The following is a 72,089-nucleotide window of genomic DNA, read 5'->3' on the forward strand; positions in this document are numbered from 1 at the left end:
TCGGTTTCTTGATGAAGAAACCAGTTTCTTGGTAATTTTTTTTGTATTTTTTTTTTCTCTATTTGGTTGATTGATGAAACTGGTTTCAATTATTTTCAGTGTATATCATTTTTGTTTTGTTTTCATAATCTTTATTATTGTTGTGTAACAAAATTAGTTCCTTGATAAAGAAACCACTTTCTTGGTGAAGAAACCAGTTTCTTGATGAAAAAACCACTTTCTTGGTGATTTTTCTAATGATTTTGCTGGCGACAATGCCAATTCTGACGACTTTTTTTACGCCGGCAATAACTCTGGCAATTTTTCCAACACCAGGAACTACTCCGGCAACTTTTTCGGCACCGACATCAAACTCCAGAATAGTCGTCGGACTTGACATTGTCACCAGTAAAATTACCGGAAAAAAATCACCAAGAAACTAGTTTCTTGATGTTAGAAACCGGTTTCTTGGTGATTTTTCCAGCGACAATGCTAATTCTGATGACTTTTTCGGCGCCGGCAGCAACTCCGGCGACTTTTCCGGCACCGACGGCTACTCCGGCGACTTTCCGGTGTCGGCAGTAAACTCCGATGACTTTTCCAGCACAAGTGACAACTTCGGCAATCACTATAGTATTATTTGTTTTATTTTTTTTAAAAAATAAATATGAAGAGAATTTTAATATTTTTTATGGTAATTTAATTAAGTTTTTATTTTTTATGAATTTTAAATTCAGATTTCTTTTTAATGTCTTATATGGTTTTTTTTAGAAAAAAACCCATATTTTTAGTTTGATTGGTTAGATAATGCCATATTTAGTGGCATTTACTTTTTATGCCATATTTATCATAACCTTAATAATTTTTCCCATATTTTTGAAAATAGCCTTTTTTTTTTTTTGAGATTTTTTCATAATTACCAAAAAAAAAAAAGATAAATATTTACAAAAGTATGGATTTTAGTTTTAGCTCTTTTACATATATACGGATTTTAAGTTTTTTTTACAAAAATATGGACGTTATGTTTTACATTATTTTCACAAAAATATTATACTATGTTTACACGTTATTTTCATAATGGCTCTACATTACGATGTTCTCATGTTTTCTATAAAAAAGTGAAAATAAAAATCCATAAAGAAGTAAATCATCATCCGTAAATTTTTTAAAAAATCTGTTTCTCTAAAAAAAAGAGTACTTTTAAGTGTATTTTATAAATATCCATTTTTTTTGGCGAAACTATTCAAAATATGGTTCCATTTTAGTTTTTGAGGTGTGATTAACTTAGGTCTATTAACTGCCAACGTGTAATATCCATATCACAGATTTTTATTGGTCCATATAATTTTAATTATTTAAATATTATGAAAAGTATCTTAAATTTGAAAATAGTAAAAATATATTTTTTATTTTCTTCTCTTACCTTCGTAACCCTAATCCATTGTACTCCTCTGGTTCTCTTATCACACTACCACCACTACAACAACCACCACCACCATCGTCACCACAATGATCTCCACAACACCACTTGTACTGAATCCAAAATCACCACCACAACACCAGTTGATCGAAACCCATAATCACACAAAAAAAAAAAAAATCAAATTACAATTCAATTTAGGAGCGGAGAACTCAAACTTCAAGACTATGCATTTTAGTTAACAAAAGTAGGATTTACTAAAAAAATGTTTTGGTGATTTTTCCAAGGCGGTTTAGAAACCATTCCCCATAACTAACTTAGCCTTGTAGGCCGAGCGAACTAGAACATGTGCACCAACTGCCTTGATCTCCAACTCATGGTGGATCTGAATTCCACTTGCTCTTACCTGCACCATAGAGCGCCCTTAAATTAGAATGACTTAGTAAGAAAATCCATAAAGTACCAAATAATATCATAAAAGCAAGCCAATACTCAACTTTGAAATTGTCTAACTCGCATCCTCTGGTCAATGTATGCGAGCCACTTGCGTGATAAAAGCTGGTCGGGTGTTCTCGTATGCTTTGTTTGGATGTCCGAACTTCTGTTTATGACTTCAAGTATCAAATCTCCCTGCACGACTCATTATAAGTGGGATTGCCCGTCCAGTTTGTAGAATCTATTACACGTATCGTCCAGATGGATGTCGTGTCACCTTGTGTAGAAATTTGAATAACAAGTACCACAAAACAAATAGTCCCAACTCGAGAAAGAGAACCAAGAAGCAAAGCCCTGTGGTCACCAAACCCTTGGCGGCAGCAGGCCCCATCGCCACCAGGTCCTACGCCAATTGTGCATACACCACAAGGGGCTTGGTCACTCTAGAGTCTTTGCATCAACAGGTCGTACCACTCTTGTTTGTTCGATTTAATTCACGAGGCATGATATCATAGTGATTAATCTCCAAAGTGAATTGATATGAATCCTAAGGGAACAAAGACTACCCTCATTTGGAAGAATAAGTTCAGACATTTAGCGCTTGGGGAGGAAATATGAATGACTAGAGTAGGACAAGAAAACTGTCACGGGAGATGGTATAGGGGACCACCATGTGGAGACCGATCCTCGCGTGCCTAGCCACAACTCCTGAAAAGTCGTGGAGACAAGAACTGAGAAAGGAGTGGGATCAACACCAACCTGGAGCCCGACCAATGGTATATTGTAGCCACCACCCTGCACCTAGTCCTCTAATTTCTGCCATTGACAGATGTACTGGGTACCAAGCTATCCTCTTGGGGACCACATGTAATATGAGCCATCAGAGTTCACCTATAAATTGGACTCAAACCCTCACTCAAAGGGGTTGGAAACTGAGTAATCCTAGCTTATGAGTTTTCAAGATAACACTCTTATTTTAACCATTGTTGCTTTGCAACTTTTCTTAAGTTTCAACAAGTTTACTTATTTTCTTATTTTTCATCATTCACACATAAGGTTTTTGACAAATAACATTGTTGATGAGTTTTTACTGTCAATAATATTTTATTAATTATTTTAAGTTTTAATTTTTTTTTTATATGTAAATGTGTATACATTAATATTATATATTTAAAATGACAAAAAATATATTAAAATTTGAAAAGAAAAAGTGGTGGTGTTTTAGTAAATTATTTTAAAGAAGTATCTATGGTATATGGTAAAAGTTTGAAATAAAAATGAAGTAAAATTAAGTTATGTATATGTATTATCTTTATTTTTTGTTTTTGTTTTCTTTTTCTAGAAACAAAAGTTCTATTCAAACTACCATTTTTTCGCCTCAATAATAATGATGAAAGCATTGCCCTAATCTTGGTAGGGACTATGGTGTGAGACTACTTTAGCATCCTTATTGTTTTCAATCTCAACCTATCACGGTCAAAAAGCATCATCACTGATGATAAGATTTGTATTGTAATCATTGGCCTGAAGTCTGAAGCACCATCTCACCTGGCTAACGGTCCGAGCGTTGCAAACAACTATTTTTGAAGTATGATAAAACCCATATACACTATTGTGATTTCGGTATATCCGACTAGTGTTTTCTGATTGAATCTGGTTCTTGTGCTAGTTTAAGTCTCGTTAGGTCAGTATGGAGTTTCAGTTAGGGGAAAATACAAATATCGACTCGACAGGGCCAGTAACGCTCGACCACGAACAGGATGAAGAGGCCATGATCAACAACCAAATGGAGGGGGGAGTGGAAAGCAATGGGGACGAAGAAGGCCTTTTTGATGATGTGAGGCAACAATTTATGGACTCCATGTCTCTTGAACTCGAGGCTGATGTGGAGTTAAGTGATGAAGTGACAAAAAAAGGGGTGTTAGCTACAACTTTCGGAAGAAGGAGTGTCGCCAGGGGTCGTGTAAAGGAGATATTGGGGAAAATGTGGAAACTTGAAGGTCACTGGAGAATGAAGACTATGAAGCCAGGGCTATGGGGAATTTTTTTTGACTCTGAAAATGATAAGAAGGAGGTGCTCAAGAAACGACATTGGTTGGTCAATGGGGCGCTATTGAACATTAGGGAATGGCCAGAAGATGGGATATGGGCAAATTTGGATATGAACAAAGCTAGATATTGGGTTGAAGCCCATGGTTTGCCTACGCCATATTTAACCTGAGAAAATACGGACGTAATCACAAGAAAGGTGGGGGAATACATTGATTTTGATAGAGCATCGAGGGCTACCATCGCTCGGAGAGGTTTCTTGAAATTTCAAGTTGATATTCTCCTTAATCAAAGGCTGGTTGCAGGCTTTTATTTGAATATCTCTCGAGACAGGAAGGAATGGGTGCAATTTAAATATCACAAACTTCCAGCCATTTGCTTTAACTGTGGATGCTTGGCTCATTCCTTTGACAAATGTAACCGGCCCCAGGAATTTGCGTATCCCCCTGTGGGGAAGGCGGTTCCCCTCTATGGAGCTTGGATTAAAGTTGGAGTTCTGATTCGAAGTTGTTTTGATCCTGTGATTCCGAGAATGAAGCTGCCGGAGAAATCCTGTGAAGCCCATGATGTTCGGCCGGTGGCAGGAAAGGATAAGGGTAAATTGGTCATAACAGAGAAGGATAGAGATGTATCAAAACCTGGGAAGTAGTGTACACAGGTGCAGGGAGCCGTTGGAATGAGTTCTTCTCCGAAAAGGGGGGTTTCTCAGGGGACAAAGAAAGCTTGTCTTGGTCAGAGTTGGAGGGTAACCGAATTGGGAAATGCCAACCAACATAGGCTGAGAGCCTCTCTAAAGACAAAGAAGCATCCTATGAATGGTATAGATAATAAAAGAAGAGATGAGGGTATTATTGCTAGTCTAATGGCTGATATTGGGCCAACACGTGATCAAATGGTGGAAAGACCACATGAGGAGATTTGTAAGTCTAATGTCCCACACCAATATCCTGAGCCCACTTATGTAACTTGGCCCAATGACAAAAGCCTTGAAGAAGTAATAGACCAAGTCATACAACCGGCCCAAAGGGAACATGGGCTATCTCAAATAGTGGTATCACATGATTGTGTTGATTTTTCCACTACAGGCTCTACATTTTCTGGTGCGAAAAAAAGGAAAGCAAGTGTATCAATTGTTCCAGTCATTGACCATGGAGACAATGTGAATAATATGGGGGAGAAAACGCCGGCAACACCGATTACCATGCTACCAACTTTGGAAGTCAACACTTTTGTACCTGGAAGCAGCAGCCGTGGCTCGACGGGTAGTAAAAAAAGAGCTTACTCTCGAAGCCGTGGTGGGGGAAGTTCAGGAAGAGCACGAAGAGGATCAAAAGTTGGGAGTAAGAGAGGTGAGAAGTATACCAGTGGAAGTGGAGGGATCTCAGGTAACTCTGGAACTACAACTCTTAATTTTGACAACAATCTAGTTGATTCACCTACAAACAAATCTCTCAATTTGACGGGCGAGGAGGCGGCCCTAATCAAGCCCCCTCCGTCGCCATGAAAATCCTATCTTGGAATTGTCAGGGTATTCATAGAACCCCGGCATCCCAAGCTTTGTTGACTTGGGTTAAGAGGTTTAAACCGGACTGTATTTTCTTAATGGAAGCAAAGTGTAAGGCTGATGGTATGGAAGAGATTAGTAAATTATTGGGATTTCAATATTCTGCAATTATATCGGCAGAGGGATTAAGAGGAGGTTTTTCTTTGTTATGGAATGCTAGTGTTAATTTAAAGGTGATTGAAGCTTGTGGGGTGTGTTTGAAGCCCGTATAAAGGACTCGACTGATCAGTGGGAGTGGTATTTGTTTGCGGTCTATGGTAGGCCGTATGACAGTGAGAAAAAAGAATTTTGGGATTGGATGAAATATAGAGTTAGCAGATGCCAAAGGCCGTGGATGATGGTCGGAGACTTGAACTTAATTGCCCATCTTTGGGAAAATTGTGGTGGGAAAAGAGTCTCCGGTTATGATACTGCGATTCTCCAAAGGCTGCTGCTGAGGACAAGGGGTATCGACCTCGGTTATAGGGGATGTAAGTTCACATGGCAAAACAATAGATTTTCGGGAGGAATTACGAGAGAAAGATTGGATCGTGCCATTGCTTTGGGTGATTGGATCACTAGATTTCCTGCGGCAAAGGTGATCAATGCACCTATCATGGTCTCGGATCATGGATATGTGTTCATTGATACGATTGGGGGGTAGCCAAAGGGTATGAAGCCCTTCAGGTTTTTTGAGGCCTGGGCTAGAGAGCGTTCGTGTGGGGACATAATCAAGCAGGCTTGGGGTTTAAGAGGAAGCAGGAAAGAGGCTATCTGTGGTAGGTTAAGTGATACTCGAAGAGCACTTCAGAAATGGAAAAAGGGGACATTTGGTGATTGTGATGGTCTGATAAAAGAAGCTGAGGAGAGAATTGGATGGATTCAAAAACAGCCTCTGTCCGAAGACTTAATGCGAGAGGAATCCTCCCTTCAAGCAAGAATTGCAGAATTGTGGATTCGCAAAGAGTCTATGTGGAGACAAAAATCTAAGGAGCTGTGGTTGAAAGTTGGTGATAGGAACTCTAAGTTTTTTCATGCATCCACCATCATCAGGAGACGAAGGAATGAGATATCTGCAATTAAAAATGATGTGGGTGGTTGGGAAACAGAGGCTCGAAGAATTGGGTATGTATTTAATGGTTTCTTTCATGACTTGTATAACTCGGACGGACTGGATTTAGATGAGTCTTTTTTTGAACTCTTCTCCCTATCCGTAACAAGAGAAGAGAACGATAGGATAAAAGCCATTCCTGAGAAAGAAGAAATATGGAACGCAGTGGCTGCGATGCATCCTTTGAAGGCCCCTGGGCCTGATGGCATGCCAGGATGTTTTTATAGGCGATATTGGGACGTAGTGGGAAGTGAAGTCACTACCATGGTCCAATTGTTTTTCTCTACGGGATCTTTGGAGAGACAATTGAATTACACTTATATTTGTTTGATACCCAAGGAGGAGAATGCAAGTTCAGTGGATAGATTCCGACCGATTAGTCTGTGCAACTTTGCTTACAAAATTATTTTCAAGATTATAGCTACAAGGCTAAGGGAGGCCATTGACAAGCTCATCTCTCCATTCCAATCGGCATTCGTGCCAGGTAGATGGATCGCTGAGTGCTCTATTTTAACCCAGGAGTTGGTTCACACGATCAAAAGAAAGAAAGGCAAAGGGGGTCTCATGGCGCTGAAGCTTGATATGCTCAAGGCATATGATAGAATTGAGTGGAATTTCCTCCACGAAGTTCTCAAGGGCAACAGGTTTGATTCCCGGGTTTGTGAGCTTATAATGGAATGTGTGAGAACGGTTTCCTATTCCGTGCTAATAAATGGAGTGCCGCAAAAGAAATTTCAGCCTAGGAGGGGCCTCCGACAGGGTGACCCACTATCCCCGTTTCTTTTTCTCTTGTGTCATGAGGTACTCTCCAAATTGATCACCAAGCAGCAAACTAGAGGCCATCTTAATGGCATAAAAATATCGAGATCGGCCCCGGCTATTAGCCACTTGATGTTTGCTGACGACACTATTTTATTTGTTCGGGCTAACAAAAGAATGGCCTCAAATCTCTTGGAATGCATCCATAAATATGAGTCGTGGTCGGGTCAGAAATGTAGTTTGATGAAGTCTAGTGTTTTGTTCTCGGGGAATGTGGGAGGGGCGCTCAAGAGCAACATTCTCAAATCTTTGAATGTGAAGGAATGTAATGGTGAAGAAAAACATCTTGGAAATCCCTTTGTGTTCAAGAGAAGGAAGAGAGAAGAGTACATGTTTTTAAAAGAGAAGGTCATGAAGAGGATTGAAGGGTGGAAAGCAAAATTGCTTTCCTTCGCAGGGCGTACTACTTTGGTGAAATCTGTTGCACTTTCGATACCGCTCTATGTGATGTCGACAAACAAGATCCCAGTTTCCACTTGCCGAGACATTGAAAGAGCAATAAGGAAGTATTGGTGGACTGGGAATAAGGAGAAGGATCGGTTTATGGCCTTGGTGGGATGGGACGGACTTTGCTCTCCCATGGCCGCTAGGGGCTTGGGATTTCGGAAGTTGGAGGATATGAACAACGCCTTGATGGCCAAATTGGCTTGGCAGTGTGCTTCACAGACAGACAGACCGTGGGTAACCTGTCTAACTGAGAAGTACTGCAAGAAGGATTCTTTCTGGGGTACTAGTGTGAGAGCAACTGACTCGACCTTTTGGAAAGGTATTTTGCACACTAGAGATGTAATTAGGAAAGGCTGCATGACGTTGGTGGGAAGAGGGGACTCGGTGGACATATGGAAGCAACCATGGATACCATGGCTGGAGTATATGGAGTTTATTGAGCTTCTTAATCAGGTGAGACCAAGATTCCCCAATTTTAAAACTGTAGAAGACTTAACAAATGAGAATGGGAGTTGGAACATTGAGTTGCTTAAAGAAATGTTTGGAGAATCCCTCGGTCAAAGAATTGGAGAGATAAAGCGCCTGCCTCCAGACCAAAAGGATACTCTGGTTTGGAAGGACGCTGCTGATGGCACCTTTACAGTTAAAAGGGGGTACTTTGCGATGCTGCAAGGTAATTCTGGTGAAGATAAAACATTTTGGAGACAAGTATGGGGAAAGTACATACACCCAAGACACTCCATGATGATTTGAAGAGTGATCATGGGTTGTGTACCTACTAGAGACAAGCTGGGATTTGTGGGAGATCAATCTTGCCCCATCTGTGATGACTCTCTCGAAACGGCCTTTCATCTTTTTTGGGAGTGTCCTTGTGCGAGAGCCTTGTGGTTCAGTGGACCGTTTCCCATGTGCTTTGGGGAAGGTAATGGTGATTCTCCAAAAGGAAGACTTAGTTGGATTCTATCCTCTATGCCTCCAGACCTTGTTACCCAGATTATCACATTCATAGGCTGTTTGTTTGAAGGCATTTGGAACGCCAGAAATGAATTCTTAATTAAAGGGAAAAGTGTCGATATTGAAGGTGTTAGATGCTTCATCTTGAAAAGGTACACTGAATCTCTGCTTACTGCCAATGAGGACTGCGATTGGGTTCACATATAAACACCAGCAGAGTTGCAGAGAAGGGGGATAGGCTCGAATGTCGAAGCCTTTTGTGTGACTGATGCTTCGTGGAAGGATGGTGTTGCGGGGCTGGCAGTTGGTGTTCTGGAGAGACGGACCAACACGTCCTGGTGGTTTGCGAGAAACACAACAGCTTCGTCGGCTGCTGAAGCAGAGCTCCTCACTGTCCAGTGGGCACTGCAGGTGGCAGATCAAAAAGGTTTCAAAGTTGTGGCGTGCGCTTCAGATGCAAAGGTTCTAGTTTCAGCTCTCAATAACCGGAAATGCCCGCCGTTGTGGACTCTCAAGCCGTTAGCTCTAGAAGTCCTAAATTTATGTAATTGTTTTGATAGCTGTAAGTTTTATTTTATCTCTCGAAATGACAATGTCGATTGTGATGCCTTAGCTAGATGGGCAAGAGTAAACAAGCTTTGTAATGGCTGTATTAATAGGGAGGGGTCCCCTGTTGTGATTCCCACTTTCTTACTACAATGAACTACACATAGTTCTTTCAAAAAAAAAAAAAACTACCATTTTTTCAGTTTTCAACCTACAAAATCATTACTTTCTTTCCTCTAAATTTTACTGTTTGCCCTTAATAATATACCCCATATCAAAATTTATACCCTCCCTTAATTTGTACAAATTTAGTCCATTGATTACATGAACTTTCAATTTTACCCTTTTTTTTCAAAAAAAAAAATAATAAAATTGGTAAAAACTGAAATTGGTCTTTCTCTCTCTCTCTTCCCTCTCTCTCGTGCACCACTATCTCTCTAGAAAAAACTGAAAAATTTCTCAAAAAATTTCTCTCTGTCCGTCCCACTCTCTCGTCCCTCTCTCTCTTCCCTCTTGAATGGTTGTTTCTCGGTGGGTGTTGGTGGAAAACCTAAGCACAACCCAATATCACTCAAGAATCTTACACCATTATAATGGGTAAGTTGTGTTTTAAGCATTTTGTTAGACTTTATGTAGTTTAAAATTGTTATATGTGTCGTATTTATTGGAACTGTTGTTTTTTGGTCTGAAATTGTTGAGATCTGGCAGATCTGGTTTTCAGTCGAAATCTGGGTTTTCCAGTTGTTATCGATGATATATCGATAACTTATCGATGGTTTGTCGATGATTACACGAGGAAAGGTCAGTGATGACCATTTTCGACGTTATGTCGACAGTATGTCGACATGCTATCGACATTAAGCAACCAACATATTACTTACAATTTGTCGACATTTTGTCGACAGTTTGTCGATAGCATGTCGACAAAAAGCATTTATCTTTTCTTTAGTAGTTGTCGATATGTTGTCGACACCATGTCGACATTATATCGATGCAAATGAAAAAAGCCATAAATAAAACATAAAATAACATTAAAATAACATAACATAAAATAACATAAAAACATAACATAAAAAAACATTAAAAAAAACAGAAAATAAAGTTCATAAAAAAAAAACAAACATTAAATAAAACTCACCACAAGCCATAACATAACAAATTATTTTTTTAAAAAATTCTTTGGCTTGTGGGTGAGCCTTGCAATACTTGCATAATGTTCCGGGCTTCACCGGTTTACCATTAAAGATGCCTTGTTTGCAACGACGGCATCCTTCGGGGAACCCTGGTGGTGGAGCCGGCCATACACCAGTTTTGCAAAATTCTCTTTCAAGTTGCATGAACCTGAACTCGTTACGATTTCGTTCTCTTTCGAAAGCTCGATCGGCGTCAAAAACTTTCTGCATTTCAGGAGTAATTATGCCAACATCAGGCTCCTGCTTCAGCTCTTCAGGAGTTAAGATAGGGAATTTGCCTTTGTTCTTTCTTGGCGCCATATTTAGAACTTAAGAATAAGAGAAATTTTTAAGAGTAAGAGAGAAGTAGAAGACAAGAGCACTTATGAATAAGAAAGGGATTTGCTTTTATAGAGCAGTAAACATGTTGGGAATGTAGGAAAATTTAATGGTCATTAAATGTGTAACTGTACAGGTAAAACGCATGAAATGGTGTATTTGTCGACTGAATATCGATACTATGTCGATATGATGTCGACAACATGCCAATTTAGTGGCATGACTAACTTATTTGTCGATACCATGTCGACGTCATGTCGATAGCTTGTCGACAGGACACGTGTCTTACATGCAACGTGGCAGTTGGGAAGGGTTGTTGGGAACGTAGGTAAAATTTATGAACATTAAATGTGTAACCGTAAAACATGAAATGCATGCACTGTGTGTTTGTCGATTGAATGTCGATACTATGTCGATTGTTTGTCGACATAGGAATAGATTTATTACCATTGTACACGCGTCTGTCATGCAAATTCCTTTGGGAGAATATGTCGATATGATGTCGATGGTGTGTCGATGTTATATCGATGACGAGCATGCTTGGTGTAGTTGTCGACGTTATGTCGATATTATGTCAACAAAATGTCAACAATTAGTGTCATATTTTCTGTTGTTGTTGTTATCGACATTATGTCGATTGATATCGATGGGATGTCGATTTTTTTTTGGGTGTTTTTTCCTTTACTCACCTTGTTTGTTTGGTTTGCAATTGCAGGAGAGAAAGTGTTCATTGTTGTATCGTACGATGGTGTTTGGTTATGTGAGAATTATAATTAGATTTACAAAGCAAATAGCAGCTTGACGTTGACAGTTACAACTGAGACAACCCTACAAGAACTGCGACAAATTTTATATGAAGAGTTGGAAGTTGATCCGGTAGCGTATGATTTAAAGTTGGAGATTTGTTCCTTGTACATGAAGGGACAAATGGTTGCGCCAGAGGTTATTAAGAGAGAACGCCAACTGAGAACGTTCTTAGAGATGAGGGCAACAATGTCAAATACAGAGTTTATGCCATTATTCGTGACCAAGGTGAGAAAAGTTGGGAATTCGGAGCCTACGCCGCCTACTAATCCTCTCCCTCAGAGTGTGGTAGGGTCTTGCGTTCCCAAAACAGATGTTGGGATTGGTGTGAATGAGGAGGTTCCGACCAATTTAGAGGTTCCGACCAATGTAGAGCAAGAACAAGAAGCGACAGGATTTCATCAGTTTGAAGAGTTCGATACAACCTTCTACAATAACGATCCTATTGTAGATTTGAATATGGACGATGAACATGATTTGGCAGTCGATGAAGCCGTAGCGGGACCTTCGTTGAGGTTAGAGTGTGTACCGAGTAACCAAGGTACACAGCGAGAACGACAACCTCGTAGTGAAAATCGCACTACACCTGGAACTAGCAGTAGTCGACAAGGCAGAACTGAAGAACATGCTCGTCATGCAACCTTCTCAACGTTCTCCTCTTTTGAAGTTTGTACCAAGTTCAAAGCTCCCATGTGGACAAAGGAAGATATAATGGAAAATCATGAGCTAACTACTTGTTTACAAAGTAAGGAAGCAGGGGTGATAGAGCTTGGTAATTTTTATGAAAACAAGGAAGAACTGAGACAAGTAGTGGGTAGGTTTGCACTTAATAACAATTTTGAGTGGATGGTGAAGAAGTCATCCCCTGATGTGTTGTACGTTACATGCAAGGCTCCAGATTGTAAATGGAGATTGAGGGGGAGGAAGAAGATGCATTCTGACAACTTTGAGGTCACTGTATTTCACAATGAACACACATGTAACTTGAATGCGAGACGTTCAGATCACCGTCAAGCAGCACCATGGGTAGTTGGCCACCTTATTAAGGGGAAGTACACCCAAGATGGAACTAAGTACAAGGCTAAAGACATACAGAGGGACATGTTTGACAACTATGGTATCAGTATGAGTTATGTGAAGGCGTGGAGGTGCAGGGAGATGGGACTTACGTATGCTAGGGGTACGCCTGAGTTTTCATACATGAAGCTTCCTGGGTACTTGTACATGCTGGAACAGAAGAATCCAGGTACCATTACTGACTTGTACTAAGAGGATGAGCGGTTCAAGTACTGTTTTATATCACTCGGTGCATGTAGAAGGGGCTTTTCTTTTTTTTTTTTTCGTCCTGTTTTGAGTATCGATGGCACCTTCTTGAAGACGAAGTACGACGGTATAATGTTAGTTGCTGTGGCATACGATGCGAACAACCAATTGTTGCCGGTTGCTTATGGTATCGTTGACAGTGAGAATAACGACTCCTGGACGTATTTCTTACAGAAGTTGAGGGTAGCAATTGGCGTGGTTGAGAACTTAGTGTTTGTGTCAGATAGGCATCAAAGCATTAATCATGCTGTTGAACTCGTTTTTCCCGAAGCAGTCCACTGTGCATGCTATCACCACATTGTTATGAACGTGAACGCCAAATTCAAGACTGATGCTTTTCACAACCAAATATATAATGTTGCTTACGCATGGTCGAAAACTGAATGTGATAGAGAGTTCGAGAAGCTTAGAAAGATGAATCCGGCCATTGCTGCATATGTGGAGAGTATAGGGTTTGAGAAGTGGGCTCACCCTTATTGTTTGGGCGATAGATACAACATCATGATGAGCAACGCTGCTGAAAGCTTCAATAGTGTCACATAAGAGTTCAGGAAATATCCAATAACTACTTTGGTTGAATTTATCAGGTTCACACTGCAATCGTGGTTCGCTGATCGCCTCAAAAATGCTGACAAATGTACCACCCCTTTGGCCACGCTCTTTGAAAAAAACTTGGCAAAAATTCATGAAAATACAAGGTACAGGCGCGTCCAACGAAATGGAGCCAATTTGTATAACGTTGGTAGGGGACCTAACGGTGAAAGAGGTGGTGATGTGAATCTAGTTGAAAGAACATGCACCTGCGGCGTGTTCACGTAATTGAAACTCCCTTGCCTTCATCATGTGTCGCGGCATTAAAAACGAACACAAGTGTGTACACGCTTTGCTCACCTTATTATTCAAAAGAAACGTGGAGGAAGATTTACGATGATACCATCAATCTTGCTGGTGACAAGGATGATTGGGTTCTCCCAGAACACATCAAGAATATGAAAGTTGGGGTACCTGTGGAAAAGAAGCCTGTAGGTCGTCCAAGAAAAAGCAACGCTGGAAGAAGACGGGAGAACCGTTTCTCGTCTGGTGATAAAAAAAGGTTCTGTACCACGAAACTGCAGCCGCTGTGGCAGTTCAGGCCACAACAGAGCAACATGCAAAGCCCGCATTTGAGGCGTCCTGTACTTATTCGTTGTAATAACATGTTTTCTATTTCAGGTTCGAAACTGGTTTAAAATAATGTGGAGGTTGAATATTTTTATAATATTTTAATTATTTTTAGGTTTAATAGTTATTTTTGTTGAATAATATCGATATTTTATATTTGAAACCACGAATAATTATCAAAATTTGAACGAAGAGAAAGTCTATATATACATAAGTGTAATGTTAATTACACAAAATATACAATGTCCCAATAATTACACATATAATCAGCCGACATTTTGGTAAAATAAATCAACACACCACCGTTCACGAAACATAACTATCCGGCCTGGCATCACATCGGTCAATCCACGTTGCATCATGAGATGCTCCACATACTCAATGCAATAGATGTCACAATCACCATTAAATGCAAAATAAAATGTAAAGTCAGTCTAACGTAAAACATATTTTAATACTATAGTACTTTTTTATCGTTATGTACCTGGTTGTTGCCTTCGGAACTAAGTCGTGAGTGGCTCGAGTCGAATGCATTTTTGGAAGCACCATGATGTCCCTGTTAGTTAACGCCATGATCTAGTTGTTACGTGGAAATTCCCCGGTTGCAAGGATTAGCGAGGGCAGCAGTTCTTCCCAAGTCTTTAGGATGGGTTCCATGGCGGTCCAATGACAGACGCTGGAATCACAGTCGTAGACATTAATTTTCCACAGCTCTATGTCAACTTCAAGTGTGACCCAGTGCCTTGCCTCGGGAAGATGCAGAATGAAGTAAATATACTCGTTACCCATCCATCTCGAAAAGACTTGGGACTGTAATTACGGAGAACAACGAAACAATTAACAAACCATAATAATCCTCCCAAACAATTAACAATCGAAGTTATAATCATAGTTCAACATTTAAAATCTTACTAAAACAATACCTTATGAACCCCTCTGCAGTAGTCCAGGATATAATCCTCCCACACAAAGTTTCTCCTCGGACCCCTGTGGTTCGTCCATGCACTGCTGATCATGGTGGTCACGAATGTGGAGAGAATGATACCCTTCGGAGGAAATGTCCGTGGATAGTCGGTGCGTCGCCTCCTCAGCATATGCATTGCTGCATCTATATGCTGCATATAAAGGGAAATGTCAGTTAGACAAAAAAATATATTAATTGCACATAAAGTTGTAAAGTGAAGTAATATTATAAAATACTTTACTTACGTCATCTGTAAGTCATTCCTTTGGTGTGAGCAGTATCCAAAAGAATGATGGACCGTAATCACCACTTCTCAAATCCCGAAGTCGGTGGTTCGGAATGAGTCCAACACACCACTTTCGGAAAGTAACTAACAATTTCTCATCCGGTGGCTCCAGGGGATCAAACGTCGAAGATGGCCTATGTCTCCTCTTCATCTCCGTGTAGTCACCGAACCATACAGGAGGATTTCTCTTCCTCTTCCGACTCTTAACCACTGTAGGTTGTGCCTCTATCGACAGAATCTCACCCTGCGACTCGGTGTCATGTACATGGATAACACCTGTATCGATGGGAGTCGTTGGAGCTCTTTCATAAGGATCGTACCCGTCAGGGAAGACCTCCTCCTCTTCTACTGGGGGTGATGCAGCTGGTGGTGGGGTAGATGGATCTGCTGGGGCCTCCGGTGCTGAAGCTGTCGTTGGTGGACGATTCAACATGGCCAATATGTCTCTGAGCTGCTCCATAATTACGTTTTGACCACCCTTCAGCTCTACATGGCTGGTCTCGTATGCCTTCTTCAGCTCGACATGGGCAGCATACAGACCCTGAGTGTCAGCCTCGATCCTATCCAACCTCGCCACTAAATCAGTGTACTCGGCACCACGAACGCCTGATGAAGATGGTGCACTGGGCTGAGGTTCTGAACCAGTGGCCTGAAAAAATATATACCAAAAAAATACGGTAAGCATACGATAATTCCACAATGTAATAAATATCACAAAACAAAAACAATAAAATATCAAGACATAAAAAAAAAGTTCCAAAAATTGGTACCTGAGTGTCTGTTTCCTGAGTCTCTAGTACCTGAGTCTCTGGTACCTGACTACCTGCCTCAGCCTCTGTGTCATCCACACCATCATCAACCAGGTTCTCCACACCATCGTAAGATATGGTCCTCACAAATGCCTCCTCCTCTGTCCGTGGAAGTAGCCCCTTCACCACTTCAAGATTCTGTTTATGGTTCAAAAAATATCAAAATAGAACCATTTAGCATTTATTACAAGCATTTATGTTAAATAATAACTCTGAACATAAGTGAAATTCATACCCGTCTAGAAAATAATGCGCTAACTTCTTTCTTCCCAATATCACCCTTGCTCGTCCAGCTAAGCATCCTGGGGAACCGAATCCCGTGATTCGTGCCATACCTCTTCCCTACCTCCAAAATGGCCTCGTACGCCCAATATTGTACTGCAGGTGCGAAGCCATATGCTGTGTATTTGCACTCGTGCTGAACATCCGAACTCAGCTTCTTCTCGTAGTTGGCCTTCTGTTTCAACATATCTTTTTGAAGCGAGTGCATGAGTCTGGCAAATGAGTGCTTCCCCCAAGGAATCCGGAAGAAGAACTCGAGGTCTTCGACATATCTAAGTATGTCAGGAGTAATCAGCGCGTTAGCCTCGCGCCCCAGAAGCACTGACTCCACAAACAAGCACAAGCCGAGCTTGTACAAGTCTTCCAGGTTCTGACAGTTTGTGAACCTATCTTGGAGTGCTTCTATCTTCACACTACCAGACCGATTGAAATATTTGTTGATCAATCGGTCTGAGCCTGAGCGAGCAACCTGCGTAGCCTTCTCCTCTTCTGTTGGCCCCGAGGAGAAGTCCAGTCCTATAATGAGTGCAAACACAAGCACTCCGAATCTGACCTCCTTCCGACCAACATAAAACCGCATCCTCAACTCCTCCTGAGCATCAACTTTCATTTTGTGGAGCATCAGCTGGTGAAATAACACCGAGGAGAATGTCAAGGGTACGGCATTCCAAAAGCTGCCGAAACGGCTTTCCTTCGCCGTGTTATTCAGATTGAACTCCTCAAACCGAGCTTTGATTTTTGCAAAAATTCCGGTGCCTCTATATGTCACGCGGCCAGTTAAATGCTCGGGTGCTGGAATTATGAGTCTGGGAGCCATCTGAAAAAATAAAAAACAAATAAATAAAGCTGCCAAAAAAATTTAAAAACATGTCGACATTATATCAACATTATGTCGACATTATCAAAAGCAAACACAATTCAATTATGTCGACAAAATATCGACATCCTGTCGACATTCAGTCGACAATTTTAATCGGGCAACAATTTCACAGCATGTCGACAAAATATCAACATCTTGTCGACATTCAGTCGACAATACAAACTTAAATTCAACATGTTAATATAATCGACAACATATCGACAACCTGTCGATATGCTGTCGACAAATTCAATCAGACAACAATTTCACAACAAGTCGACAACATATCGACATACTGTCGATATCCAATCGACAATACAACCTAACAATTAACACGTTAATTTAATCGACATACTGTCGACAAGTCGTCGACAATATAGGGCAGAAAAACACTTAAACCACCAATCGACATCCTATCGACATACAAACGATATCCTATCGACATACAAATAACAACATAAATTAAACAGACACTCAATCTATCGACATCCTATCGATATCCTATCGATATGTCATCGACAACCCTGTAATAAACACAGATACCATTGGAACACTAACATCTATAACCTAAAGATCACAAAAGCTACAAAAAATCCACTAATCTCAACAACATTATATGATTGGCATCAAAATCTATGAAAAATATATTTTTTCAAAAAAAAATCTTACCTTTGACTGAATTTGGTGGTGTCGGCGACGGTTTCTGCTCGTGGTGGCGACGGCAATTTTTGCTCGTGGTGGCGACGGCGGTTTTGGGTCGAAGATCGACAGACGGTTTGGTTCGTGGGGTTGGGTTCGTGGGTTTGGTTCGTGGGTTTGGGTTCGTGGGTTTGTTGGTTTCGTGGTCGACGGCGGCGTGGGTTTGTTGGTTTCGTGGTCGACGGCGTGGGTTCGTTGGACAAGCTGCCTGGTTCGTGAAGAGAGCGAGAGAGAGGGAAAGTCTTTGAGCGAGAGAGAGGGAAACTCAGAGAGAGAGAGAGAGAGAGAGAGAGAGAGAGAGAGAGAGAGAGAGAGAGAGAGAGAGAGGGAAAGTCAGAGAGAGAGTGAAAATTTTATTTTAGGGGTATTTTAGGAACTTTTTTAAATTAGTGAAATCAATTTGTTCAAAAAATTAAGGAGTCTAAATTTTGATATGGAGTATTTTATTAGGGCCAAAATATGAAATTTCCCAATTCAAATCCCTTCTAATCCTCCTAAAAAAAATACTACAATACTATTATATAAAGAACCTTTTAAATGATGATTAAGGCATATAATAAAATCCACACAATAATAATGTTTTAATCCTTTTCTTTTTATGAAGTGGAGGTGCCTTAGCATTTTTTTTTTTTTTTTTGGTGCAACTCGTACTTCTAAAAGGTCATTCATTCTATTAATATTTTCGCACACATTTAACTGTAGAATTCTGATAGATCTGGTACATTAGTCCTCGTACACATAAAATCTGCATAATAATAATTATAATGTTTTAAACCTTGAAATTGTTCATTGTCAACAAAAAAAAAAAGAAAGTAATGTTTTAAACCTTGGAATACTGTTACGGTACACATAAAAATTTATTGAAAGGAGAATAAAATTTGAAAACGACGAAGGTTTTGAATGAGAAAGGAGAAGAGAAGGGAATCAATTGGGAGTGTTGTTCTGCATCCGAACCACCTCCTTCCACGAGTCTCTACTTGAAATCTCAGCCCACCATCTGCCCACATTGTCGTTGGAAGTAAAAAGGTCCTCCATCTTATCCTTAGCCGCGCTGATTAAGTATTGGGTGTTTGGCAAGTGAGAAAGATCAGCCAGAGAAAATTCATCCCCACCCAAGAAACGACTCTCCCCGAGTCTCTTATCGTAAACCTGTAGAACCTTAGCCAACTTATCTTCGTTCTCCTTGATCGCAGAAGGGTTTTGTTTGATCTTCATCAAAGGGGCGAACGCAAGCTGAAACACCAGAGTTGAGCTCGGTGGGTTAAAGCTTTGAGCTTCCGCTTCTAACCACTGATCTATCGAGGCTTTAGCTAATGGGTTTGTTCCGTACAACTCCTTGTTCCCTTTATCTCCATGCTTCTCGCATATGTAGCGGCATATGGATCTGGATTCTGAATTAAACACAGAAAGAAAAAAAGAAAGCCCCAACCCAGATCATGAACTAATTTTGAAACAGAGAAAAAAAAATGAGGAAAAGGTTACAGAGAAAAAAGTATTGACCGAAGAGTGAAATGCTCTCATCTTGAAAAGCTGGAACTTGGCCGAAAGGCTGTAACGTAGAAAAGGAAAATGAAAGATGGAATACGAAAGTATTATGCATAAAAATGAGTAATAATATGTATATGGTACGTACCTGGATCTTGAGGTATTCAGGTTTCTTGTGTTCGCCTTTGGACATGTTGAGTGAAATGAGCTGAAAGTCAACATCTTTCTCAATGAGACAGGCCAGAACCCTGGACACTGCCGTGGACATGGGTGGTCCGTACACCTTAACGGGAGCTGCCATTGATTCCGTTTGTTCTCTCTCTGGAATTGAAAGTAATTGAGAGTGGTTTTTAGACCATACAAAAAAGAAAAAGCACTGTCCACTTTAGTTTATCCCTTGCTTAAATTAGTGGATTGGAATTGGGTCCACGTAGTCCATTAAGTTCTGAGAAAACATAACTAAAAAGCCGCCTAATTAAAGACATTTTTTTAGCATTTAATTTATAATTAGTTGTACTAATAAAAAATATTATTAGGAGAATAATATTAGATGAAATTGATGCTTATTTTTTTTTTTACATTTTAAAATATATATTTTTTATAATTTTACAAAAAATCTACAATAGTAACTTATATTACAACTAATTAGAATAACACTAAAGTAATCTAAACCTAATATGTGGGATAATTTTTTTTTTCTTGTGTGTAGACCCAAACCCAACTTCCTTTTGGTGAGGAAGGCACGTCAAAGTAAAGTAAGTAATCATTAATTACAATTCAAGGCCACCGTCACCACTTAATCAAAGTCAGCATAATATTATGAGAAATGCTAAATGTACTAATTACTTTTTTACTTGTCAATTGTTATAAGTGTAATTAAATATTGAATCATATATACATAAATAACTAAGAGTATCTTTTATAGAAAGATATAAATATGGTGTATTGCTATTTTTTAGAATATTTTGCTAAAACTTAACTCTAATGTGTTCCAAATGTAGCCCAAATTAAAAATTGTGCCAAATTTTGAACAAAAGATAGTATGAGCTAAATTTTAGCCTACAATAAATACTACTTTTTTAATTACCTCGTTGTCACTATTAATACTATAACTTTGAATAAGATATATTTATAAGATATTAAAATAATATAAATAAAATTAATTATTTTGTATATTTTGAATGAACATTAATGGTAATATTAACTTTTATAGTTAATTTGTACCTTGTACATTAGAGCACAAATATAAAAAATAGGCTAAATATAACTCTATGATATATTTTAAATTAAATTTAACTCAAAATATACACTATCTATTGAAGATGGTCTAAATAAAATAAAATTAAAATGACTCTAAAAAATAAAGTGTGAACAATTTTATCAATTTATCACTTATTTCAATATAACTAAAAATCATAATCAATTCCCGTAACAATTCTTATTACATTACTATAACTATTACCATTATCAATATCATTACATTCCACCAAAACAAACATCACCATACTTCCTACTCCTTTGTAAAACCTAAATTGACATGCCCTCCTTAAGTTATTTTTAAACAAATCACCTCTGTTTTTTCTTTTTGTCCCCCTCTTTCATACTACAAGATTTGATCATATAATTTACCATTCACCTATATAGCAAGAACTTATTACATACCATTGCATTCAAATCTGAAAGAATACAATGATGATGATGATAATTAAATAATAATACGAAGAAGAAAATTAACATACAGTAAATCACATAATTTGCCCATTGCCTATATAAGAAGGCTTATTTATACAAAGTGGAAGAACATTTAGCTTATTTGATGAAAGTAGCTAAATGTGTTATTTATTTAGTTGTGCACTCATTGGAAATGATCTACAAAACTTGTTGGCCCTTTGAAGTTTGAGTTGGTTGGGATAATGACATCAAGAGGAAGCATCCTGTACTCAATTTGGAGTTGCTTAAAAATCTTAACCATTTCCTCAACCAAAAGGGCCCTTCTACTCCATCTCTCCTTAATGTCTTGGTGGTTCATTCGGTGTGTAACACACATTGATAACTTGAGATTGTTCGAATCAACCACATCCATCATCATAAACCTTATTGGACTTGGTTGCCAATGGTCACTTCGGCTTTCAATATACCTGCATAATATATATATTTCAACAATATTAATTGGAACACACATATATTAGAGTATTGTTATTGGGTATTAGTAGTATCCAGTATTTTTTATAGGTAACGCTCCATGATTAGCTAGCGATATTACTTAAAAGCTATTTTCTTAAGTTATATAGGACCCGATATTTACTTACACCAATAACGATATGACACCAAAAAAGATATTAAGCACCACTAATACTTTTTTAGTAATTCTCCATGTATTATATACAGTGGGGTATCCATGATTTAAAGATGAATTTAAACTTTTAACCTCTATTCTATATACAATATAGTTTAACAGGTACACTAAATCTACTATTATATTTATATTCTTTTTTTTTTTTAATTTTACTATTTAATTAAAAAATATCTTTTTTTTATTCTTTATCAAAAATATATTTATATATTCTCAAACTCAAATTCAACTTTTTTTTTTTTTTTGGCCTAATAGAACAATTTCAACCATAGCAAAATTGAAGAGTTTCTTTTAATTTGATAGCAAAATTAAGTATAAAAACTCAAATGTTTTTAATAATACCTATTCATACTCATATTACCTATTAAGTGTGCCTCTCTATATATATATATGTATAATGTATGTTTTTTATGTACATAGATATACATATATACCTTTTTATCTTCTCCTTGATAGTGACTATTTTGTCCATGGGAGTTGAGATATGGACGCAAAAATCAACAGAATCTCCCATGTCTGGACTTCGATAAAAGTTAACAATGGGCTTGGTTGATAGAGCACTGTTGGGATATATGATCTTTTGGTTGTCATACCTCATAAAAACCGTAGTTAATATATTCATTTCCTCAACCACCATCTGATATTATGAATTATACAGACATATATAATAATCATTAACTAATTTCCACTATATATATTAATCAAAATTATATATATAAACGTACCTGAACTTCGTCCACTTCACAACGATCACCTACATCAAAGGGGTGGACTATAAATAAGAAAATGATAGCTTCAAATACTGTTCTGCATGTATTGCCAAAGATAAAAACAGCTAGAAGAAGCTGTGAGCTTATGAAGACGAGAAAATGCATGATGGGAACTCCAAGTATAAGAAGTGAGATTATCACAATTATGAATCCTACAAGCACTGTCACCATATTGTGAAGCTCATCCACTGCTGTTTTTGTATCGTTAAGAGACAATGCAAGTGCTCTTCTTTCCCTTAATGCATTCACCTAAACCTCCAAACCAAAGTATATATTATTATATAAAAGAGTATTTGTAAGAAGACACAGAGAAGAGACTTTTTTTAGTATTACCACCCATTCTTTGAGAACCATCTTGGTGATTCCCTCGTTTAATTCAGATGTGGCTCCAAATACATGCATTGTTCTAATAGCTTCCTCTTTATTCATAAACTTCATCAAATCTTCTAAGTAAATATATCTGAAACATATATATATATATATAAATATATATTGTCATATGAAATCATGTATATATGAAAGTACTATTGCATATATTTTCACTGTATAGATAGTCATCATGCCTCCTAAACTTTAATAGAATATACTTATAGAGTTGTGAATCCCATCTATTATTACAATTATCAAAATGTGCCCCTCAAAGTTTATTACTCAAAATTCAAGAAATGGTTTGAAAGTAGTAATAATTTTAGGGGTATTTTCGACATTCTAAACTAGTTGAAATTTTATAAAATTTTGTAGGTGGTTTTAAATAGGTACAACGTATGCGATCATGAAAAAAAAAATTAAAAACCTCTCCAAAATGCCGAAATAGATAGGGTACCTAATCTTATTTATTCAAAACATAAATGATTTATGTATATATATATATATATATATATATATGAACATACTTGGACCCGAACTTGGCTACATTGGCAAATATCTCCTTGGCTGCCTCTTTTGCTTGACATTCAGTTTTAATCTGTAGGGAAGACTCATCATCCGTATTAGAGTTCTGTATTTTTTCATCCAGAGTGGCCAAGGAACCATTCCTTACAGTATCTATCATTTTCCTCATATTCCAAGCTGATATATTCTTCTGATTTAGCTTATGCAAGTGTTCAGTTGAGAATTTGGCACCACCATGTTTGTGAGGAGGCACTTGCCTAGAAAATCTATGATCATTATCATTTGAAGGAATAAGCAGACTTGTTGTGAGGTCATCATCACTTGGCATAGCCATGGTGTTTGATGCCTTAGCCTTCTGAAACTCCCTAACCACAGCAACAGCCCTTAAATGATCTTCTTTCATGTGATACTTTGGGGGACCAGAGAGTGTTTCAACCACATATTGGTTAAACAGAGCTTCTTGAATTCGATCAAAGTAGTTGTTGACATGAAAAGACAATGCTAGAACCTTAACCATAAGTGTTTTCAGAAGCCATATAAGATTTCCCACTAAAAAACAAACCAGAATTTTGGTTACATAAAGTAAGATCTTACTCTTGGACTTGCTCTTCTCCTCTACCTTCTTATTAAAAACAGAGTTCCAAACAAGTAAGACTAAGCCTAACCAGAGACAATTCTGGACTGCCCTTCTCAATCCATAAACGAAATACAAAACCCTTTTCCTCCAAAGAAATTTTCTCTCTATAAAGATAACAAGCAACCGAATCACCCAACCAGAGACTAACCTCCCACAGTTTAATGCCAAAACAAGAATTTCCCATTTCCATAATGGAAGGTCCCAAAGCTTTTGTTTTTCAAGAACTGGAATACAAAGACTACAACCCAAGGATGCTAAGATCAAAACAAGGCTTACCCACTGAACAAGTGTAACTATAATGAACTTATTATTGGATTTCTTATCTTCTTCTGAAATGTTATCATCATCCTCATCATCATCAAAAGACTGATCACCATCTTTTCTCACTAATCGTCTAGAACTGATGATCACTTTCTCCCATTTCTGATACGGTTCCTCAGGTGGGTCAGCAAGCCTGGACTTGGTCCTGCTTAAGGGTGGCTTCCATGAGCTTTCGTGAGCACCTTGGTTCTTTGTTTGTGAGCCCTGGTATACTGGTTTGCTGGAACTTTCCTCTCCTCCATTATTATTTTTCTCTGCTTCTTTGCTGCCACTTGCTATGGTTGCAATGTTGACAGCAAATTCTCTATCTGTTTCAGCCATTTTCTTCTGATTGAGCTATGTGAGTATAGCAAGACAGAGTGAACTTTTCTTCTTAATTATTCTTGTTAAGTGGGTGGGGGTGTAAGTGTAAGCGTGTTTTTCGTTGTTAGAAGATTCGACCATTTGTGAAAATTCCTTCACAAGTTACGTGGTTCTTACTTTGAGCAAATCTTTTAGCTTTTGTTAGTGCATGTCATAAAAAGGAATAATATGCTTCTACATTATTAGAGAATGTAACCTCTCTCTCATTATTTCTCTACCAACCAAATTAGCCCGTATTCTTTCGTGACTAGTCGTGCCCGTGCTTATTTTGTGTCATGTAAAAAAACCTGAACCATATTTATAACACTAATTTTTACTAAAACTATGAGCACTCCCAATTTTTTTTTTATTATTTAATAAAAAAAATTAAGTGGTTTTAATAAAGAATAAAAAATTCTTTCTAAATGCTTAAAAAAAATTAGACTATTTTTTTTTTCAATAGATAGAATAGTGTATAATCCAAGATAAATAAAACTTTAAAAATCAAGTTATGAGATAGGAGTAATTACTAAGCATCTTCTCGACCAGATAAACAATTGCATTCCTTAGAACCATAGCATATTATGTTATGTAACACTTTTTGAGCTTTATCTCAGTCTAGTCTTCTATCGAGAATATCTTTTGCAGATTGGTAAGTACTAAAAATCGGCAATCCGAATACGATTTAAAAGCAAATAAAATCTGTTAATAAAATTTATCCTATAGTACCAGTCTTGCAATATAAAAGCACGTGAACCCATTAACAGATAGGAATGGCTAATTGGGCTTTTTTCGCGGGTCAGGTCGCCCCTAATCCAACAGGTCAACCTCTGATCCGTACGAACCAGGTTTTATTCGGCACCCCGCCTCGACAATTTTAATTAATAACCGTGCCACTCATAAAAGTAGAAGGCTAGTAGCAATTTAATTAAGACTGCATTTTTACACACATCTGATCCGAAAGACTAATATGTTCGATAATTCATAAGAATCTTGAAAGTTCTACCTTGTTGACGCATGAATGCCCATATATGCACAAGTAAAATACGAAAGAGTTCACGAGCTCGCGTGTTTAGAATATAGATAGTGAATGTGTGACTTATTAAGTCGTATGCATTCAAGTAAATTAATCAAGAACGTTCGTAACTGTTCTTTCATTTATTATGTTTTTCTTATTAATTTATATAATTAATGTAATAACGGTCATATATAACTGGTTATGTAATCTAAACGGAGACTTGCTTTCTCTATAAAGAAGTGATTTAGATTGAATAAGATTAAGCACAAACTATTGCCAAAAGTAAACTAAGCAGACTAATTTTGACTAAACCATTATAATCATGGGCAAATTCACATATAAGCGAGAAAAATGTATATATATTTTGGTTAATTACAATATATATTTGTAATTAAATGTGATAAATCTAAACATAGTAACTTTACCGTTGATTAGGCTATTTCACACATCTTATAGAAGTCAAGGTTCAAATCCTAGTAAAATCATCTTTACTTTTAATATTTAGTCTACTTTTTGCCCCTCCTTACAAAAGAAAAGTATGTCTCCCTTAACTTTAGTTTTAGGTCCGCCCATTATTATAATCCTTTGTCTCATTTTATTTCTGAAGCGGCTCTGCCCCGGCCCCATTCGTATAAAGACTGGTCTTCATAATCTACGACATGGGCAAACACCCCCATAATGTGTGACAACTACAATTAAGGTTTGCACCTAGCCATTTGTGCGATGATCTTTCATATTCTGCCAGGTTAGATCAATCAACACATAAACGCTCAACATGTAGTTTAAGAGGGTTAATGCAAGTGTTCTGAACCTATTCATAGGAGTTTTATGTTATAATAGCAATAAAAGCCTTTAATGTATTTACCAGTGATTAATATGTAGCTAATCAATTAATGACCAAACTTATATGACAGACACTGGCTTGAGACCTGGCCCAATCTCTTTATTATTAATTTATTATTGTGATTTCAATGAATACTCACATTCTATTTAATTTGAGTGTTCTTGATTTCCTTTAATACTCGTGGAATTCTGTCTTGTTTAAATTTCTCCAACAATATTTGGTGACAGAAGAAGGGTTCTTTTAACATTATTTCGTGATTGTTTTTTTTTTATGGAGGGAATCATGATGAACATGAAACAAAAAACGAAACTATGATTCTGAGAACACCGGGATAACTGGAATTGATGCAGGCTATCATGGAGATGGTGGCAAACAACCAACTGCCACCTCAACCACCTGCGTGGAATGATAACGGAATACCCACTCTCCGCAACGAGAGAATTCTGGTCCATATGCCACAAAGGAATCGCAACCACAGGAGAACAGCAGATAGTTTTCCATGGAGTTCAAGAAAGAGGTCGGAGGAACTACAAGAACCAACGTCATAGTAACAATGATTGCAGTAAAGCCACAAGACCAAGGGCAATAACAGGGTGGGAGCAGTACACCACATGGGAATGCACCAACTGCAGGAGAGCACACTAGTAGATCCGAGGTGCGATTAAGGGTGAGAGAATATTGAATTGTGATCTTTGTTTTTGTTGGGAGTTTTAATTTCAACTATTTTGAAGATGTATAATAAAGATATTAATGAGCTTTCATCCCCATACAATGATGATACACATCACACAACCATGTTCTATGATCTGGCTGAGGAGTTGGGGATGAAAATATTTCACCAGTTTGGTGTAATTGTAGCTGAAAATCAGCCAAAGCAAAAAAGCTTTTTAAAGAAGCGCTTCTAGCTTGTTGAAAAGCCCTCCCAAACGGCCTTAAATTTGTGAGACCTCTTTGTCTCAAAACACTAATCAATATATTTGATTGAACTTGAGTCTCCCTACAATGATAATATGCATCAAACAACCTACACTTTTGTGGTCCTGGCTGAGGGGTTGTGTGACACTGTCTGTCTTCTACAGTTCTACTGTTAATTTTGAAGTTTTATAACTGTGGATTAGAAATTTTCTTTCCACACACTCACACAGGCAGCTACTTGAACTAATATTTTTATAAGACGTGAGTTGTTAGATACCACACACAAATACAGATCAATCTTAAGTTACAAAGACCACATAGTAAATACTTTATATTAGATGTGGTATTAGTGCCTAACACCATATGTGTCCTCAACATTTGTGTAATTTTGGGGACATAGTAGCAACTTCCCGATGGGTTAATGCAAGAGAAGATAGACTAATTTACTAGGCAAATTTTTACAAGAAAGTAATTACAGAAACCTACTTCATTTGGTACTTGGCCCTCGACCATGCATAAAAGCTGGGATTATAGGTGATGCCTTCTCCTTCTGCTTGCATACCCTCGGATCACTAATCTGTTTCAAAACAATCATACTTTTTTTTAATAAAAAAAGAAAAAATATATTGGGGAAAAAAGGTTTTCGAACTTTCAGTACCCTATTGGAAATGCACTGCAAAATCTCAAGAATCTCTGAGAATGGAGGTCTTAAAGATGGTTCCTTCTGCCAGCAGCTTTCCATGAGTTCCACTAATATTGGATCAGTATGCTCGTGAATTGTAGGCCTTAGGCCCTGCAAATTCATTTCCTCATGAACCTCTTGGTTATTTACGTCTCACTGTTTTGAGATTGAATATTTGTTGCATTCTCAAATATTTGGACCAGTTTCTGATTATTACCAAACTAATAGATTACACTGATTTGGATACCCGAACAAAAAATATATTATATTGCACCCAGTTATAAAGAAATATACCTTGTGAACCACGCCAACCGCAGCTTGTAATGGGGTTAAGTTCTCGTAAGGAAGCTGTGCCACAACAAATGAATTCAAAGGAAAAGATATAAAGAGGCATTTGTATTTGGTAACTGAAGAAAGCATTTTCTTTTTGTAGGGAAGAGAAAGCAAACCATAATGTTATGTCAATATGAGATTAAAGTTGGATGGCATTACCTTCCCTGTTAGTAGCTCCCATAGCATGATCCCAAAGCTAAAAACATCAGCTTTCTGATCATAGGGTCTATGTTCAATGACCTTTTAATTTATCAACAGCAAACAATTACATGTAAGACACGGAATGAAAAATGACAATCATAACCAAATGGCACGCGAGGACTGATCAAGCTATGATGTGATGAGTGAAATCATCCAAATATGATTACGAACTTTTATGATGCTTGAAACTTTTGAACAACTCTCATTCACACAAGCATAAATGAAGTTGGCATGTTCACCTTATCAAGCACTGATTTGATGCAATTTGCAATGTAAAAGATGCAAGTACATTAAATCCGAGAACTTATTATGCAGTCGTCAAAAAGGACATTTTAGTTTATTTATTTTTATTTTTTTAAAAAAAAAGTTCCATCAAAGACTCTTGTCAAATATATGAGTGTCTCTTTTATACATAAAATTGAAAAAGGAAAATTCAACGCAAGTAGATGCTTTTAGTACATTTGTCGAGATCAAAATCCATCTCGTGAATTTCTCTCTCCATGTGTTTTTTTTTTCTTCCACTCATTAAGAACAAGATACAACGAGTAAGCACTCAGTGAATAAATACCTCAGGAGCCATCCAACGGTATGTTCCTGTTTCTGCAGTCATCACGCCAGACTCAGGTTGCACTCTAGCAACACCGAAATCTGAAACCTTAACAACCTGTCAAAAAAAATTTGAGGCTTAACATTTTGAAATCCATAGCAGCATGCTAAACCACAGCCTTGGAATAATCTGGTTAAGATCCTATCAACAAGGACATGGAATGCACATGCATATGCATTCCTTTAGTATCAAGAAAAAATAGCGAACATAAAAAATGCAAGTTGTTGTGGCTAAGGGAGGTAATGACATGAATTGTAAGGCTAAGAATATGCTTGTTTTAAGAGTGCTTCCTTTAATTTAAGACCAACAAGTAAAAGATCTGACTAGATTATAACGACAAAATATAAAAATAAATAGTAAAATCCTTACTCCATTTTCATCCATCAAAAGATTAGCAGCTTTGAGGTCTCTGTGAATTATATTATTTTGGTGCAAGTAATTCATTCCATTGGAAACATCAATTGCCACTCTGAGCAAGAACTGAAGTGGCAAAACACCACTTTGTTTCAGAAAGTCATATAAGCTTCCACCAGACATAAATTCTGCAATGAAAAGAATACAATTGAGAAAATTTAAATACAGAAGAAACGAACCATATTACCAATTAAATATACAAAAGTAAAAAGTTAAAAGATTACTTTGTATCTAGAAAAGGTAATTCAAGTACCAGTTATGATGCACAGGCTTGGAGGTTTGGTGCTCGCCCCAATAAATTTGACTACATTCTTGTGCTGAACTTTCCTACATGTTTTAAAGAGTAAAATGCTTTCCAAGAATATCACACAAATGCATCCAATAAAAAAATACAATTAAAATTATACGAAATTGCATCATTTCAATATGAACCATCTCTAATAGGGAATATCACTGTCAACTTGATAACTAAGGGATTGCACTGAACCAAGTCCGCCAAAATAACGGAAGCTTTTTTACTTTTTCAAAGTAGCATCTTGGTGAAGCTATCAAACCAGACAGACAACATTTACATTACAATAGAATGTGTTTGCATGAACATCACCACATTAGTAACAGAATTAAAAACAGACCTCATGATATCAACTTCTTGTGCAAATTCCCTCTGAATAGTTTCGTTAAGGTGTTCAGTCCTAAAAACTTTTATAGCCACATCTTGATTATAGAAAGTACCTTTGTACCTAGGATCATCAGATCAGATTATTCAAGCATATTCATTTAAGGAGGAAAAAAAAATCTGGTGATGAAACTCACAAATCGCTATATGATCCAGTTGCAATTTTCTTTTCAAATTTTAACAAGCGTAGATCCAAATCCCTGACTTCAGATCCATCATTACAGATCTCGGCATGATTGAATATCAGCTTCATTCCAGTCTCTGGCTGTCCAGCAGGAGAAATAAACTGATTCAACCTGGGATGCTTCAGCAATACAATTTTGAAATGTCATTTTATTTACACATAAATTGAGCTGATTGTGTCTATAGAAAGTTAGAAACATGAAACACACGTACCAGAACTACAACACTATTTATCATGTTAGTTAAAATGCTATTCAGAAAAAAGATGAAAACAACTTATTAAGTGAAAGAAAAAAAGATAGCCTTCCACTTCTTCTCTTCTATGTCCCTAGAAAATCATTTTCCTGAAAACATCCTCTCTCCCAATCATTGCGTCGTATAGATTGATTTAACATTTTCAATGAATAATTAGATTATGGGTCTAATACCACATTGATGGTATAGTAAAAGGACTAACACGAACCCTTTGTTTGTTTTTAGGTCATTAAGACAAAAAAAGATCATTATTTTTTTCTAGTTTCAAGTAGTAAATACAAAGGTATTTTCTGTCACAATGTCAAACCCGTAAGTTGCATTACCTCAATCCTTGGTATTTTCTTTGCTAGTGTAACTTTAAGCTGCTCAGTTTCCTACACATTTACAAAACAATTCAAGTTGTTCAAAATAGAAAAATTAAGCTATTTAAGACTGCCAAAAAAGAAGAAGCAGAAATTTAGGAACATAATAATCAAAAGAACTCAAAAGCACTAAGCTTTAAAATTCATTTAAATTTACTAATTTTTTTTGAAACAATTGAATATTCTTTCTACAAAAGCTAGCATCCATTATAGAGTTGTCCTTAAGAAGTATGAAAATACCTCAAGTGCCCAACCATCAACAAGAAAAACATCCAAAGAGTAGCCATCTATAGTCGAAAAGGCATGTGCTTCTTGAATGTTCAACCCAACTTCAGACAGTAAAGATGTCAACTAAAAATGTACATAGGAAAATATGATGAATTACAAGGAATGTTGAGTTGTCAACACCACCAACAATGACGGCAAAGATTATAAGTAAACCAAAACATTATCCTTACAAAACAAATAAAAAGCCACCTGACAAAAAAGTTTCGGTTTGTCATTTGTGGAAATTGTAATCTCATGCATTGGCCTGCAAAAAGATTACAAAGTTGGAAATAAAACTTACTAGAAAAAGAATAACCGTAGAAAAATCGATTGTTTCCTGAATAACAATAGACATCTAAGGACTATTTACCGAGAATTCATAGTATGATCCAACTTTTGAATGGAGAATTGGTTGGCTTCAAAAGCAAGTCTTAGGTCAGGTGACAAATCAAAGGCTTGTTGAGGTTGAATGCTGACATATTAAAAAAGAGTAAGAGGATGAGAAAACAACATCAAACATTCTATTCTACACAATAAATCACTATGTTACCATTTTCATTAGCAAAATACCTCTGTTTTCTTGCATAAGACCATGGCGTTTCCACTATTCTTTGTGCACCTAGATCAGAAGCCAAATGAACCTGCATGAGAGATATAAGCAATCCAATTTAGCCTATCACTACTTGATAAACCTTTAATACTGATATACTTAAACTGAGATAACTTACATCATTATATAAAAATAGGAAAAAGGAAAATTATGAAATTGTTTTCCAAACCAGAACCAATTCTCAGTGTCAATTTTAACAACTTAAATATACAAATGGATTTTACAGTTGATCTACAAATACAAGAATAATAGTACAAAAAGCTAAAAGAAAATCTTCAAGTGTTATATTTTTCCCACTTCGACAAATTCAAAACTAGTATTGTGCATCAAATACCAGGACAGGACGGACTTCAAATGCAGGTCTAGTAGCAGGGTCATGGGCCAACTGGAGTAATTTTTTGTGCATAAGAACATCTTGTGCCCTCTCCGCATTGACATCCAGTGCATACCTTTAAAAAGCTAAACAACATCAATAAATTGGTATTGCATTCTAAGAGTGCCAAATCAAATAAAAAATGTATATATTTTTATATATACATTTTCTTCATATGATCAGATAAAATAAGATATAATAAACAACTCTGGTAATAATTCATGCCTTTTAATTAGACTTGGTCAATGCTAATTTGAACTTTTTTAGGCGATCAAACAAGCTATGGTGACCGTAATTCTATTCCGAATAGCATCAAGAAAACAACAACAATAAAAGAAATAAATAAATAAATAAAACACATACAGCGATATTTAAAGATTCTCCAATACCACACCTGGTCAAAATGACAACATCCTATTATTTAAATATATTTGGCCAAAAATATTCAAAGAATCTAATCAATGAGAACAGAGGATACACCATACCGTACGTTACCACGAATTGAACTGTAACAAATTAATAAATAAACACACAAATAATCTTTCAGCTTTTTTGTACTTGTAAATTATAAATATACAGAATGTGTATACACATATTTCTATATATTTTTAGCATACGCATACGTATATATGTACGTAAGAGCTAGGGTTTGGATATACCCAGCAGGGAGACGATAAAAATGAGCCCAGAGTTCATCCTCGAAACCAGGAATCGTTGACTCAGCCACGTTTAAGTCCATGAGTCGATGAAGAACTTCATTGTAAGTATGAACTTTCTGTTTGTGCTGTCGATTTTGAGTCAACGAAAAATCAGCGGCTCTGCTACTACAACTCTCTGTGTCTCCCATGATCAATCCTCACACAACATCACAAAGATTCTCTATTTTTAAAACAAAAAAATAATTAAAACTATAAAAAGAAATGGAAAATACCTCGAGAGGGTCTGTTTGGGAGAAGAGAAAATGTTGTTACGAGAAGAGAAATTTTGCATGAAAGAGGGAAGAAAGTAGAGAGAGAAAAGAAAAGAAAGACTGTTTCTCTTTCCGCTTTCTGTTCTAGTTTTGGCTCAGTCTCTCTCTCTCTTGAAGCCAACGTTATTTGATTGCGCAATGCGCACCCACAAAGCCATGTCGATGCCGACGTGGATTCAAATCATATTTTCCTTCCATCGCTGCTTGCGTCACCATCTTTTGTTTTGACAAGAAATGTGCTTTGCCAATTTACCTTTTTTATTTTTTATGTTTTGCAACTTTCTTTTACCCATTCCACAGTCCAACTAGAGGTGTTTGAGTGATGCAGGTTGTAACATTTTCTTCTAACTAAACCGTAAATGCAGTTTTTGTAATGCACTGCACCATCTGGCAAAAATATAAATTACAACCGCACCATACAAAATTTCAAATTGTATTTTTTATGTTGTGGAGCAGTTTGCACGGCGTGAGTAGTTTGATGAACACTCCTATCCACACTATTTCATAAAGAGCATTGATAATTCGCACTGAGGTGCCTAGCACCTTTATGAAGTGACGCTTTATAATTAGTTAACGGTTCTCTATAATTTTTATTAAAGTAAAATATGTGGGACCCGATATTAAATTGTACTAATAGCGATATTACACGTCACAAGAATATTACGCACTATGGGTGTCCTTTAGCATTTCTCTTTCATACATATTCATCTCATCGTGTCTTAAATACTATTGGAAATTTCTATAGTGCATTGGTGTATTTTTTTTTTTTTTTACATTTAGGAGAATTTTTTAGTTTAATTCTTTTTATAATTTTAAATATCCTATATAATTTAAAGGTAATAGCAAATTTTAACTCTTTAAAAATAAAATTCAAACAGTATTTTGTATGCCTATCTATTTTAATTTATATACATGTAAAATATTTATTTTTAAAGAAAACAAAAGAATAATAAAATGTTTGAACAATTATTTTAAATTTTTTAAAATTTTGTTGAAAATCTTAAATAACTACAATGAAAAAAAATATTTAAAACTTTTTTCTATATGTTAAAACTAAAGGCGTGTTTGAAAAGCTAAGAGAGAATTAGATTTTAGACACATAGTTAAAAGAATAGTTTTGCATATTTATCTAGCTACTTAATTACACTTAGAGATGGAAATTTATACCGCGGGGATGGGTAACCGCGGGGACCCGCTTCTAATGGGGTGGGGATTCCCCATCTTAGTGGTTAATGGGGCGGTGGTGGGGACAATTTCAATACCCGAAGCGGGGATGGGGCGGGGGCGGGGATAATACTATCCGCACCATATCCGACCCCGATATAGATATATATAATTTTTTTTGTTTTTTTTTCAAACTTTGACACATATTTAGTTTTTATTTTCTATTAGGTTATGCTTTTTTAAGTAGGTTTATTTTTTATCTTTTATGAATTATGAATGCATAATAAATATTTGTGAGAATATTAGTTTAACTTATTTTTTTCAATTATTTTAAATTAATTTGTTTTTTCATTTTACCTTAATGGATACCCGATGGGTTCCCCATAACCGATGGGTATTCCCCTACCCCGAATCCGTTGGTTATTAGACGGGGATGGGGCGGGGATGGAGGTATAAATAGGTAACGGGGATGGGGGCGGGGATTGCATTCCCCGTACATTAACCGACCAATTTCCATCTCTAATTACACTATATGTATGTAATTAGAAGTAATTGATAGACTTTAATTACACTCTATAATTTGTATATTATAAGAATTGGGTGTAATTATACTATCAATATTAAGTACTATTTTTTTTTTTTTTTGTAATTATTCACTGTTTTGTAAATATTAAGAATTTATAAATAATTACAATTTCATATCCGAAAACTTCTTATATTTAAAAATATAATCTAATTATAATTAGATGAGATGTAGTGCACCCAAAAGTTTTTAAAAGGATACAATAATTAAAAAAAATATATATGTTATAAATATTATTAATTATGTAGATGTCCAAATTTTTTATTTATTATTATTAATGTAATTAACATTTCCTTTTTATTAGTTTCATTTTTTCTTAATTTCTTAATATTTGACTTTTGTATGTGTATAAATAGAAGATTACTATTGAAATAAAACACTCAGAAAATTTTAATATCTTCTCTATTTTCTTTCTCTAAATTATAATATTACATAATACTAATATTTCATAATAATATAAAATAATTAAAGCGGTACATCTCAACTTCTGAAGAGTACTCAAAATAATTTTGTTTTAAGTTGACAAGGAATATATAGAATAAAGAAAAGGAAGTTGGTATATTAAAATAGAAACAAGGTTGATTATCAAATATGATATGAGTCATTGATAACATCACCAATCAACCATTGGTTTTACCCATTAACAAGCATCGGCCTTTGTCTCACTCTCCACTAACTCAGCAATGTTCCACAAACATTGTATGTAATTGTATTTATCAATATGTTTTTTTTCTTTAACTAAGGCTATTTCTAATGGAAGATTTAAAAATTGTGTTATATTTTGACATAAAAAATATTTTTGTGGTAAATTTATATTAAATTTTAACTTTATGCTTCAATATACAATTACAAAATTTTAATGTAAAATTTAATATTTAAATAATGTTTTATTAAAAAAATAAAAACTAATAACTTTATAATCAATTTATTATTATTTTAATATGTAAGACAATAAAAAATAATATAAATATTCTATAATTTAATATCGTAATTAAATATATTAATAAAACAATACAAATGACATAAATGTAAATAAAAAAATAGTGCATTTATTGTGGTTTAAATTTTATATCATTGTGCTAAATTTGGCACAAAATTTGTTATATGCCAAATTTATATCAATTTTGGCACATAATTAGAGCACACTTTATATTAAATGATTTATTTTTTACTTTTCTACTATTTATTTACATCTTTATTGAACCTTCAACTTCATTTGTTTCTTCTAACTAAGAAAAAAAAAACCCACTTTTAATTGGAGGGATAGGAAGATAAGTTTGGTACGGAAATTAAAATATGATGAATATTATAAGCTATTATGATTCATATAAAATAGAGATGAAGAAATTGGTGGAAGGGAGGAGAAAGAGAATGTGAATATTTTAATAGTTTATTTTAATTGGGTGAATTTTATTTATAAAAAAATTGTTATATTATTTATTATAATATAATATAGATTAAAATATTTAAATGTGACATATTATATATTAATATAAGATTAATATATATTATATGTTTAAAGTTGTATTATATCATATATATATATATATATTATGTTTAAAGTTGTATTATATCATATATATATATAGTATAATAATAAATATAAAATATGTAAGATATAAGAATTTATAAATCAATATCAATATCAATCATCAATCAATATTAATATCATCAATCAATATATATATAAAGGAAGATTTTAAGGAGTTGATGTGTCATGCTTAACCTTCTTATTTTTTTTAATACTTATTTTTCTAATTTCTTTTAAAAAAAATTAGTATGTAACTAATAACTAACACTAAATTAATACCTACTAATTAAAAGAAATTAAACCAAAGACCTATAGTATTCTAAAATAATTACCATGTATACTAAATTAAACTGAATGTGAGCTTTGTTGAAGAGATCCAAAAGCATATCCGAATCAAAAGAGGAATTGAGATTGAGAGATAAGGGAAATGTGAAGGAGCCTGAGGATGAGATTTCTAAGGCCAATGCGGTCTCAAATAAGCATTCCAAAGGAAACAACCATAATAAAGGTGGTGGAAAATATTTGGGTCCAAGAAAATACAATAACCAATTCAAAGGAGTAAGAGGCCATTGTTTTGTGTGTGGAAAATTCGGGCACTATGCAAGAGATTGTAGGTATTGTAAGGATCCAATGAAAAATGAGATTAATGTCATAGAAGATGAGGAAGTGATTATGACTAGGGGTGTACGTCGGTCGGTTTGGTCGGGTTATAACATATTTTTACTCACCCAATATAAATATCGAGTTGTAAATATTTAATTGTAACCCGTCTAATTAAAAATTAGAAAAAATTCAACCCGTCCAGTGATTTCGTCAATTTGGTCAGGTTAACCCGTCCAAACCGTTCTTCACTTTTTTTATAATTATTATTGTTAATTTCTAGTATATTAAATAGATTAAGAAAAATAAAAAATATATTATTTATATTTCAAGTTAAAATATACTATGTTTAAATTAAATTTAAAAAGTTTATTAAAATAAGATAAATATAATTTTTGATGAATAAGGATCATTGTATTGCTCAATCACCAATTACATACATCAATTTCAACTCAAACAATTGCTTTTCACCTATTCCTCTTGCATTTCTATTTTGTACATCTTTCCATAAACCATTCTCTATCTATAGCCTTAGCCTTTTTTGGCATTACATGATAAATTCTATATTGCAAATCTCTCTTAATTTTCTGTACAATATGCCGAATACACCACACTTTTTGATTCTAAAGAACATCATTTCGGACCCTCCAAATGTGGTAAGCCATGGCAGTAAGTGCAACATGAAGTATGTGTTGGAAATTATTTTATCAGGATCTTAGATCTACTCACAAACACCCTAAATATGAACTTCTAAAACGATTATAAATTAAACACATATAAAGTATGAGAAACCTTCCATTGGGTGCAGCGGAATAATATGTCTCCTTCCGTTCAGATCTCTAACCCTTGTATCCTTTCTGTCGCAGAGTATTATCAAGATCTGAACTTGGATCTCTTTCTCTCCTTTCTTTAGTGTTGAATCTCCTTCTTGTTGAATGTCTTTCTTCACGATCTTCCTCACTATGATTGAGGTATCACTTGCTGTGTGTGGGCACTACTCTATCACTAAGAGGTTCGAAATTTAGAATGAAGAAGAGAGAGAAGAAGGTGGCGGCTAGGTATAGAGAGAGAAGGCTCAGGTTTTTCTCTGAAGGAAACCAGATGTGTAAGTCTTAAGTGTAAATTTCGTGAAGCCTTCACTATCTATTTATAGCATACCACATAGGGTTAGGTTTGAATCATTTGGCATTAAAATAATGAAAATATCAGATGATAAACCCTATAAAAGTGGTCGGCCAAGGCTATATGGATTTGGGCCTCACTTTTACAAATTTTGCAGTTTTATCATTTCTGCATCTCATTTTCTCAAAAATGCCAATTTTCAAATACAACCATTTAAATGCCAATTCTAACTATTTAATAACTATAAATAATTATTAAATAATATTGTCATTTATCATATTTATTAATTGAACCATACAAAGTATCTTAATTAACAAATATGCCATAAAAACTCTTTCTTTACAATTTCGCCCTTACTTAGTGAAAAATTCACAAATAGACATTGTCTAATTTGAGAATTATAATTGATTAATCAAAACCAATTAAATGAGTCTTACAAGTAATATTGTCTCAACTAGTGGGGGGACCATGGGTCTATATAACCGAGCTTCCAATAAGCAGATCAAGAATTTATAACCTAAATTCACTGACTTATTAATTCTTCGTTGAATCCACGCATAGAACTTAGAATTGCACTCTCAGTATATAGAACGCTCTATATGTTCCACCATATAGACATGTCATTAGTTATCCATTGTTATAATTCTAATTTGATCAATGATCCTCTATATGAATGATCTACACTGTAAATGGATTAGATTACCGTAACACCCTACAATGTATTTTATCCTTAAAACACTTAACCCCGTATAAATGATATTTCAGCTATGTGAAATGAGTACTCCACCATTTATTTTCGTTTGGTCAAGCTCGAAGGAAATAATTCTTTACTTTCTATTCGCCAGATAGAAGCTATAGATTCCATATTTATATTAGCGCTCCCACTCAATTGCACTACCGTGTTCCCAAAATGTACGTATCATCCTGACCCAAAAGTAGGCTTAACTAACAAATCAAAGAACACGAATAACACTCTTGAGATTGAACCTAATCATATCAGGATTGAGATCATTTGATCTAGGATCAACTAGGCCATATTGACTTGAATAGATATTACGGTAAGTTTGATTAAATCTAGTTTAAAGTTCAATATCGGTCCCTTCCGATGCATACTCCATGCACCCAACCTGAGCTTTACTTTAACCAATGCTCTGGAAAGAACATAGCATTATACCAAATGCAAGTAAACTCTGTTATAGATTATCATATCAGTAAAACCCCGTGTCTGATAAATCTAGGAATCTTTATTCACATAGTCATGTTTACTTTCCAATGTGTTGACAACACAATAAACATGATCAAGTATGTGAAAATGGTTTCAGATGAATTTATAAATCAAATAGACAAGCAATTGATAACATGAACCAAAACATACACAAATGAATGAAAAATACTTCTGTTTCTTTATTGATAATGAATAAAATGAATTACATTGAATTTGAGTTTTATTTAGGGCATAAAACCCAACAAACTCCCACTTGCACTAATATAAAACTAATCAGTACATATTAATTAATCCTAAATTCTGACGGTGCTTTTCAAATGCAGTTACTGCCAAGACTTTGGTGAATGGATCTGCTAAGTTGTCTTCTGTGTCCACTTTCTGAACCAGTACATCCCCTCTTGCCACATATTCTCTGATGATGTGATACTTCATTTCTATGTGTTTGCTTCTCTTATGGCTTCGAGGTTCCTTACTATTGGCTATTGCTCCATTATTATCACAAAGTAGGACCAGAGGCTTTTCCATTCCAGGCACGACATCGATACTGGTGAAGAACTTTCTTAGCCAGACAAGCTCTTTAGTAGCTTCTGCTGCAGCTATGTATTTTGCTTCCATCGTCGAGTCCGATATCGCGGTTTATTTAACACTTCTCCAAACCACTACTCCACCCCCAAGAGTAAACACCATCCCAGATGTAGATTTCCTGTCTTCAAGACATGCCTGGAAATCTGAATCGGTATAGCCTATCGGATTTAAAGCACCACCCTTGTAGACTAATACTAGATTTCTTGTACTCTTTAAGTATTTTAGAATATACTTAACTGCATTCCAATGTTCCTGTCCTGGATTTGACTGATACCTGCTCACGATTCTAACTGCATAGCAGATGTCAGGTCTAGTGCATAACATTGCATACATTAGACTTCCAACTGCAGAAGCATAAGGAATTTTCGCCATGTCCTCTATCTCTTGAGGATCAGTAGGAGAATGTTCCTTAGATAGACGGATACCATATCTAGAAGGCATGTTCGCCCCATTGGTGTTGTTCATGGAGAATCTCTCTAAAACTTTATCAATGTAGGTTGTTTGAGAGAGAGCAAGAGATCTGTTCTTCCAGTTTCTGATAATCTGAATACCAAGAACATAGGCTGTCTCACCCAAATCTTTCATATCGAATTGAGTGTTAAGCCATTCCTTGATGTTATTCATTTTCTTGATATTGTTTCCAATAATCAAAATGTCGTCAACATAAAGGACCAGGAATACTACTACTTGGTCTTCCTTGAGTTGGTAAACACAAGGTTCATCTTCATTCTGAAGAAAGCCGTAGGTCTTGATGATTTCATCAAACCTTTTGTTCCATGAGCGAGAAGCTTGCTTTAGTCCATAGATAGACTTATTTAATTTGCAAACTTTCTTTTCCTGCCCTGGAAGAACATAGCCTTCTGGTTGCTCTATATAGATGGTTTCTTCAAGTACCCCATTAAGGAAGGCAGTCTTGACATCCATTTGCCAGATTTCATAATCGAAAGCAGCAGCTATGGAGAGAAGAATTCGGATGGATTTGAGCATGGCAACAGGACTAAAAGTTTCCTCATAGTCCACACCTTCTCTTTGGGTATAACCCTTGGCTACAAGTCTAGCTTTAAAAGTTTCGACTTCGCCTCCAGCGCCTCTTTTCTTCTTGTAAACCCACTTACATCCGATTGGATGATAGTCATCAGGTGCGTCTACATATTCCCAGACTTTGTTCTTTTTCATGGAATCCATTTCTGAATCCATGTCGGCTGACCATCGTTTTCGTTGCGGACTAGCCATTGCCTATTTATAGGTTAATGGGTCGTCATCAATACCGTCACCAACGACCATATTGATTTCACCATCCAAGCCATAACGAGCTGGTTTTGTGAAAACCCTCCCACTACGACGAGGAGCGATGATCTTTTGAACAGGAACTTTGGTAGTAGTTTTCTCAGTTGGTTCGACTGAGGGAGTGGGATTATCCTCTTCTTGAGTGGAAGAGGACGGAACATTGGAAGGAGTTATATCTGAAAGCATTTCCTCTAAAACAACTTTTCTTTTCGGTTTGTTGTCTTTAATATAGTTTTCTTCAAGAAAAGTAGCATTTGTAGAAACAAACACTTTGTTATCCTTGTGACTATAAAACAGTCCACCCCTAGTCTCTTTAGAATTTTCGACAAACATGCAAACTTCAGTTCGTGATTCAAGTTTGCCTTCTTTCTTTCTCAAGACATGAGCAGGGCACCCCCAAATTCTGTAGTGGCGTAAACTAGGTGTACGACCGTTTCATAGTTCGACGGGTGTCTTAGGGACTGCTTTAGATGGAACAACATTTAAAATGTCATTTGCCATCTGTATAGCATATCCCCAGAAGGACGTAGACAGAGTTGAATAACTCAGCATAGACCTAACCATTTCCAAAAGAGTGCGATTTCTTCTTTCTGCAACTCCATTTTGCTGTGGAGTGCCTGGGGCAGTGTATTGGGATTCAATTCCAAGTCCAATTAAATGATCTTTGAACTGCATATCCATATATTCTCCACCCCTATCAGTTCGCAAGATCTTTAATGTTTTAGCTAATTGGTTTTGAGCCAAAGCATGAAACTCCTGAAACTTTTCAAACGTTTCAGATTTCTTTTGCATTAGGTAAAGAAAACTATATCTAGAGTAATCGTCAATGAAAGTGACAAAATACTCATAACCACCTCGGGCTTTTACATTCAAAGGTCCGCAAACATCTGAATGCACTAACCCTAGGGGTTGTTTGGCACGCTCTCCCTTTGCAGAGAAAGAACGTTTGGTCATTTTTCCTTCTAGGCACGACTCGCATACTGGCAATTCACCTAAGACGACATTTTTCAATGGACCGTCTTTGGTTAGCCTTTTGAGTCTATCAAAACCTATATGACCTAAATGTAAATGCCATAGATAAGTTTGATCATCATTATCAATCTCTTTTCTTTTAAGGTTTCTAGGTTTAGCTACATTGAAAAGTTCACTACTTAGTGAGATTTGTGTATTTGGTCTTAAAACATAAAGCCCTTGTTCCACGGGAGCAACACATATATGAAATCCATTACGAGAAATTGAACAATAAGAACTCGAAAAATTCAATGTATAAGATTGTGTTTGCAAACATGAGACACTAATCAAGTTTCTACTAAAGTTTGGAATAAATAAAATATTTTCTAAAATTAAAAATCTTTGTTGAAACTTGATGCGGGCTTTTCCTCTAGCTTTGTGATAACTCTATGAAAATAGAGTTATTTATATCTTTTTGGGCATTAAATTAGCTTTGTTCTCAAGTATTTTTAGTTTATTTTAGTGATTTTTAGTTAGTTTTAAATAAATATTAATTTTAACATTTTTAGATTAGTTTTAGTTAAATTTTGAAATATTTTATCAGTTTTATTTAGTTTCCCATTTTTGTAAGTATTAATCTCAATGTTGTGTATTTTTATAAAAAAAGATTAAATGTATATTTTGGGCTTATTGTTAAAATTGAAAAAAAAATGATATTAAAGTCCATAAACTAATTGAAGCCCAAGTGATTAATGTGTTTTTTTTTTTTTTCTTTATTAGGCCTTTTTGTTAAAAAAATGTATACAAGGTGAAAAGAGAGAATGGGCCAAGTGAGGAGGGTTTTGCTTGGCATGAATTTGGAAGAGTTTATATATTGTTATATATACTCAAAAGAGGGGGCGTGAATTAAAAAGATGGAGAGATTGACTTGAAGAAGAGGAAGGCGGCTGGGTCTTGCTGCTGCTCCTGACGCCTACAGCAACCACACAGTGAAGAAATGAAGAAAAAGAAAAAGAAGAAAAAGAAAAAAAAAAAAGAGAGAGAGAGAGAGAGAGAGAGTTTTATTTAGGGTTTTAATCTAGCATTTTTATTTTGGAGATTGGCAATTATTCAAAGGAAGAAGAAAAGAAATTTGGAAGAGGAACTTGGAGTATTGTGACAAGCTCCAAATGGGTTGTTATTTCTATCTCTCTTTTCTTTTAAACTTTGTAATTTTTGCACAATTATGAATTAATTTTTATTTTGCTAGAATTATTTTGTTGACTTAAATTGTAATTTGGTATTTTGTTGCTATGTTTAGTAAATTGGTTTTGTTCATTCAAGTGTGTTTATTGTGCAATTGCTTACTTTTGCTTGATCACCATTAGTAAGTAGTAGCTAATCTTGATTTTGGAAAAAATAGGGTTAGTGGAATTGCTTGAATGATGCATGAATATCACTTTAGAAAAATGTAGTTTGTAAATGGCATAGGAATATGTTATTTACCATGTATGGCTTGAAGGAATTGTGCTTAAATTAGTATTCTTAAAATTAATTGGGCATAGGAATATGTTAATTAATTAGAGAATTAAACCATAAACCCTTTGGAAAAAGGATTATGACATTTTAAATTCCTAGTTGACATTATCAATTTACAACAATACTCCTTAGCACCATTATATCAACTTTGCATTTTTAGACCAATTTAATAATTCTAGCTTGCTTTCCTCGTAGTTTGTGTTTGTTAATTTTTTACATATTCTCATCACTTTATTTTATTATTGTTGAAACCAATTTGTGAGTAATTAGTTTTATAAATCAATTTCCAATTTTCAATCCCTGTGGAGACGATACTCGATTTATCACTTTATTACTTGTTACGATTGCGTATACTTGCGTACACAATTTTCACAACAAGTTTTTGGCGCCGTTGCCGGGGATTGATTTAGTGAAATTTTATTTTTAGAACTTAATTACTATCAATTTTTTTTTTTTTTAGTTTTTCATTTGTTTATTCTATTTTCCTTGTTCTATTTTACGCTTTGTTTGTCTTGTTTTGGTTTCTTTTGCAAGGTCTTGAGATGTCTCATCTACAAGTCCTTATGAATTTTGTTCAACATGACTTGGAGCCCTTGTATGAAGCATGGTGGAAATACAAGGCATTTCTAGTGAGGTTTCCATATCATGGGTTGTCCAAAGAGTGTCAATTAGAAATCTTCCTAAATGGGTTGAATCCAAGCACACGAAAATGGGTAGAAAGAGGAGATGGTACCACCAATTTCTACCAATTATCAATCGATGAAGCCTATTGGATGTTGGAAGACATGGCGGAGTACAATGAGTGGTGTTGTAATTGTCCAAACAATAATCATGTTTGGGAGGACAACTACAACAATTTGGAGCCAAATTTTGACACTTACACTCAAGTACCAAATGATGAGAAATTGAAGGATTTTCAAGAGTTCAACATAAAAGAAGAGCCTCATCAAATGGTTCAACCAAGCTCACTTGAGGCATTGATTATGGAGTTCATGGCGAAAAATGATGCCTTAATTCAAAGCCAAGCTTCATCCTTGAAGAAATTGGAGAATCAATTTGAGCTTTTGGTCAATGAGTTGTATGCTAAACCCCATGAAACTTTGGGTATTGATATGGAAAATTCAAGGGAGGAAGAAGAAAATGAAAATGTCATTTTGAGGAGTGGTGATGAGTTGGAGATACTTGGGGAAAATTTTGAGCAATTACAAGAGCTCACTTCAATCCAAAGTAGTGAAATAAAAGATAAGGAAGCAAGCATTCCAAGTTGGTCAACATTTATTGCTGCTCATAATGCTGTAGCATTACCACAGCAAAACTGTCTAGTTTTTGAAAAAATTCAGCAAGAGCATTTTTGCATTCCTCAAGTCAAAGAGCTCATGGTAATGGAATATTATGTTTATGAAGATCCTTTTTGGCCACTACCTCCTCCTCCACCATTGGCATGGTACCTTGGCATCCATCATGCCAATTCTTCGAAGTCAAGAAAAGTTGAACATTTGCGCTCATCAATTCAATATCTCGCCAACCTTGAGGGCGTTCATGACAAAGACCCATTTGTGAGGGCATATGCCACTCTCTATGGGCGGAAGCCGCTCTTTGATGAGTGCTTCTCAAAAAGTCAAGCCGACGACTTTAAATCAAGCGCTTCTTGGGAGGCAACCCGAGCTTTCTAAACTTTGTCTTTATTTTGTTTTAAATTCAATAAACATGCAATATTAAATGGCTTTGACAATTGCATTGTAGTTTTTTTTTTCTCTTTCTTTCTTTTCTTTTTCTCTCTTTTAGGTGCGAGCATAAAGTCAAGTGGAATTGGGCGCACTTATGGAGGTTGACACTAGCGAGTTTGCACATAATTGAAAGGGAGTTCCTCTTTAACTCTTCTTTATTAATTTTAAACTTGCTCACACATATTTGAGAATTTTGTGCATACAATGGTTTGGGAAACTAAATATTTTTTTTTTTTCTTCTTTTCTTTAATTTTGCTTGTTTGAAAAAAAAAAAAAAATTTGAGGCATATGTGCTTTGGTTTGGTGATTTTTCACATTCTAATACATGATTGATAGTGTGCATAGCTTGTTGAAAAATGTAAATATTGTTTGAGCTTGTGACTAATCCTTGTGCTAGTTTCATTTTGATTGAGATATGTCCAATTTTGAGCGCAAATGCCTTGATTATTTAATTGTGTGTGATTTGGTGAAAGTTTGTGTAAATATAAGATTTTGTGATCTCACAAGTCTTAGAATTTGTTTGATTCTCTCTTGAGGCGAAATCCTAGACAATGCTTAACCAAAGACATGATTTAGGCCATCTTTGGACCGTTTGAGCCTTTTGAGCCAACCATAGTATTATTTTATCCCTAGTCACCCCCTTTGAGCATAATTGAATCCCTTTATTTTTGTTTTACCATATGTAAGCCTAGCTAAATACAAATCTTCTCACCATATACCCTTTGAGCACTTTATTATTCTAAGATTTTGTTTGTTGTGTCATGAAAGGGATGGGAGGGGTGCAATTTTGGTAGAGTGACAATTGGGTGAGTGTTCTCATTGTGGTACTCTATTATTCTCACCATTGGGGACAATATTGAATTTTAAGTTGGGGGAGAGTTACCATATTTTGTGTATATTGTCATTATTATATTTGTATTGTTAGTTATTCAAAGAAAAAAAAAGGAAAGAATGTTTAAAATTAAGTTTAGGGTGTGCCACCCCTTGAAAAAAAGAAAGAGTGTTCAAACTTAAGTTTGGGTTGTGCCACCCCTTGAAAGAAGTGTGTTGAAAATTAAGTTTGGGGTGTGCCACCCCTTGCAAAAAAAAAAAAAAAAAAAAAAAGAGAGATTTTTTTTTTTTTAGAAGCTTGAAGTCTCAGGTGTTATAGCATTGCTTCAGCATTCTGGAGCAGAGACACAGGAAAAAAATGCTATGCTAAAGCATTGCTATAACTCCTGGGAGCACATTATTTTGGAAAATTTTGGGGCAATAAATAATGGCAATGTTAATACTCAAATTTTTTGCGGGATATTCTTTGAGGAAGTAAGTGTAAGGTCTCATTTTGGTCTTAGGAAAATTAAGGTGCTTTTAGGTGATTTGAGCCAAAAACGACTTCTCTTAACCACCTTCACCTAAGCCTTACATTACAAGCTTAAAAAAAAAAGTCCTTTTGATCTTTGGTTTTGTGTTTGTCTACATTAGTGGAGAGAGAGATGAAAAACAAACCTATGAGAATTTGTTACTTTAGAGATTTTGTGCTTATTTCATATTTACATAAATTGATCTAAATTGCAAGTAATATTTTGAGAAAAGGCATTTCACACACACTTGGAATAATCAAAATTGGAATGAAACTTATTCTTGAATTTTTCACAATCATTGGACAATCTTTATTTATTTATTTTTTTTTTCTCTAAGCTATGTTCATTAATCAATCTTTAAGAAAAATTTGAAGATCACCAACTTTAGTGTCATATTGTCTCTTGCTTTATTTTGTTTATTTTTCTTTTTGCTTGAGGACAAGCAAAGTTTTAAGTTTGGGGTGTGATAACTCTATGAAAATAGAGTTATTTATATCTTTTTGGGCATTAAATTAGCTTTGTTCTCAAGTATTTTTAGTTTATTTTAGTGATTTTTAGTTAGTTTTAAATAAATATTAATTTTAACATTTTTAGATTAGTTTTAGTTAAATTTTGAAATATTTTATCAGTTTTATTTAGTTTCCCATTTTTGTAAGTATTAATCTCAATGTTGTGTATTTTTATAAAAAAAGATTAAATGTATATTTTGGGCTTATTGCTAAAATTGAAAAAAAAATGATATTAAAGTCCATAAACTAATTGAAGCCCAAGTGATTAATGTGTGTTTTTTTTTTTTTTCTTTATTAGGCCTTTTTGTTAAAAAAATGTATACAAGGTGAAAAGAGAGAATGGGCCAAGTGAGGAGGGTTTTGCTTGGCATGAATTTGGAAGAGTTTATATATTGTTATATATACTCAAAAGAGGGGGCGTGAATTAAAAAGATGGAGAGATTGACTTGAAGAAGAGGAAGGCGGCTGGGTCTTGCTGCTGCTCCTGACGCCTACAGCAACCACACAGTGAAGAAATGAAGAAAAAGAAAAAGAAGAAAAAGAAAAAAAAAAAGAGAGAGAGAGAGAGAGAGAGAGAGAGAGAGAGAGAGTTTTATTTAGGGTTTTAATCTAGCATTTTTATTTTGGAGATTGGCAATTATTCAAAGGAAGAAGAAAAGAAATTTGGAAGAGGAACTTGGAGTATTGTGACAAGCTCCAAATGGGTTGTTATTTCTATCTCTCTTTTCTTTTAAACTTTGTAATTTTTGCACAATTATGAATTAATTTTTATTTTGCTAGAATTATTTTGTTGACTTAAATTGTAATTTGGTATTTTGTTGCTATGTTTAGTAAATTGGTTTTGTTCATTCAAGTGTGTTTATTGTGCAATTGCTTACTTTTGCTTGATCACCATTAGTAAGTAGTAGCTAATCTTGATTTTGGAAAAAATAGGGTTAGTGGAATTGCTTGAATGATGCATGAATATCACTTTAGAAAAATGTAGTTTGTAAATGGCATAGGAATATGTTATTTACCATGTATGGCTTGAAGGAATTGTGCTTAAATTAGTATTCTTAAAATTAATTGGGCATAGGAATATGTTAATTAATTAGAGAATTAAACCATAAACCCTTTGGAAAAAGGATTATGACATTTTAAATTCCTAGTTGACATTATCAATTTACAACAATACTCCTTAGCACCATTATATCAACTTTGCATTTTTAGACCAATTTAATAATTCTAGCTTGCTTTCCTCGTAGTTTGTGTTTGTTAATTTTTTACATATTCTCATCACTTTATTTTATTATTGTTGAAACCAATTTGTGAGTAATTAGTTTTATAAATCAATTTCCAATTTTCAATCCCTGTGGAGACGATACTCGATTTATCACTTTATTACTTGTTACGATTGCGTATACTTGCGTACACAATTTTCACAACACTTTGACCGACACTAACTCGCCATTCCCAACTTTAAGCTTTAACTCTTCTGGAAGCAGATTTTCCCAGGTTTCAAGCAGCTGCAATGAAGAACATACATGGTTAGTAGGCCCAGAATCAACAATCCAAGTGGATTTGTCGTTCTCTAAAACACATGATTCAAAGACAAAAGCATCACCTTCGTTTGAATTGTTTAGAAGCCGGGGACATCGTTCTTCTTGATGTCCCTTTTCATTACAATTCTAACATAGAAGATTATGTCTGATAATTGTACTTGAAGAAGCAGCTTTGCTAGAGCCTTCATGCTTAATCCTTTTCCTCTGATTAAGATTTGCAAACCCAGGAGGTCCCATTGCAATCAAGTTTCGTTCATGGGCTCGTAATTTTGCTTCGAGCTTGTCCATGTCAGAGGAGTTAAAATTGTTGATCATGTAAGATACAACAAATCCATCATACTCCGGAGGAAGACTATTAAGAATGAATTGTACCCATTGTTCTCTTGATAAATCAATTCCTAGTAGATTTGCCTTTTGGAACTTCAGATTCATCATCAACAGGTGCGAGTTTATGCAACTACCAGGATGCATTTTCACACTATAGAGTTCTTTTGCTAAGATATTAACTAGGAGTGGATCGGGGTGAGGGTTATTCATATTGGCACTACAATACATCAATAAAACAGAAGTAAGGTGTTGGTTCAAAGAAATTCATACACAATTCAGAAAATAACAAATAATCACATATGTTATAAAAATACTAAATCTAACATAGTTTATTTTCCAAGGTTTTCAACAAACTGATACAATGTCCTGTTTAGGCGAGAGTCAAAGCATCATTCATTGAATAGAGTTGTCAATTCATCTAAAATGATAATCATTCTAGCAACCTTTGATTCGATCAAGATTGGAATTCAGCGTTGTCCCGTTTAGGCGAGAGTCAAGGCAATTCTATCTTATGAGCTTCCACCATTGTTTCATATTTTGTAAGTCAAATACAGTCGCCACCATTAGGGTGATCCATACCATATAAAACACTTACAAAGCTACTTATCTTTCGAGATTAAACGCTGCTAACTTGCTAATGAACGTTCCTCCATTAGGAAGGATTACTCACTAAAACAAAAGTTATGTAAAACCAACAATGGAGATCGAATGTATCTTGATTAAAGCTCATTATTTTAAAATATGTATTTTATTTAATCATTTATTCCGTATTATAATAATGAAAAATTACAAATTAAAGTTGGTTTAAATAAAAAATTAACTTTAATTAAATTTCAATTATTATTTAAATTCGAAAATAATGGAACAAATTTGAAAATATCTTGTTTAAGTTGTTTTAGAAGAATCTAAAAAAATAACTTAAATATTTTTCAAATTAGATTTAATTAAATATAAAATTAAGTTGTAACCACTTAATTTGAAAATATTCCATTTTAAGTTAATATTTGAAAAAATATCAACTTAAAAAATATCTAAAGAATCTTAATAACCAATTCCTAAAATTCCTCAACTTAATTTTGAAATTTGAAATTCAAAAGATATTTAGATTTAAGTTGATTAGTTAGAGATAACTAATTTTCAACTTAAATAGGAATATTTAATGAAAAATTTAAATTAAGCTTCAAAAAAAATCTAGTTGGTTATAATTCTATATTTAATTAAATACAAGAAAATACATATAGTTTAGCTTAGAATATAATTCATTAAACTATGTTTTTCTTAAATTAATTTCAAAATAAATGAAATTAATTATGTTGCTAATCAATTTTATTAGGTTAAACTAATTTAATTAACCTAGTACAGTTATCCAAATCAGGCAAATGGGCCTTCACAATTGGGGTAGTTCATGTGAGGGGGAGCTGGGTTCAGTATGTCGTACCCACTTCTATGGCCCCCAACTCTCACACAAGGCCCAAAAGAGAGGAATTTAACCTTAAAATGAATAACTGTTATTAATTGAATAGGCCCAAAAACTAAATGGGCCTAAATAAAATCTATCAAAAACTATGATATTTTATTTAGCAACAACAACCTATATGCATCTATAACAAAATTAAACATATAGGCTTACACAGGCACACATTTGGATGGATCCTATCATGTTGCTAGGTTATACACAGATGAAAGAAGATTGTAAAATTTACCTGTTACAATTATTTACTTGACCTATTGACAATTGAACCATGGGTTAAAATCAGATCATTGGATCTGTCAACAAGTTAACCATGACAATTTAGATCAAGCAATAATAGGTTTTATAAAACTTACAAACAAGCTAAAACACATACTCCTGCAACAAGATGAATTGGATAGTTGGATGTAGAAATTATTTAATTTTAAATAATAATTTTCAAAAATAATTAAATAATAAAAAAAAATCGGTTTTTTATTAAAATAAAATAATAAAAAAAATTTAAAAATTAAACCTACAATTTTTGAAAAAATAGGTTTCAACTAACCTAAATATCATTTCAAAAATAATTGCTAACCACCTTTTAAATTTTTAAAGTTATTTTATAAATTAAATATAAAATAAAAAAAATAAATATTTTTCAGATTTTATAATTTAATTTAAATAAAAAATAACAAAATTTAAAAGTTAGCAAAATATCTTACTTCTATTTAAAATTACATGATTATAGTAATCTTATTTTAAATTTAAATAAGGTCAAATAATTTAAAAAAAAATAATTTAAAAAATATTTAATATCTGACCTTTAAATTTAAAAAATAAGATAAAATAATCAAATTTAAAAATAAGATATAAAATCAAGCAAAAAGATAGATTTTTACTTGTTTTCAAATTCAAATTACACTAATATCTAAAATTAAATTTAAAAAATTTAAATTAAGTTATTTATGATATTAGATTTGAAAATTGAAAAGTAAAAATCAAAATACAAAACTACACAAAAAATCGGAAGTTAATTCCATGAAATAGCATGAAAAATCGAAGAAAAACGAAAAATTGCGAGTTGTACGGACAATATGCATTGCATGTGCATACTGTCCGCGCGAGTGCAAGGGAGGAGCTGACCGAGGAATGCCGGCGCAGAAGGCTGCATGCAGCCTCTCCACGCGCGGAAGGCTCGGTTTCAGACACGAAACCGTGTCTGAGCGCGTGCTGTCCGAGGGAAGCCCCTCATGCGCGCGAGTGTGACAGTTGCACCATCCCGATATTTTTCGAACTTCAAAAAATCATAACTATTTCAAATTAAATCGAAATTGAGTTCTATAAAAAAATAAATTGCTTAATTTTTTCCAAACTATCCAATAAAAATAATTCCAGAAACAGATTTTTAATTATTTTTCACGAAAATTCACAAATATCAATCAATCATCATACAACACACAAAACAACACGATACCATCCAAAACACAAAAAAATCGTTTTAAGTCCAAATTTCTTGCAAGAAAATCAATTACCATGGCTCTGAGGCCAGTTGTTGGAAATTATTTTACCAAGATCTTAGATCTACTCACAAGTATGTTGATTAACACCCTAAATTCGAACTTCTAAAACGATTATAAATTAAACACATATAAAGTATGAGAAACCTTACATTGGGTGCAGCAGAATAATATGTCTCCTTCCGTTCAGATCTCTAACCTTTGTATCCTTTCTGTCGTAGAGTATTATCAAGATCTGAACCTGGAATCCTTTCTCTCCTTTCTTTAGTGTTGAATCTCCTTCTTGTTGAATGTCTTTCTTCACGATCTTCCTCACTATGATTGAGGTATCACTTGCTGTGTGTGGGCACTACTCTATCACTAAGAGGTTCGAAATTTAGAATGAAGAAGAGAGAGAAGAAGGTGGCGGCTAGGTATAGAGAGAGAAGGCTCAAGTTTTTCTCTGAAGGAAACCAGATGTGTAAGTCTTAAGTATATATATTTCGTGAAGCCTTCACTATCTATTTATAGCATACCACATAGGGTTAGGTTTGAATTATTTGGCATTAAAATAATGAAAATATCATATGATAAACCCTATAAAAGTGGCCGGCCAAGGCTATATGGATTTGGGCCTCACTTTTTGCAAATTTTGCAGTTTTATCATTTCTGCATCTCATTTTCTCAAAAATGCCAATTTTCAAATTCAACCATTTAAATGCCAATTCTATCTATTTAATAACTATAAATAATTATTAAATAATATTGTCATTTATCATATTTATTAATTAAACCATACAAAGTATCTTAATTAACAAATATGCCCTAAAAACTCTTTCTTTACAATTTCGCCCTTACTTAGTGAAAAATTCACAAATAGACATAGTCTAATTTGACAATTATAATTGATTAATCAAAACCAATTAAATGAGTCTTACAAGTAATATTGTCTCAACTAGTGGGGGGACCATGGGTCTATATAACCGAGCTTCCAATAAGCAGATCAAGAATTTATAACCTAAATTTACTGACTTATTAATTCTTCGTTGAATCCACGCATAGAACTTAGAATTGCACTCTCAGTATATAGAACGCTCTATATGTTCCACCATATAGACACGTCATTAGTTATCCATTGTTATAATCCTAATTTGATCAATGATCCTCTATATGAATGATCTACACTGTAAATGGATTAGATTACCGTAACACCCTACAATGTATTTTATCCTTAAAACACTTAACCCCGTATAAATGATATTTCAGCTATGTGAAATGAGTACTCCACCATTTATTTTCGTTTGGTCAAGCTCGAAGGAAATCATTCTTTACTTTCTATTCGTCAGATAGAAGCTATAGATTCCATATTTATGTTAGCGCTCCCACTCAATTGCACTACCGTGTTCCCAAAATGTACGTATCACCCTGACCCATAAATAGGCTTAACTAACAAATCAAAGAACTTGAATAACACTCTTGAGATTGAACCTAATCATATCAGGATTGAGATCATTTGATCTAGGATCAACTAGACGATATTGACTTGAATAGATATTACGGTAAATTTTATTAAATCTAGTTCAAAGTTCAATATTGGTCCCTTCCGATGCATACTCCATGCACCCAACCTGAGCTTTACTTTAACCAATGCTCTAGAAAGAACATAGCATTATACCAAATGCAAGTAAACTCTGTTGTAGAATATAATATCAGTAAAACCCTGTGTCTGATAAATCTAGGAATCTTTATTCACATAGTCATGTTTACTTTCCAATGTGTTGACAACACAATAAACAGGATCAAGTATGTGAAAAGGGTTTCAGATGAATTTATAAATCAAATAGACAAGCAATTGATAACATGAACCAAAACATACACAAATGAATGAAAAATACTTCTGTTTCTTTATTGATAATGAATAAAATGGATTACATTGATTTTGAGTTTTATTTAGGGCATAAAACCCAACAAAATAACCATAGAGAAAGAAGAAGAAATGCATTTTATAGCCTCCATCTTCCACACACACGGATAAAACCATCACAACACCACGAGAACACCCAGAAAAGAATCATTAATTCCAGCAAGATGGAGCAAGAACAGTGAAATCGACGTTAAAAAAATAAATTATGGTAAACAACCGTAAAAAAAAATTTAATGAATAAACACAGTATACTACAGTATGAAACTTATAAAAATACACAATAAAAAAGTAAAAAATACCGTTCAACAGTATTTTTGTAAGAAAATGGCAAAAATCAGTATATTATGTAAAGTTTCCTATACAATAACCAGGCCCGGCCCTGGTCATAGGCGGACTAGGCCTGTGCCTAGGGCCCACCCAGCCCAGGGGCCCAAAATTGTTTTTTTCTCTTTTAAATTTATACATTTTTTTTACTGATTTTGAAAAATACCACATTTTTTCTAAGATAAGGGCCCAATTTTTTTTTCCCGGCCCTGACAATAACAATGCTCTTAGAGCATCTCCAAGGATACATTAAATTTGGTGTTACACTATCATTAAATTTAGTGTCAAAAAGTATTTTCACTCCAACCACAATACTAAAATTTACACCAAAAAATACATTTTATTATTATATTAATAAAATATAATATATTTTAATATTAAACAATATATAAACAAAAATCAGCTATTAAATATTAATAATAATTAAAAAAAAGATGCAGTTGCTACAGTACACTGCATATAGTAGCAAAGATTGCATATATGATGTGAAGATAGTGCTACGTTCAAGATGAATATCTATTGCAACCTCAAATTTGAGAGCTGGTTGGAGATGGTCTTAGAAAAAATACGAGTGAATTTGTGATAGTATAGAAATTCATTAATGGTCCGTTTGGTACGCAAGACTGGATTGGATTAGCCAGGCTAATTTGTCCAATCCAGTGTTTGGGGATGACAGAAGTCTGGATAATTAATCCAGCTAATCTCATATGTCTGGGATTATTTATCCCATCCAGTAGGATGGGATAAATAATCCCATGCAGATGAGATTTTTTTTAATCGTTTTTTTAATTTTAATTTTATTAATATATTTTAAATTTAATAAGAATTTAAATGAAAGAATTATCACATATTTATTTATAATTTTTTTTTAAAAAAACTTATTCATTAAAATTAGTAAAAATGTATAAATTTAAATTATTATACATAATTTTTTAAAATTTAAAATATTGTTAATTAAACAATTATTACTTAAATTGATTCTGAGAGAAACAATATGACAATAAAATTATATATTATTTTTAAATGACTAGAAAATTTATATAAATATTTTAAAAAATTAATATTTTTATTAAATTAGTGTTTAACATAAACAATTTTATATTATTCAAGTAATTTTATTTTACTATTTTATTTATTTATTAAATAAAAAATATGCTAAACTATTTTATTATATATTTATGATATATACTTGATTATATAGGATATATTATTTTATTTAATTTTATAATTTAATTATTTTTTATTTTTATTTTTATTTTTTTTGCTGTGGATCATTCATTTTTTATTTGTTTATTATTATATATTTTAATTTTAATTTAATATTATATATTTTTATTTTAATTTAAGTTTTTTTTTTTCTAAAAAGAAATAAATAAAATAGTCCAGTCCATTCTTAAACTAAACACAGGATTACTTTCAGCATAATCTAATCTTGTCCAGTCTAGTCTAATCTTGCGTACCAAACGGGCCCTGAAGAAAATTAATTGAAGTCCATCCTAATTTTTTTTTTTTTTTGACAAAAGTCCATCATAATTAGATACGAAGATAGGGTAGATAACACGTGATAGGGAAACGACAAGTCATCATTGAAATGTAGTACGACGACATAATTCAAACTACGTAACGTCAACAATTTATTACAAGAGTGATTATATATATATGTTAAAATGACAATTACAAGGAATAGCTGTTTGTTGAAAACGGCAATGTATTTATTAGGAAACGTAAGAATAACATTATTATTTAACTTAATATTCGAAACATCCCCCAAGAAACTACTTGATTTTGAAAAAACGCTCCAAATTTTGTGTTTTTTTTTCCTTAATGAGTGAAGATATTTACTTTTATTTTTTACATTTTTTATTTATGTTTTGTTAAATATTCTGTTAATAAAGTTGGTCATTATCTTGTGGTGATCACAATTTCAGTGTGAGCTCTTCTCCCTCTGAGTTGATGTCTATTATAATAGATGATTTATCTTTTTAATGAAAATTTACTTTATTCAAAATAATAATGTGAATAGCTTTTTATTAAATAATAATAATAATAATAATAATAATAATAATAATAATAATAATAATAATGTGAATAGCTTCATTTACTATTATTTAAGATTCTTTGGTTGCATAAACTTCATTTTGACATGACCAAAGATGCAAGCATATACACCTGTTTTCGAAATTTAGAAATCTTTGCCCGAGCTATCCACCTAAGAAGCCTTGGAATCGTGGAGGCAAAGGTTCTCCATTCCATCCATTCCTTTATATGAGACCAACAAAGATTGCTCAAATGACGTTCAAAGAACAAATATATATAGTCTTTTGTTTCTTTGTTCATTCCACACAACAAGCATTGAATCTTGAACTAAATTAAATCTCAACAACCTACCTTTCACTTGTAATCTGTCCAACACCGAGTTTCACAAAATAAATATGTGCTTCAGTATAAAGATTCTATTTCAAACTTCCTTACACTAATAAACTTTCGGTTGAGTTGAGCAAATGAGAGCGTACCCATCACTGATTATATACTTCCCATTTATGAAAGAATGCACCATACTAATTGGGATTGTTTAAGCCCACCAATCCTTATTTATAATTTCAATGAACCTACTGAACCTAAAGTGCATGTGTCCCTACTTCGTTGCCACTGCCCATGCATATTTGCCTATAGCTGACTCATTCTATTTAGCAATGCTCCTAAATCTCAACCCACTTTCACTCTTTATTCAGCACATAATAGCCATACTTCCTGAACTATTTATAAAAAGATAATGTTATATTTATTTTACTATTTATAATTATACTGTAGAAGATACAAATTAAATTAAAAAAAAAAAAATACTGTTGTTGATAATTATTCAATATTTATTAATAGTATACAAAAATTATATTTGCACTCATATTATTTATAGTATACTTTTTGAATTAAAAAAAATAAAAGAGTGCTGAATTAGTAAAAAATTTAAAAATGTATTAAATTTTGATATTTGTTTTCACTCTACAAAACAGTTTTGCGTTGGTCAACACTACGCGCCAACAACCATAATAATGAAAAAACAAAGGCAAAACTTTTGCTTCAGTTATCAGTTGACGCAAAAAAGTAATATTTTGCGTTAGTGACTACTTCAACGCTAATTTGAAAACCAACGACAAAAAATTAATTTTTATAAAACAAATTTATTTTAGGGATTTTTTCAATATTATACCTAAAGTTGATTTTATTTACAAAAATACTTTTAAGAAAAATATTTGCACAAATACCGTTGTGCCACATCAGCATACATATCGAAATTCAAAACAATTATTGAAATAGAAAAAACTGGAAAAATCTCGTTTCTAGAAATTTTCGCTTTTTGGAAATTTAAAAAAAAAAAAAAGTAATCATTTAGTTGCTTTTAATGTGAATAAGATATCAATAGGTTACTTTTCTATTAAAAAATTTATTTCAGAATTTTGCAAATATATAAATAATCAAATAAGCAATTTAATATGTGAGAAACATATATATTTATGTCTCCAAAAAATGACGACTAATATTAAAAGAAACTTTCTTGTTTCCTTTTTATATTTTTAGGTTATATTATGTTATTTTATTGTATAAAATACGGTTACTTTTTTTTTTTTTTAATGTAACTCATATGATGTTTAAGATACTATTCAATTTATTGACAAATTATTTTATAAATCTATTAAAACTTATTACATTATTTTCTCAAATAATTACCCGTATGATTGAAAAAGACTTTAAAAATTATGAATAAGAAAGACATAATATAGATAGTAAAAATAATAAAATATTAAAACTAATGCTACCATTTTCCCAAATAATAATAATAATAATAATAATAATAATAATAATAAAACATATTAAAAATAACAACACCAACCATTATTAAAAGAATGGAAAGAGCAAGCAACTTATATATAAAAAAGTTAATATTAAAAGCTTAATCAGAGTTGTGCACGTGTTTAAGTAAAATTAATTACTGGTGTGGTCAGAATTTTTTTTTTAAGTTATAAAAAAGAGAATGAATAGAGAAGAAAATTCAATAATAAAATAAAGAGAAAAAAATTAAATAAACAAACAACATTGACGCAAAAGTTAAAAAATAAAAAGTTAGATACAGTACCACTTAAATAGGTGCTTTTATCTCCGTCTTAGTATACGTTTATAAAGTAATAGAAGTATATAACGATATTTTAAACAATTAAATAGGTAGTAATATTTATGTGAATATTTTGATATTCACGTATTCCTACGTAATTTTCTCTTTATTTTATGTGTCGGTTATTATTAGATGCTAATATTATTAGCGTTGGTTATCAACTGACGCTATGCTTATATTATTAGCGTTGGTTATCAACTGACGCTAACAATGTTAGCGTCTAATAATAACCGAAGCTAAATCCTTTAAATTTAACAAACCCTATTTATTACATTCATCTCTCATTTTTCACCATTCTGAAACAAAGAGAGAACTCTCTCTCTCTCTCTCTCTCTCTCTCTCTCTCTCTCTCTCTCTCTCTCTCTCTCTCTCTCTCTCTCTCTCTCTCTTCGAAAACCTCCCTTAACACTACTCCTGCTCCACCTTTCTCTCTCTCTTTGAAAATAAAAAACCTCCATTAACGCCACCCTTCCTCTTTCTCTCGGTGGTTTCGAACCCTGCCACCATCTTCTCCTCCGTGAGAAAAATGAGGGGGTCTCTTTCTCATTCTCTCTTTCTCTCTTGTTCCCATTTTATTTTGAAAAAATGTTGGTTTGATTTCTTTTTGTTTTGCAGGTTCGGGGTGGTGGCGTCGTTGGAGCACGCACCAGACCATGACGGAGCCGTCACACACATAAGGTATTTTCAGTCTCTCTCTCTCTCTCTTTCTCTCTCTTTGTGTGTCTCTCTTTCTCTCTCGGTCGCAACTCTCTCAACGCACCAAATCTGGCATATTTTTCAAGTTCAGGGTTGTGGCGTGCGACTGGGTTCTGGGATGATCAGTTCGGGGTGGTGCATTGAACTATCTCAGATCTGAAACCATCTTTAGATTTATTTATTTTTTATTTTTTAATTTTTAGTTTGCGTCGATTATTAAATGAAGCAAAAAAAATTTGGTATCGATTATGAGGTGAAGCAAAAATAAGCTATGCAAAAAGTAATTTTCGCACAAAAGTAATGTTATTATATGTCACTTAAAAACCGAAGTAAAAAGCTATTTTTTTAGTAGTGTTTAGAAGCTATGCACAAAATTAATAACCAAAATAATAAACATAATAAATAATATTGGCGTGTATATAAACTTGAGTAAATTGCAGTATAACTCTCAATACTGTCATCTCGCTAGCAATTAATCCTCTAAATCTAAGTTCTATTAGTAATTAGAACTTTCCATCTATTTTTGACAGTTAACTATCAAATTGGTTGTCCATGTGTACACAGGGTATTGTTTGCATGGACACAATGTACACATAACACTATATTTTTTATCCACGTAAATAAATATTTTTTTTCATCATCATTTTTATATTTTAAATTAATGTATTTTTATTTTTGTAAATATTTATTTACATATATAGTATTATAATTTTAGGTCATTTACTATAATTTATCATAAAAAGATAGTGCTTAGTAAAAAATTAAGAAAATATATAAAATTTGATATTTTGTTTTAGAGCATCTTCAATCGTTCTTTGTGTAAAGTCTTGTTTTTTTGGCAAGTTAGTTGACAAAATATTTTTTCCATTTATGGTAAGATTGTTGAGCATTCATATTCGGATTCTTACCTTATAAATTCGGTTTTTAGTTGCCCTTTTCCTTGTTAGGAAAGTTGCACTTTCAGCTGAACTTTCCTTTGTTGAAAACTTCTTAAAAGAGAAGAAATTCTCTTTTGGAAAGTTGTCTTTTTTAGGGAAACTTTGATTATTGTCTTTTCCTTATTGATTTCGATTGTATCTTGATACAATCAGAATATCTAATGTGTTTTTGGCAGGAATCAAGCATTGATAGAAGATCGGACCCAATTTTAGCAAGTTTCCCGATTCTGGTGTGATCTGCTGCGTCAGCATCCGATTCTGATATAGCAGATCGTGTTTTCTTAAGAAAGTTTTTGTACAGCTGTAGATTCGAACTTGTGGTTGCCTCTTTGGTTTCTATGTTCTATAAATAGAGCCTAGAGAGCAACCATTCGAATTAGCTCTTCTATTAATCATTTTTTTTTGCATTTATCTTTTTGAGAGAAGAGTGTTTCTTTGTTTTGTGAGAGCCTAGTTGTTCATCTAGGTTCTAGTTGTTCTATTTCTGTTCTTACTCTATCCTAGAGGTTGTGAAGAACTACTTGACTGAACAAGAGATTGGTCTTCGGGAGAAGACTTGATAAAGCCTTACTTCAGGAGGAAGTAAGCACTTGGTCTTCGGGAGAAGACTTGTTGAAGCCTTACTTCGGGAGAAAGTAAGCATTCACACTTCAAAGACGAAGGGAGTTCGGGCTTGAAGGTGTTTCAAGAAGTCAGATTCATAAAGTGGATTACAAAGGATTGCGGCAATACTTTAGAGGGAGTCTAAACTTGTTTAAGTCAATTGTCTTTGTAATTTTGATACTTTATTAATTGATTTCATTCTCTGGGCGTGGCCCCGTAGACTAGGAGTGTTCGGGAGAACACTGATACCACGTATAAATCTCTTGTGTCATGTTATTTATTTTTCTGCTAATATTTTATATTCTGCATGCTTTGTTTTGCTGTAGCAGAATTACTTTCTACTTCTGCAAACGCTTACAGTTTTATAATTTCTTATATATAACTGACATTTTGCAAAAACACGGTTTTTCAATTGGTATCAGAGCGGGACACTAAACTCTTAGTGTGGTCCTATAACGTTTTTGTGTTAAAATGTAATTTTTTGCAGAAGGAAGTTCTATTTCTAGACCACCGTTGCTTAATGACTCTAACTATCCTTACTGGAAAGTTAGAATGAGGGCCTTCATCAAATCTCAAGATGAGAAAGCTTGGAGAATTGTTCTATCAGGTTGGTCTCTTCTAGTTGAGACAAATTCTTCAGGTAATACTATTATAAAATCTGAACTGGAATGGTCTATTGAAGATGATAAACTTTCATCCTACAATAGCAAAGCCTTGCATGCTATCTTTAACGGTGTAGGTGAAGGTTACATTAAACTTATATCATCTTGTGTTTCTGCTAAGGAAGCTTGGGAGATCCTTCAAACTCAGTTTGAGGGAACTTCTGATGTGAAGAGATCTAGATTTATCATGCTTCAAACTAAATTTGATGAGCTTAGAATGTCTGATAATGAAACCTTAACTGAATTCTATGAAAAATTATCTGATATTGCTAATGAATATTTTGCTCTTGGTAAAAAGCTTGATGACTCTGTTCTTGTGAGAAAAATTGTTAGAGTTCTTCCAGAAAGGTTCGATACTAAACTTTTGGCAATGGAGGAAGCCAAAGATTTTAGCACAATGAAGGTGGAAGAATTGATGGGTTCCTTACGTACTTTTGAATTAAATCAACAGATTAAACAAAAGGACAAACCCAAATCCATTGCTGATAAAGGTAAAAGTATTGCTTTGAAAGTTGCTGATAATGAAAATTCTGATAGTGAATGTGATGATGAGATTGCTTTATTAACTAAGAATTTTCAGAAATATATGAAAAAGATGGGAAATAAAAAGAACATTTCGAAAGGTTCAAAAGGTAATACTTTTATTAAACCATCTGTCTCTAACAAAAAGGGAATTCAGTGCAGGGAATGTGAAGGTTTTGGGCATATTCAAGCTGAGTGTGCAAACACTTTGAAAAAGAATAAGAAAAGTTTCAATGTCACTTGGAGTGATGATGAAACCGAAAGTGATGAAGATAATTCTGAAAATGTTGCCCTAACCTCTGTTACGACTAATGTTGTGTGTGATTCACAGGTGAAAGCTAAATTGGTATGTTTGAATAATAGCACCGAACAAGAGGAATCAGACTCAGATGAGTCTGAAATTTGTGAAGAGAGTCTTGCTGAATCATACAAAGTCATGTATGAAAAATGGATTCAGGTTGCTTCTGAAAATAGAGAGTTGAATAAATTAAATAAAAAATTGTCTCATCAAATTGAAATGTGTGAATTGAAAATAAAAGAGTATGAGACAATTGTTTGTGATAAAGATGAAAAAATCACTCTCTTAAAAAAGGAACTTGAAAATTTTAAGAAAAATGTTCAAATGCTTAACCCTGGATCTTCTATTTTTGAAAAAGCTCAAAATGCAGGTCAAAGAGGTTTCGCAGGCCTTGGTTCAAATGGAATGGAAAGTTCTGGAGTCACGAAGTTCGTAAAATCTAGTGTGCCAACAAACCACTCTGAGGCTACAAAGTCTACTGTAACAGTTTCACAGCCTGTTGAAGCAAGAGCTATTTCTGATGCTGCAAAATCTCCAGGATTTTCGAAAAGAGTAAGATCTCAGGTAAAAAGATTTGTTCCCACTTGTCATTTTTGTGGTAGAAAAGGACATATCAGACCTAAATGTTTCACGTTGAAAAATCTGTTTAAAACAAATTATTTTGATAATTTGGAAAAATCTCAAAAGAAACATAAAGGGTTAAAACAAATATGGGTGAAAAAGAATTGTCTAGCTGGTTTTTCTAATAAAACTGCTGCATCTCAAATGTGGTATTTTGACAGTGGTTTCTCTAGACATATGACAGGTGATAAGGACTTTTTGACTAACATTCGGCCTATGCAATGTGGAGAAGTCACTTTTGGTAATGGCTCATCTGGAAAAGTTGTTGGTATGGGAATTGTAAATTTTGAAGGGTTACCTAGACTGAAAAATGTGATGTTAGTTGAAGGATTGAGGGCTAATTTACTTAGCATTAGTCAAATTTGTGACCAAGGGTTTACTGTTTCATTTGATAGTGATCATTGCTATGTTCTTAATGATGATAATGAATGTATCTTGCAAGGATTTCGATCCAATGATAACTGTTACACTCTAACCCCTGTGTTTACTTGTCATTCAGCTATCAACTGTTGGAAATTATTTTACCAGGAACTTAGATCTACTCACAAGTATGTTGATTTAACAACCTAAATATGAACTTCTAAAACGATGGAAAATTAAACACATAAAAGTATCAGAAATCTTACATTGGGTGCAGCGGAATATATGTCTCCTCCCACTCAGATCTCTAACCCTTGATTCCTTTCTGTAGCAGAGTATAATCAAGATCTGAGCCCGATAGTCCTTCTTTGTTGTTTCTGAATTCTACACAGCCTTCCTCACTATGATTGAGGTATTACTTGATGTGTGTGGGCACTACTCGAACACTTATAGATTTCGAAACAGTGAAGGAATAGAGAGAGAGAGAGAGGGTGGCGGCTCAGAGAGAATTTTCAGAGAGAAAATTCTGTCAGAATAATGTTGTGAATGTGTTATGAAAACTGAAGCCTTTGCCTTCTATTTATAGAAGACCACCCAGGGCTATGATTGAATTAATTGACATTTAAAATTGAAAAAATCAAAGAGAAAAGGAAGCTTAAGTGGCCGACCTAGGCATTGTGGAAACAAGGCTTGCCACTTTTCCAACTTTCCTTTTCCTACATTGATAGTTTCCTGTTTTGTCAAAAACTGCCAATTCCTTTGTTCAACCACATAAATGTCAAATCTAATTATTTAATAATTAAAATTAATTATCAAATAATATATTGTCATTTATTTTATTAATAATAAAACTAATTAAAGTTTCCTAATTAATAAATATGCCCTTCAAAATCTCTATTTACTGTTTTGCCCTTAATAAGTGATAAATTCTCAAATAGACACAGTCTATCTTGAGAATTTTAATTGATTAATTAAAATCAAATAAATGAGTCTTACAAGTAATATTATCTCAACTAGTGGGGGGACCATGGGTCTATATATCCAAGCTTCCAATAAGCAGATCTAGAATTTACCACTTAAATTCACTGACTTATTAATTCTTCGTTGAATCCACACATAGAACTCAGAATTGCACTCTCAGTATATAGAATGCTCTATATGTTCCACCATATAGACACATCATTAGTTATCCATTGTTATAATCCTAATGTGATCAATGATCCTCTATATGGATGATTTACACTGTAAATGGACTAAATTACCGTAACACCCTACAATGTATTTTATCCTTAAAACACTTGACCCTGTATAAATGATATTTCAACTAAGTGAAATGAGTACTCAATCATTTATCTCGTTTGGTTAAGCTCGAAGGAAATCACCCTTTGCTTACTATTCGCCAGATAGAAGCTATAGATTCCATATTTATGTTAGCGCTCCCACTCAATCGCACTACCGTGTTCCCAAAATGTATGTATTGCCCTGACCAAAAATTAGGCTTAACTAACAAATCAAAGAACACGAATAACACTCTTGAGATTGAGCCTAACCATATCAGGATTTCGATCATGTGATCTAGGATCAACTTATGATATTGAATTGAATAGATATTTACGGTAAGTTTCAAAAATCTATTTCAAAGTTCAATATCGGTCCATTCCAATGCATACTCCATGCATCCAACCTGAGCTTTACTTTAACCTATATTCTGGAAAGAACATAGCATTTCTCCAAATGCAAGTAAACTCTGTTGTAGATTGTCATATCAGTAAAACCCAGTGTTCTGGTAAATCTAGGAATACTTTATTCACATAGTCATGTTTACTTTCCACTGTGTTGACAACACAATAAACATGATCAAGTATGTGAAAAGGGGTTTGGATGAATTTATAAATCAAATAGACAAACAATTGATTAATTGAACCAAAACATACACAAATGAATGAAAAATACTTCTGTTACTTTATTGATATTGAATAATCTAGATTACATTGAAATAGAGTTTTATTTAAGGCATAAAACCCAACAAACTCCCACTTGCACTAATATAAAACAAATTAGTACATTTCAATTAATCCTAAATTCTGACGGTGCTTTTCGAATGAAGTTACTGCCAAGACTTTGGTGAATGGATCAGCTAAGTTATCCTGCGTGTCCACTTTCTCCACCAGTACATCCCCTCTTGCCACATATTCTCTGATAATATGATACTTTCTTTCTATATGCTTACTTCTGTTATGGCTCCGAGGTTCCTTACTGTTGGCTATAGCTCCATTGTTATCACAAAGCAGGACTAGAGGCTTTTCCATTCCAGGAACTACACCAAGACTGGTGAAGAACTTCCTAAGCCGTACAACCTCTTTAGCCGCTTCACCGGTATGTATTCTGCCTCCATGGTAGAATCCGAAATCGCAGTTTGTTTAGCACTTCTCCAAACCACTACTCCACCCCCAAGAGTAAACACCATCCCAGATGTAGATTTCCTGTCTTTAAGACATCCCTGGAAATCTGAGTCTGTATAGCCTAAGGGATTTAAAGCACCACCCTTGTAGACTAATACATAATCTCTTGTACTCTTTAAGTATTTCAAAATATACTTAACAGCATTCCAATGTACCCGTCCTGGATTTGACTGATACCTGCTCACGATTCCAACTGCATAGCAGATGTCAGGTCTAGTGCATAGCATAGCATACATTAGACTTCCAACTGCAGAAGCATAAGAAATTTTTGCCATGTCTTCTATCTCTTAAGGATCAGTAGGACACTGTTCCTTAGATAGACGGATACCATGTCTAGAGGGCATATATGCCCCATTGGTATTAGTCATGGAAAATCTCTCTAGAACTTTCTCAATGTAAGCTGTTTGAGAGAGAGCAAGGGATCTGTTCTTCCAGTTTCTGATAATCTGAGTACCGAGAACATAGGCTGCCTCACCCAAGTCTTTCATGTCGAATTGAGTGTCAAGCCATTCCTTGATGTGAGTCATTTTCATGACATTGTTGCCAATGATCAAAATGTCATCAACATAAAGGACCAGGAATACTACTACTTGGTTTTCCTTGAGTTGGTAAACACAAGGTTCATCTTCATTCTGATGAAAGCCGTAGGTTTTAATGATCTCATCAAACCTTTTATTCCATGAGCGAGAAGCTTGCTTAAGTCCATATATGGACCTGTTTAATTTGCAAACTTTATTCTTCTGCCCAGGAAGAACATAACCTTCTGGTTGCTCCATATAGATGGTTTCTTCAAGAAGCCCATTAAGAAAGGCTGTCTTGACATCCATTTGCCAAATTTCATAATCTAAAGCGGCAGCTATGGAGAGAAGAATTCAGATGGATTTGAGCATGGCAACCGGACTAAAAGTTTCCTCATAGTCCACACCTTCTCTTTGGGTATAACCCTTGGCGACCAGTCTAGCTTTGAAAGTTTCGACTTCGCCTCCAGCACTTCTTTTCTTCTTGTAGACCCACTTACATCCAATTGGACGATAATCATCAGGTGGTTCTACATATTCCCAGACTTTGTTCTTTTTCATGGAATCCATTTCTGAATCCATGCCGGCTGACCATCGCTTCCGTTGCGGACTTGCCATTACCTGTTTATAGGTTAATGGGTCGTCATCAATACCGTCACCAACGACCATATTGATTTCACCATCCAAGCCATAACGAGATGGTTTTGTAGAAACCCTCCCACTACGACCAGGAGCGGTGACCTTCTGAACAGGAGCTTTGGTAGTAGTTTTCTCAGTTGCTACAACTGAGGGAGTGGGATGTTCCTCTTCTTGAGTAGAAGAGGATGGTACATTTGAAGGAACAGTATCTGTGAGCATTTCCTCTAATACAATTTCACATTTCGGTTTGTTGTCTTTCATATAGTTATCTTCAAGGAAAATAGCATTTGTAGAAACAAATACTTTGTTATCCTGGTGACCATAAAATAGTCCACCCCTAGTCTCTTTAGAATTTCCGACAAACATGCAAACTTCAGTTCGCGATTCCAGTTTGCCTTCTTTCTTTCTCAAGACGTGAGCAGGGCACCCCCAAATCCTATAATGGCGTAAACTAGGTGTACAACCATTCCATAGTTCGACGGGTGTCTTATGGACTGCTTTAGATGGTACAACATTTAAATTGTCGTTTGCCATTTGAATAGCATATCCCCAGAAGGACGTAGACAGAGTTGAATAACTCAGCGTAGACCTAACCATTTCCAAGAGAGTGCGATTTCTTCTTTCTGCAACTCTATTCTGCTGTGGAGTGCTTGGGGCAGTATATTGGGATTCAATTCCATGTTCAGTTAAATGATCTTTGAACTGCATATCCATATATTCTCCACCCCTATCAGTTCGCAAGATCTTTAATGTTTTACCTAATTGGTTTTGAGCCAAAGCATGAAATTCCTGAAACTTTTCAAACGTTTCAGATTTCTTTTGCATTAGGTAAAGAAAACTGTATCTAGAGAAATCGTCAATGAAAGTGACGAAATACTTATAACCTCCTCTGGCTTTTACATTCAGCAGTCCGCAAGCATCTGAATGCACTAACCCTAGGGGTTGTTTGGCACGCTCTCCCTTTGCAGAGAAAGAACGTTTGGTCATTTTTCCTTCTAGGCAAGACTCGCAAACTGGCAGTTCTCCTAAGACGACATTTTTCAATGGACCGTCTTTGGTTAGCCTATTGAGTCTATCAAAGCCTATATGACCTAAACATAAATGCCATAGATAAGTTTGATCATCATTATCAATCTCTTTTCTCTTAAGGCTTCTAGGTTTAGCTACATTGAAAAGTTCAGTATTTAGTGAGATTTGAGTATCAGGTCTTAAAACATAAAGCCCTTGTTCCATGTTTGCAACACATATATGAAATCCATTACGAGAAATTGAACAATTTGAACTCGAAAAATTCAATATATAAAATTGTGTCTGTAAACATGAAACACTAATCAAGTTTCTACTAAAATTGGGAATATATAAAACATTCTCTAAAAGTAAAAACTTCTTAGAATTAAACTTGATTCGGGCTGTTCCTCTTGCTTTAACTGATACCAACTCGCCATTTCCAACTTTTAGCTTTAACTCATCTGGGTGAAGATTCTCCCAAGTTTCAAGCAGCTACAATGAAGAACATACATGGTTAGTAGATCCAGAATCAACAATCCAGGTGGATTTGTCGTTCTCTAAAACACATGATTCAAAGACAAAAGCATCACCTTCGTTTGAATTGTCTAGAAGCCTGGGACATTGTTCTTCTTTATGTCCCTTTCCATTACAATTCACACATAGAACATGATGTCTGATAATTGTACTTGAAGAAGCAGCTTTGTTAGAGCCTTCATGCTTAATCTTCTTCCTCTGATTAAAGTTTGCAATACCAGGAGGTCCCATTGCAATCAGATTCTGCTCATGGGCCCTCAACTCAGTCTCAAGTTTGTCCATGTCGGAGGAGTGAGGATTGTTCAATAAGTAATATAGAACAAAACTATCATACTCCTGAGGAAGACTATTAAGTATGAGTCTTACCCATTGCTCCCTTGATAAATCAATTCCTAGTAGATTTGCCTTTTGGAATTTCAGATTCATCAACAATAGGTGCGAGTTAATGCAACTACCAAGATGCATTTTCACACTATTGAGTTCTTTTGCAAAGATACTAACTAGGAGTGGATCGGGATGAGGGTTATTCATATTGGCACTACAACATATCAATAAACAGAAGTAAGGTTTTGGTTCTATAAATTCATACACAGGTTCAGAAAATAAATAATCACATATGTTATAAAAATACTAAATCTAACATAGTTTATTTTCCAAGGTTTCTAACGAACTGATATAGTGTCCCGTTTAGGCGAGAGTCAAAGCATCATCCATTGAATAGAGTTGTCAATTCATCTAAAATGTCATACATTCTAGCAACCTTTTATTCGATCAAGATTGGAATTCAGCGTTGTCCCGTTTAGGCGAGAGTCAAGGCAATTCTATCTTATGAGCTTCTACCATTGTTTCGCACTTTTGTAAGTCTTATACAGTCGCCACCATTAGGGCGGTCATAAACCATATAAAAAACTTATAAGAATACTTATCTTTCGAGATTAAACGGCGCTAACTTGCTAATTAACGTTCCTCCATTAGGGAGGATTACTCACTAAAACAATAGCTATGTAAAACCAACAATGGAGATCGAATTTCTCTTGATTAAAGCTCATTATTTAAAAAAAATATGTATTTTGTTTAATCATTTATATTCCATATCTCAATAATGAAATATTACAAATTAAAGTAAAAACTTTAATTAAATTTCAGAAATGGAATAATTTTTAAAAATATCTTATTTAAGTTGTTTAGAAAAATATAAATACACAACTTAAATATTCTTCAATCAATGACTTAATTAAATATTACCAATTAAGTAGTAACCACTTAATTTAGAAGATATTCCATTTTAAGTTCCCATATTTATAAAATATCAACTTAAAAAATATCTAAAGAATCTTAATAACCAATTCCTAAAATTCCTCAACTTAATTTATAATAGGAAATTTAAAAATATTCAAATCTAAGTTGATTTGATAGATTTAACTAAATCTCAACTTAAATAGGAATATTTAATGAAATTATAAAATTAAGATTCAGAAAGAATTTATATGGTTATAATTCCATATTTAATTAAACACAAGAAAAATACATATAGTTTTCCAAAATATAATTATTCAAACTATGTTTTTCTTAAATTAATTTCAAGGAAGAATGAAATTAATTATGTTGCTAATCAATTTTATTAGGTCAAACTAATATAATTAACCTAGCACAATTATCCAAATCAGGCAAATGGGCCTTCACAATTGGGGTTGTTCATGTGAGGGGGGGCTGGGTCCAGTATGTCGTACCCACTTCTAAGGCTCCCAACTCTCACACAAGGCCCAAAAGAGAGGAATTTAACCTTAAAATGAACAACTGTTATTAATTGAATAGGCTCACTACTAAATGAGCCTAAATAAAATCTATCAGTTATGATATTTTATTTAGCAACAACAACCTATATGTATCTATAAAAGAAATTAAACATATAGGCTCACACAGGCATACACATTTGGATGGATCCTATCATGTTACTAGGTCATACACAGATGAAAGAAGTTTGTAAAAATTACCTGTTACAAATTATTTACTTGATCTATCATCAATTGAACCATTGGTTAAAATTAGATCATTGGATCTATCATCAAGTTAACCAAGACAATTTAGATCAAGCAATAATAGGTTTTAGAATACTTACAAACAATCTAAAACACATACTCCTGCAACAAGGTTAGATTTGGATAGTTGAATGTAGGATTTATTTAATTTTAAACATATATTTCGAAAAATAAAATTGAAAATTAAACCTACCATTTTGAAAAATTAGGTTTTGGGTAACCTAAATGTCATTTCAAAATTAAATTGCTAACTTTCTTTTTAAAATTCATGTTATTTAATAAATTAAATAATAAAATAGAAAATGGTAAATACATACCCTTTTCTTGTTTTACAAATTAATTTAAGTAAAAATAACAAAATTTAAAAGTTAACAAAAATACCTTATTTCCTCTTTTAAAATATCATGATTATTTTGATCTTATTCTAATTAAGGTCAAGTTACCAAAAAAAAAATTAATATCTGACCTTAAAAAAATAAAATAATCAAATTTTAAAGGAAATAAGAAAAGAGGTAGGCAAAACTTGATTTTTCCTATTTTCAAAATCAAATTACACTAATATCTAAAATTAATTTAAAAAAATAAAATTAATTTATTTCTGATAATTAGATTTGAAATTTGAAAAACAAAAATCAACATACAAAACTACACAAAAAATCGGAATTTAATTCCATGAAATAGCATGAAAAATCGAAAAAATTGGATGAACTGTACGGATGGCATGCCATGCATGCTCATCCGCGCGCGTCTCTGGGGTGCACGCCGAGGAATCACGGCGCAGGAAGGCTGCTTGCAGCCATTCCGCGCGCGTGATGAGGGTGCTCATCACCCCGATTTTTCAAATTTTCAAAAATTCATAACTAATTCAAATTAAATCGAAATCGAGTTCTGTAAAAAGGTAAATTGCTAAGAATTTTTCAAACTATCCAAAAAAAAATAATTACAGAGACAGAAAAGTAACTATTTTTCCCAGAATTCACAAACAACAATCAAACATCAATATGACACACAAAGCAACATGATACCATCCAAAACACAAGCAAATCATTTTAAGTCCAAATTTCTTGCAAGCAAATCAATTACCATGACTCTGGTACCAGTTGTTGGAAATTATTTTACCAGGAACTTAGATCTACTCACAAGTATGTTGATTTAACAACCTAATTATGAACTTCTATAACGATGGAAAATTAAACACATAAAAGTATCAGAAATCTTACATTGGGTGCAGCGGAATATATGTCTCCTCCCACTCAGATCTCTAACCCTTGATTCCTTTCTGTAGCAGAGTATAATCAAGA

General features: G+C 34.2%; 4 protein-coding genes across 12 annotated transcripts; all 4 read right to left on the bottom strand.

The window, feature by feature from the left end:
* Nucleotides 1-14,309: 14,309 nt before the first annotated feature.
* On the bottom strand, nucleotides 14,310-18,729 carry LOC133032613 (uncharacterized). The gene is made up of 5 exons (XM_061106631.1): nucleotides 17,972-18,729; nucleotides 16,397-17,260; nucleotides 16,123-16,299; nucleotides 15,312-16,001; nucleotides 14,310-15,217 (listed from the first exon to the last, which is right to left on the bottom strand). The coding sequence occupies exons 2-4, from the start codon at nucleotides 17,258-17,260 to the stop codon at nucleotides 15,324-15,326; spliced, it is 1,719 nt and encodes a 572-aa protein (XP_060962614.1). The 5' UTR covers nucleotides 17,972-18,729; the 3' UTR covers nucleotides 14,310-15,217; nucleotides 15,312-15,323.
* An 18-nt stretch (nucleotides 18,730-18,747) lies between these two features.
* Nucleotides 18,748-19,910, bottom strand: LOC115714175 (glutathione S-transferase). Its single transcript, XM_030642752.2, has 3 exons — nucleotides 19,635-19,910; nucleotides 19,502-19,550; nucleotides 18,748-19,392 (listed from the first exon to the last, which is right to left on the bottom strand). Exons 1-3 carry the CDS (start codon nucleotides 19,785-19,787, stop codon nucleotides 18,926-18,928), a joined length of 669 nt encoding a protein of 222 aa, XP_030498612.1. The 5' UTR covers nucleotides 19,788-19,910; the 3' UTR covers nucleotides 18,748-18,925.
* Nucleotides 19,911-21,109: 1,199 nt separating this feature from the next.
* LOC115714184 (mechanosensitive ion channel protein 8) lies at nucleotides 21,110-27,681 on the bottom strand. 2 transcript variants are annotated; one of them, XM_030642763.2, is made up of 5 exons: nucleotides 23,503-27,681; nucleotides 22,943-23,069; nucleotides 22,565-22,858; nucleotides 22,274-22,476; nucleotides 21,110-21,624 (listed from the first exon to the last, which is right to left on the bottom strand). In XM_030642763.2, the coding sequence occupies exons 1-5, from the start codon at nucleotides 24,777-24,779 to the stop codon at nucleotides 21,342-21,344; spliced, it is 2,184 nt and encodes a 727-aa protein (XP_030498623.2). In that variant the 5' UTR covers nucleotides 24,780-27,681; the 3' UTR covers nucleotides 21,110-21,341. The 2 variants fall into 2 exon arrangements, with proteins under 2 accessions (XP_030498623.2, XP_030498649.2); XM_030642789.2 differs by lacking the exon at nucleotides 21,110-21,624 and having other exon boundaries at nucleotides 22,320-22,476; nucleotides 22,565-22,593; nucleotides 22,766-22,858.
* A 131-nt stretch (nucleotides 27,682-27,812) lies between these two features.
* Nucleotides 27,813-33,627, bottom strand: LOC115714206 (serine/threonine-protein kinase STY46). 8 transcript variants are annotated; one of them, XM_030642833.2, is made up of 17 exons: nucleotides 33,472-33,627; nucleotides 33,200-33,324; nucleotides 32,502-32,616; nucleotides 32,128-32,198; nucleotides 31,928-32,029; nucleotides 31,768-31,822; nucleotides 31,531-31,641; nucleotides 31,252-31,302; nucleotides 30,628-30,794; nucleotides 30,447-30,554; nucleotides 30,068-30,141; nucleotides 29,770-29,942; nucleotides 29,362-29,457; nucleotides 28,752-28,832; nucleotides 28,554-28,607; nucleotides 28,236-28,370; nucleotides 27,813-28,154 (listed from the first exon to the last, which is right to left on the bottom strand). In XM_030642833.2, exons 2-17 carry the CDS (start codon nucleotides 33,277-33,279, stop codon nucleotides 28,065-28,067), a joined length of 1,563 nt encoding a protein of 520 aa, XP_030498693.1. In that variant the 5' UTR covers nucleotides 33,280-33,324; nucleotides 33,472-33,627; the 3' UTR covers nucleotides 27,813-28,064. The 8 variants fall into 8 exon arrangements, with proteins under 8 accessions (XP_030498693.1, XP_030498674.1, XP_030498659.1 ...); XM_030642814.2 differs by having other exon boundaries at nucleotides 30,628-30,755; nucleotides 33,200-33,620; XM_030642799.2 differs by having other exon boundaries at nucleotides 33,200-33,619.
* Nucleotides 33,628-72,089: the final 38,462 nt, after the last annotated feature.

The sequence above is a fragment of the Cannabis sativa genome, chromosome X (genome assembly GCF_029168945.1).
Source record: "Cannabis sativa cultivar Pink pepper isolate KNU-18-1 chromosome X, ASM2916894v1, whole genome shotgun sequence".
NCBI classification, from domain to species: domain Eukaryota; kingdom Viridiplantae; phylum Streptophyta; class Magnoliopsida; order Rosales; family Cannabaceae; genus Cannabis; species Cannabis sativa.

Bases quoted from the DNA above. Each gene is read 5' to 3' on its own strand.
- LOC115714184 (XM_030642763.2), bottom strand. From the start codon at position 24,779: ATGGCTGAAACAGATAGAGAATTTGCTGTCAACATTGCAACCATAGCA. The intron at 23,070-23,502 runs GTATGTTCATAT...TATATGTTTCAG, and splicing joins GTAGCCAAGTTCGGGTCCAA to ATATATTTACTTAGAAGATT. The intron at 21,625-22,273 runs GTATATATGTAT...TATATTATGCAG, and splicing joins ATCAAGGAGAAGATAAAAAG to GTATATTGAAAGCCGAAGTG.
- LOC115714175 (XM_030642752.2), bottom strand. From the start codon at position 19,787: ATGGCAGCTCCCGTTAAGGTGTACGGACCACCCATGTCCACGGCAGTG. The intron at 19,551-19,634 runs GTACGTACCATA...TCTACGTTACAG, and splicing joins CTGAATACCTCAAGATCCAG to CCTTTCGGCCAAGTTCCAGC. The intron at 19,393-19,501 runs GTCAATACTTTT...TGTTTAATTCAG, and splicing joins TGAGAGCATTTCACTCTTCG to AATCCAGATCCATATGCCGC.
- LOC115714206 (XM_030642799.2), bottom strand. From the start codon at position 33,387: ATGGGAGACACAGAGAGTTGTAGTAGCAGAGCCGCTGATTTTTCGTTG. The intron at 32,030-32,127 runs GTATTTTGCTAA...TTAATATGTCAG, and splicing joins TCTTATGCAAGAAAACAGAG to CATTCAACCTCAACAAGCCT. The intron at 29,943-30,067 runs GTACTTGAATTA...TTTTCATTGCAG, and splicing joins AAGCCTGTGCATCATAACTG to AATTTATGTCTGGTGGAAGC.
- LOC133032613 (XM_061106631.1), bottom strand. From the start codon at position 17,260: ATGGCTCCCAGACTCATAATTCCAGCACCCGAGCATTTAACTGGCCGC. The intron at 16,300-16,396 runs GTATGAATTTCA...AACCATAAACAG, and splicing joins GCGCATTATTTTCTAGACGG to AATCTTGAAGTGGTGAAGGG. The intron at 16,002-16,122 runs GTACCAATTTTT...ATATTTTTTCAG, and splicing joins CTCAGGAAACAGACACTCAG to GCCACTGGTTCAGAACCTCA.